Source organism: Tasmannia lanceolata, unplaced genomic scaffold (assembly GCF_043159265.1).
Source record: "Tasmannia lanceolata isolate RefF3 unplaced genomic scaffold, GAP_Taslan_0.1 ptg000023l, whole genome shotgun sequence".
NCBI lineage: Eukaryota > Viridiplantae > Streptophyta > Magnoliopsida > Canellales > Winteraceae > Tasmannia > Tasmannia lanceolata.
In genome coordinates this window covers 26301700-26373788 of record NW_027518700.1, presented here as the reverse complement: position 1 = coordinate 26373788, position 72089 = coordinate 26301700, and the positions used below count along the sequence as shown (strand labels likewise).

Below are 72089 nucleotides of genomic sequence, written 5' to 3'. Positions count from 1 at the left end.
CTCATTTAACTCTATATTAATGTGCCAACTACGTGACATGCATCATAAGATCTAATTTCAATGTAATTCCTAAATGTGTATCTTGATTTTCTTAATTTGTTTGAATTCAATATAAGTGAAAGTTCTCCTAAAATTCTAATTTTATGGAAAGTCCTAAGTAATTTAATTACTTTTAATTTAAGGATTAATATACAAAACCCCACCACTTATGTGTGGATCCGACTCGTGATTGGTATGCCATGAAGCATCCAAGCTGCCTACGTACCCAAGCCTCACTAGGATCAGAGTCGACGTAGTTCGGTGCACCTGAACTATGCTACTTATGCCTAACTCATCTAGGATACCGATCTAGACTGGATTGACTGTTTTAACAGCTTCAGAGATATTATTTAGTTCAAGTTGAGTATATTTTATTATCCTAGGACTCCATCTAAGATGATATATGGTCCTATCTAAGTGCAAGACATCTCTTAGACTAATGCAGGTGAACCTAGATCCTAGGTAACTAGGCTTGTCGTATAAAAAAATGGGTAATTAGTGTAACTAGATCTATGACTCAATTGCTAATAATAGCAATCAGTTGTGATGAGGCTGAACTCCCTCACTCTAGGACACCCTAAAACCTAGGACACAACGCGAGGTAAGTGTTCCTAATTGGTTCTAAAGGTCCTTAAGAAGAGATACCGTTATCCAACGGTTCCAAAAGCACTGATGAAATGATCTTAATTTATTAAGTAAATAATTTTTAATTTTTCAAAGATTTTCGATTCCTAACATCTAAGGAATACCAAAGGCTCTATGGTTGGCAAATTTCAACCTTGAGTTGCATCATTGGAAGGGCATCTTGCTCTCAATCCTTGTATAATTTAACACATAAATTATAGTATATTTTTGCCTGGCATGATTCTCAGGATTTTCGTGGACAGTGGACCTCAGAGCCAACAACATACTATAATTTATATGGTCAAATTATGTTGGAACGAGCACAATTGGTATACGATTATGAATGCGATCTCGGCAGTTAAACTATAACATAGCAAAGCTAGGAGCCAAGGAGATACATCGAGTTTTTATCCTGGAATCGAGAGCCAGAAAATACCTGACATAACAAAGTTAGAGGTCGAGAGAAGAAACAATGGCTATAACATAGCAAAGCTAGGAGCCAAGGAGATACATCGAGTTTTTATCCTGGAATCGAGAGCCAGAAAATACCTGACATAACAAAGTTAGAGGTCGAGGGGAGAAACAATGGCTATAACATAGCAAAGCTAGGAGCCAAGGAGATATATTTAAAAACTTTCAAAAGGAATGAAGAATTTATCATCTATGATCAAATTCACTAATGGGCCAGTCATCTCTTACCGAGAATAACTAAGAGCGCATGATCTTTGCTGAAAGCAAAACTCAAGTAGATTGATGAGATTTTTAGGTGCTGACTCTCTTTAACAGGTGAAAAGCATTCTGATGAGGTTTGAAGGATGCAGGAGTAGATTCTATACTCCGCTGGGAATTGAAGTTTCTGAAACTGACTCCTGAAGGTACAATTTGATTAAGGAATTCAGGGAATCTATAACCTCTACGGTTTCTGTTTTAAACAATTTTAAGGTTAAATATATGATGAAAAATTAGGGTTTTCTCGAAGTTTTCACTAACTTTTGTGTTGACATTAAGACCAGATTGCTAAGATTACACAGCAACCCAAAGCAATCGAACTCCAAATTTATTGCAACTTTTTTCATAACAAGATATGAACGAGTTTAGATGACGGGAACAGTTTCATGAATTTGGAATAAGTTTTGCTATCAATTTATGAATTGCCAAAATATAGGGCAGATTGCAAATTAACAAATTAACTCATAGCATACGAATCTCAAATCAAGTAAAACTGTTACAGTATAGATAGAATCATGGTATTAGACTACTGTAAAAATTGTAAAGGTGTTTATCAAGATTTGATGCCAATTACAATTCACACAAAATTCGGATAAAATCAATGAATCAATTAAAAAGTAGATTAAATGATATCCTAACATCATGTATATATTCCAGTAGATATAAAATGGGTTATATGATTTACTGTCAAAATTTCAAGACCTAATAATTAATCCTCCTCCATAAAATTGAGTTTTGAATAAAAAGGGGATTTCGTTTCCTAGGAATTAAAACCCATTTTTTTAAAAGAAAATTGTGAAATCATATTAAACATTTGTAAAATATTTTTAAAATTTTTCACTAACCTTCTAATGGCCTAAACTACTGGTTTGTAGGAAAAAGATTCGAAATTTTATTAATTTAATATAAAAAAGAATTACGACACGTAAAACGAAGAAGCGATTAGAAAACAAATAACAATTTTTTTTCGAAAACATAATTTTATGAGAAATTCCATTTATTATTGAAAATTAATTCTGGAGAGTTTCATCAATTTTTAAAAGCTTTTGATATTTATTAAAAATGGATGAAATATAATATAATTTAAAACCGGATTAAACAAATTCAAACAAATCCGAAAATTTTTGGGTGGTCTGAAAATCAAAAACTTGGCTTGGAAACAAGATTTCACAAATTCTAGATATGGTTTGATATACTTTTAGCTTCGTTCATCAAGAAATAACCCCTTTGGGGGTTATTTTTTGAAAAATAGAATGAAATTTAAAACGGCAAAACCGCGATTGGAAATTAAATTTTCAGTAGTATTTTATTTTATAGAAATCCCAAAAATATCAGCTTTTAAATAAACCCACGTTTTCAAACACCTGGTTTGATAATCCAATTTAAATTCATATTGAATCAAAAACGAAAGAAAATCATTATTAAATGAAGGAAGATTAATTTTTTTGTCAAATTTTGGATTTTGAAAACTTATAACATATTGGAATTTCAAGAAAAAATTCATTGATTTGATCTATCAAAAGTAAAACCCTAGCATGCTTTTCTACTTTTGATATTACAAAGATAAAGATCCTACCGTTGATCGCGCTCCTTGTTTCTAGGGTGCGTAGATCCGAGGAATACGCTTTATCGCACCCTTTTATATGATGAAGAAGACCCAACGAACACCCCAAAGATCCTTGATTTGTGATTTGTTGAAGAAGAAAAGGGAATTCAAGAATCCCTTTTGTGAAGAACCTTTGAGAGAGATGAACACACTTCAAGAGAGAAGAGGATTTTTTTTTTCTTGGGAGGAGAGAGAAAAATGACGAATTTGAATTTTTTTTAATTCTTCCTAGGATTGTTTGCTTTGATTTTTATACAAAAAAGCTAGGGTTAAGAGAGAAATAGTAGTTTCCAATGTGAGAGCTCCCTTTTTGGCTTGTTTCCAATTTTCCCCTCTTGCTTTCTTTCTTTCTTGTTTCCAAATTGGATTTGATTCCAATCTTAATTTCTTGTCAATCAAGACATGCTATTCTTCATTCCACATTGCTTCTTTGGAAGAAAACCTTTTTTAAGCAATCATTCATCTTTTCCTTCTTTCTTTCTTTTCTTTTTTTATTCTTTTTATTTTTCGTTTAACAAATATGATGTCACCATTGTGACATCATCAAGGTTGGGTGCTCAACTCATGTGGGTCAGCCATGTGGGGTGCCCACCATGGTGGTCGACCCATATAGGTGAACCCACATGAGCAAAATCTTTGCGGGCTTTAGCCCAATGGGCCATTTCACACGGGTTTCGGGTTTTTCCGTAAAAAATCAATAAGATATTTCTAAATTCAACATTCTATATATGGACCTAACCCATTTGACATTTATGGTGCATCCCTCACACATGATCGGACCATCTTTTTTGGAAAATAACTTTTCGGACCAAAATGCCCCTATTTGACTGTTAGACATCCAAATGCGACCAAAATACCCTCAGATTGGTTCACCCTTAAAGGAAAAAATTAAAAAATGGAAAGTCTGTGGTCAAACTTCAAAAATAGAAACTTTTAAAATTGGATCATTTCGATGAGCAATATTAAGCGAAATCCCTGAGAAATTCTAAATTTAGCAGGTTTTTCAAAATTTAGGAAATCATTCATAATCTCTCAGACATATGTCGAGGATCAAACGAATTACACAGGAAAAGACCAAATTACCCCGTGGTGCTAGAATTTGGCGAGACTAGGGAAAACCCTGAGAAATTCCAAAAATAGCAGATTTCCAAAAATTTATGAACGGACTCAAGATTTCTTAGACACAAATTAGGGACCCAATATGATATGTTGGAAATGTCTAAAATACCCCCGAAGTGCAAGACTAAGAGAAAATCTTAAGAGATCTAAATTTAGCAGGTTTTCCAAATATTACAAAATTACTCCTAATCCATCAGCCGTACTTTCAAGATGATTTTGGATATATGAGAAATGATTGAAATATCCATAAGATGATGAAAATGTGGAAGCCCCATGAGTTTCTAAAAATAGTAGCTTTTTCAAAATTTGTAAAATCACCTAAGATTTCTCAAATATAACTCGAGGGTCGGACGAGACATATCGGGAATGACCAAAATACCCTTATAGTGTAAAAATGGGCAAAAATAAGGGAAACCCCAAAAATTCTAAAAATAACAAGTTTTTTTCAGTTGGTTGGAAACTTGAATTTTCATCTTCTAGATACCATTGGAACACCCTAGAAACCTTTAGGATCGCAAATTAACTTCAGAATTCGTTCAACGAGGTGAAATCTACCCTAAAATGCATAGATGCCTAATCCTAAGTGGAATACGGACTTGAAACTTGACAAACTACAAAATCTGTTACTTTTTAAAGTATAGCAAAATGAGGGTGTCTACAACAGGGATCCAAACGAGATAAGAATTTAAGTAATGGAATAGCTTGTTTAAAACAAAAATAAGAAAAATAAGGTAAACGAGGATGAAATCCGGCCAGAAATTGACCGGAAGAGATGAAGCTTGAGTTAGGGTTTTTAAGGCTTCAAATATGAAATTAGGGTTTAATCTCAAGGAAGACAGCACAAAGGAAAAATAGAGATTGCAAAGCTCAAAAGATAGAAGAGAAGATGAGCTAGAGTTTGGCCGAAGCTAGATCGGATCTCAGGCGAGATCAATCTGAGAAGAAGAGAAAGGGTTAGTAATTTGGGAATTTTTATTTTCTCAGATCTCTCTCTCTCTCTCAAAATTTTCAACGAAAATCCTATCTCCCCTTTTTTATTTTGATCGAATGGGTTTTTAATAAAGAAAAAGGTATATTCGACCCCCCTAAACCTTCTTGGACAGCCACCTAATGAATTTCCAATAATTTTCTATACTAGAAAGGGGGTGGCTTGAGCAAAAATGGAGGGGGGAAATTTATGGAAAATATCTTCTTGAGAATTGATCTCAACCTTCGAAATCACCTTTATGAATCAAGGGCTGAGATGAAGGCCCTTTAACCACTTAGGAAGCTTCAAGATGCCTCCTAACTAATCCTAGTCCTAAGCCTTCATTAATCCTATATCCTAATTGTTACTTGCAAGACAAGAAAGAGATCTCCCTATTTGCAAAACCGCCCTGGTTCAGGATAATACACCCCCTAATTATGTTACCCAGTAATCTGCACATCTGCATATCCTCCTAGACAGCCCTTTATGGTAAATTTAAACCGGATTTCCAGGCTCCAGTACACCTCCTTTTCTGGCTAAATCGCTACCCTTATGGATTCACACTATGCTCACTATTCCGGCTCGTTGGCTAGGCAAACGCACTCGGATCTTGACGAAATCTTGCAGGGACCCTGGTGGGATCCCAACCTAACTTAGGATGAAGCTCGGGGTCCTAATTCACTGATATGGCGAGGCTTTGCACTAGCAACGTAAACTTGGGTCCGGTCAGAATGGGGTGTCTATAGTAAGTAAAATAAAGTAAACAAGTACTAGACCACAAACTCCTAAAACTATAAAGAGGTAAAAAATGTGCAATAATATGATCTGGACCTGAATGGCCATCCAAGCTGCCTACGTATCCTAGCCTCTTTTTGGAATCAAGTTCAACGTAATTATGTGGCCTATTCTAAACTACAATGCCTATTTGTGCTTAGACCACTAAACTAGACTCGACCTCCTAAATTGAACTTGACTTGACTGGTGATTAAATTTTATTGAATGCTATTATTTAGTTAAAGTGGATTCTATATTTTAGGACACCCTATATGCCCTAACTAAATGCAAGTTTAGCTCTAAACTAATGTAAAGGGTTCTTACATCCTATGTACAACTAGGCTGTATCTTATGAAAACAGTGGGCTAACTAAGACTATGTGACAAACTGTATAGTCAAACTGACCGCACAGAGGCTCCTAACTGTAGGACTCTCCTATACACTAGGACAAACTCCTAACTTTAGAATTCTTTAGACATCTAGGACGTACTCCTAATTCTAGAGGAAGATCTTTTTGAAAAGGTTTTGAAATTATTTGTTTAAAAGTTTCAAAATATTTTTTACAAAGGTTTGAAAAGATTTATTTACGAAGTCTGACTGGACTTGGAATATAGATCCCAAGCTGCCTACGTACCTTGTAGAAGAGGATCAAGCTAAAGTAGTTTGGAAACAGACTTTCCTAATATGCTCCTAAAAACTTTGACATTTCAGATACTTTTAAAGTTTTTGATGTTTTCTCATTTTTCAGATGTTTTTGGAATTTTTAAAATATTTTCAATGTTTTTAATGTTTTAAAATAAAAGTTCACCCTTTTGGACAAAGGGAACATACAAAACAACACACTAGGGCAAAATTCCTAGGGTTGAAGGGAAAACCCTAAAAAAAGTAAACTAGTGTCCCAAAAATAAAATGGTGCCTAAACAGGTAAACTAGTGTCGTAAGGTAAAATGAAAATCAATAAACTCTTAACCAAAGGATAGACACTCTAGATAAAGTACAGACTCCAAGTCTATTGGATAGACTCCTAAACAAACAACACTATAAAGTTGGTACTAATAAGACCAAACATGTGTAACAACTCTGTAAAGAGGGTGCAAATAAAATCAAAACATGTCTAACAACTCTATAAGTGGAAGTGCAAATAAGTCAAATAATGTCTCACAATTTTATAAAGTGGGTGCAAATAAGTCAAAACATGTCTAACACTCTATAAAGGGGGTGCAAATAAGTCAAAGTATGACTAGCACTCTATAAAGAGGGTGCAAGTAAGCCAAAGTATGACTAACAAAGAAGAGGACAACTACATCTGTTAGCCCAAGGGTTCAACAAGTACTCCCATTGAAATGTTTTGATGATTATGAAACTCAATTTGTTATAAAATAAAGGCTTTATACACTAATGATTTCCATTGGCAAAGTTATAATGTTCACAGCATAGCATCTTCAAAAGTGCATGACAAATGGCAATTCATTCAAGCTCGAAGTGATATCAAAGGCATCACCATCTCAAACGTAGTCAAAGACAAGGTTGAACTCAAGCCTAACAAGAATGGTAATCATCTCAAATGTTCAAGCTTGGCTCAAGCATCAGTGGAGTTGAGTGACGAGATGTCAAGGCCTCCACAAGGTGCCAACAAGATTGAAGACCAAGTCAATTTAGAATGTAAATGGTCCTTCATGTTTAATCTAGGTCTATGGCGCAAAGGAGATTTAAAATCAATCTAATTAGAACTTAATAGGTTTGTGAATGATCATAGTGGTGTCCCAACATTGTTGCACCCTCATGACATTCTAATTATCTTGATAAATCAAAGTTCCAAAAGCCCAAACGAAAATAGCCAAAATATAAGAAAAAATCTGCTGTCGTAGGCTTCTCGGAACTCCGAGAAAATTCTCGGAGCTCCGAGAATGGTTCCAGGTTAAAAAAAATAAGGCTCGGAGCTTCGAGCCCGGAGTCCGAGAAGACCGTTGGGGAGCGAAAATATTGTGTATTTTTCTCCCCTCTATATATATGAACCTAGAGACTCTTGGAACACCACCTAAGGAGTTTACAAAGATTTGAAGAGCACTAAAAGGCATTTATTCTCCTTCTCTTGAAGATCTTCACTCTCCATCTCTCTCTTGTGCCATTTACCTTAGATTATTCTTGAGAGACTTTAGGACCTTCATTTGTTCATCTTGTTCTTGTGAGAGTGAGTGAGCTTTACTTTAAATTAGCCTATCTAGAGGCAAGCAAGCTTTTTCATTTCATCTTCTTTGTATTTGGCACGAAGGGCGCCGTAGAAGACCCTTGGAGCTTGAAGCTCGATTTGTACAAGGCGGAAGGAACGCCGTATTTAAGTTCCTTAGAGAAGATAGTGGAATCCTCAAGGAGAGTAACTTGAGAAGAGTGGAGTAGGTCTTGAGCTAAGACCGAACCACTATAAAAATCTTCTATCAAAGCTTCCTTGTCTCTTCACCTCTTCTCGTGTGGTAAGCTTTTCACTATTGCTTTAAATACTATTTTTGATTTCCTATTCAATCTAAAACTAGTGCAATCTAAATTTTTCAAAATCCTTAAAATTTGAAACGAAACCCAATTCACCCCCTCTTGGGTTGCTAAGTGGAATTTCACTTGGTATCAGAGCATAGGCTCTTACATAGGATTTCTCTTTGAAAACCTACAAGGGAAAGATCTAAATGGAAACCTTTTCTCATAGCAATGAGGGGCAATCCACTACTAGACCTCCCTTCTTCAATGGCTTAAACTACCCATATTGGAAAGCTAGAATGAGAGTATTTTTAAAATCCTTAGATTTTGATGTTTGGAGAAGTATCCAAAATGGATATAATGAACCTAGTATTGATATGGAACTATGGGATGAAAATGAAAGAAAAGAATCCACTATCAATGCAAAAGCAATGAATGCCTTGATTTGTGCCTTATCTCCCGAGGAGTTCAATCGAGTTTCTACTCTTGAAACCGCTAAGGAGATTTGGGATATGTTAGAGATAGCTCATGAAGGGACAAATCAAGTGAAAGAGTTCAAGATGAATCTTCTCTTTAGAGAGTATGAACTATTCATGATGGACCCTAATGAAACCATTGCCGAAATGCATACTAGGTTCACAAACATAACAAATGGGTTGAGATCATTAGGTAAACAATTGTCTAGCAATGACTTACTTACCAAAATACTTAGGTCATTACCTAAAGACTGGGATCCCAAGGTCACCGCCATTGAAGAAGCAAAAGACGTATAAAAAATGGGCTTAGAAGATTTAATAGGTTCCTTAATAACTTTTGAAATGGTTTTAAAGGAAGAGAAACCTTAAACAAACAAAAGGAAGATACAAAAAAGGAAAGGAATAGCTTTCAAAGCAAGAGTTGAGAGTGAAGAGGAAGAGAGTGAAGAAGACACACAAGATGATCTTGCTCTCTTCACCAAGAGATTCAAGAAATTTCTCAAGTTCAAGAAAGGAGGCAACTCTAGCCAAGGAAGAAATAGGCCTTCAAGCAAAGAGGAGATGAGATGCTATAAATGTAACAAGGTTGGTCATATACGACCAAATTGCCCACTCATCAACAACAATGACAAGGATAGGATGAATAGAAGAAATGGCAAAAAGGCTTTGTGTGCGGCGGCTTGGGATGAAGGGAGTGCTTCATCCGGAAATGAATCCAACGGAAAGGATGAAGATGACCTTTGCTTCATGGGACTCGCCGATGTGACACAAGATATCTCCGTATCCGAGGTAAATGATGTTGATGATATGTCTCATGAATTCTGTAATGATGAACTAATATTTGCTTGTGAAAAACTTCATGAAAATTTGGATTTACAACTTGCCAAAAACAAAACAATGAAAAAATCCTTACAAGATATCACTAAGGAATTTGGGCTCTTGAAAAAGGAATTCGATTTGCAAACCAATACAAGTGAAAAATTGATTTTGGAAAACAAAGCTTTGAATGAAGAAATAGACAAATTAATCCTTGAAAACAAAAGCTTGAAAGAGGAAAATGAGACACTTGTTTTGAAATGCAAAGAACTTGATTTAATGTTTAGAAAATTCTCATGTGGCAAAAACAAACTAGATGAAATTCTTGAAAATAAGGTTGTCTCTTTAGAAAAAAATAGTCTTGGTTACCAACCCCTTTTTAAAGGAAAAGCTTCATTCAAAAATAAGTTTATAATAAATTCCTCCCACATCCATGCTAACACTAGTGCCTTTATTCCTACTTGTCACTATTGTGGTAGAATAGGACACTTAAGGTTTGCATGCAATATTAAGAAATCATAAGCATCTAAATTTATGTGGGTTAAAAAGGATGAGCTTTATGATGTTGCTAACCTTGAAAGACCCAAGAAAAAGTGGGTACCTAAAACTTCAATATGAGCTTTGATTCTTGTAGGTGTGCTTGAAAGGAAAACCCTCAAAGGACAAGTGGTTCTTGGATAGCGGTTGCTCAAGGCACATGACGGGAGATGTAACTAAGTTCGCCTTTGTCACCATGAGCCATCAAGGAAATGTCACCTTTGGAGATGATACAAGAAGCAAAATCATCGGTGAAGGTACCATTAAAATTAAGGATATTAAGGTTGATCATGTTTTGCTCGTTGACGGTCTTTCATTTAATTTAATAAGCATTAGTCAACTATGTGATCTTGGTCACAAAGTTCTTTTTGAAAAAGATAGTTGTAAGATTTTGAATGCTAAGAATAATGAAATTGAATTCGTTGCATATAGAGATGACAATATGTATTCATTAGCATTAGAAGACCTTGAAAATCAAAACATCCAATGTCTTTCCGCCATGGATGATAACCCTTGGTTATGGCATAGGAGACTTGGTCATGCTCATATGGATTTGATTTCAAGATTATCTTCTAAGATTCTTGTGAGAGAGTTACCTAAACTCAAATACATTAGAGATAAAGTTTGTAATGCTTGCATTCATGGAAAACATGCTAAAGACTCTTTTAAACCCATAACTGTATTATCTACCTCTTGTCCACTACAACTCCTTCACATGGACCTATTTGGTCCCATGAAGACTAGTAGTAGAGGAGGCAATAGATGTGATTGTTGATGACTACTCTAGGTTCACTTAGGTGTTGTTTTTAACTAGTAAAGATGAAACCTTCAAGAAATTTCTCAACTTGTGCAAGCGAATTCAAAATTAACAAGGGGTTTTCATAAATGAAATTAGAAGTGATCATGGAACCGAGTTTGAGAACATTGAGTTTGATACCTTTTTGTAATGAAAATGGAATCAAGCACAATTTCTCGGCTCCAAAAACTCCCCAACAAAATGGGGTAGTTGAAAGGAAAAATAGATCACTTATTGAAATGGCTAGAACCATGTTAAATGAGCACAATGTTCCAAGAAACTTTTGGGCTGAAGCCGTTCACACGGCTTGCTATATTTTAAATAGAGTGCTCATTAGACCTCACCTTAACAAAACACCTTATGAACTATGGAGTGGAACCCCTCCCAAAGTTAGCTATTTCAAAGTTTTTGGTTGTAAATATTTTATATTAAACATGAAAGACACCTTGCACAAGTTTGATTCAAAATCCGATGAAGGTATCTTTTTAGGCTATTCAACCCATAGTAAAGCTTATAGAGTCTATAACAAAAGAACTCAAATTGTGGAAGAATCCGTGCATGTCAAATTTGATGAGTCATTTGAACCTCCTAAAGTCATTAATGAAGATGATGACGGTGTCAATCTTCTAGAGCCTCATAGCCAAGTAGAGTCCATTGTTCAACCCTTAGAAAATCTTGATTTAGAAGGTCAACATATAGAAGAACTTGAAGTAGAAAGTCTTCCTAAACATAGTAGAATCATGTCTAGTCACCCTTCTACTCAAATCATAGGTGAAACCTCACAAGGAGTTAAGACAAGATCTCACTATAAGAATGTTTGTGCCAATATGGCCTTTATCTCCCAAATAGAACCCAAGTCCATAAAAGAAGCTGAAAATGATGAATTTTGGATGATTGCTATGAATGAGGAACTAAACCAATTTGAGAGAAACCAAGTATGGAGGTTAGTTCCTAGGCCTAGTGATCACCCGGTTATTGGGACTAAATGGGTGTTTAGAAACAAACACGATGAGCATGGAGATATTCAAAGGAATAAAGCTAGATTAGTAGCCCAAGGTTACAACCAAGAGGAAGGTATCGATTATGATGAGACCTTTGCTCCGGTTGCTAGATTGGAAGCCATAAGGATGCTACTTGCATTTGCATCCCATAAAAACTTTAAGTTGTAGCAAATGGATGTGAAGAGTGCATTCCTAAATGGGTATATTATGGAGGAAGTTTATGTTGAACAACCTCCCGGTTTTGAGGATTTTAAATACCCTAATCACGTATATAGGTTGGACAAGCCTTGTATGGTCTAAAGCAAGCTCCTAGAGCTTGGTATGAGAGGCTCGGCTCCTTCCTATTAGAGAGTGGCTTTCAAATGGGCACGGTTGAAAAAACCTTGTTCATTAAAAGAAAAGGAAAATATATGCTTATTGTTCAAGTCTATGTAGATGACACAATATTTGGTGCTACCAATGATAAGATGTGTGAAGAATTCGCACAATCCATGCAAAAAGAGTTTGAGATGAGTATGATGGGAGAGCTTACCTATTTCCTAGGACTTCAAATCAAACAATGTAAAAATGAAATTTTCATCAACCAAGAAAAGTATACTTAGGAACTCCTTAATAAATTTGGCATGTATAGCTCACAAATCAAGCCAACTCCTATGAGTACTTCCACCAAAATAGAAAATGATGAAATTGGCAAACCGGTTGATGAGAAAAATTTTAGAGGAATGATAGGTAGTCTATTATATTTGACCGCTAGTCGGCCGGATATAATGTTTTGCGTATGTATTTGCGCTAGGTTTCAATCGGCTCCTAAAGAGTCTCATTTGAGTGCCGTTAAGAGGATATTCAAATATCTCAAAGGAACTCCCTCTTTAGGTTTATGGTATGAACGATCGAATGAATTCAAACTAGTAGGATTTTCGGATGCCGACTTTGCCGGTTGTAGAATTGATAGAAAAAGCACAAGTGGCACTTGTCAATTTCTAGGAAGGTCTCTAGTGTCTTGGTTTAGCAAAAAACAAAACTCGGTAGCCTTGTCTACAACTGAAGCAGAATACATTGCGGCCGGTGCTTGTTGTGCACAAATCCTATGGATGAAGAACACTCCTGTGGACTACAATCTTGCATTTTGTAATGTTCCAATCCATTGTGATAATACAAGTGCCATCAACTTGACAAAAAATCCAATTCAACATTCTAGAACTAAGCACATAGAGGTAAGGCATCATTTCTTAAGAGATCATTCTAAAAAAGGGGATATTGAAATTAAGTACATCCAAACCAATGAACAATTGGCAGATATCTTCACAAAACCCCTTAATAATGATCGATTTTGTGACCTTAGGAGTGGACTCAACATTTGGAGCTTGAATCAAGTCAAAGAGTTTGCACATGAAGCATGAATAGAAGACACAATTCTCCATGTATTTATCTATATATATATATATATCTTTTTTTTTGTGACTACATTGTTTTAGATGATCCAACCCTAACTCTAAAACTCACTCAATTGGTACTCATAGCCCACTTCATGTCAAGGGGGAGTCGGTACCATCACCCTTAATCAAAATACCTAAAACTTTGGCCATGTGCCATCATCTAAACCATCGATAAGTCATATGTGTAACTTACATGTATTGAATCATGTAATCTTGTCATCCATCCATTCAAAAAAAAAAATCTCTCGGAACTCCGAGAAAAGGGACAGAGGGCTCCTGGAAAGTTTCTCGGAACTCCGAGAAAATGTCTCGGAACTCCGAGAAAATGTCTCGGAACTCCGAGAGTTCGTCCAAGTGTTCTCGGAGCTCCGAGAAATTTTCTCGGAACTCCGAGATTAGGTCTAGTAGAAAATAAAAAAAAATGCGTGTGTTCTCGGAGCTCCGAGAATCGGGCCAGGAGCGCTAAAACCCCTGGACCCGGTTCATTTTTACTTATTTTTCTCTCTTCTTTCCCTCTTCCTTCCATTTCTCCTAAAACCCTACCTCCATTTTCGTTGTTTTTCTTCCTTTCCTCCCTACACCTTCCTCCACAACTCTCTTCTCCCTTCAAAATCCCTCTCTTCTTCCTAAAAACTTTTTTTCTTCTTCTTCAAACCCTAGAATTTCACCCCTTTTTCGTTCTTTCCTTCTTCCTTTCTCCATTTCTCCTGATTTCCTCCATTCTAGGGCTATTCTCTCTTTTTACACCATTATCCTTCTCTATTTCTCTCTAATTCTCTCTATTTCTCCAAATTTCCTTCATTTTAGGGCTCTCTTCTCTTCTTTATTTTTCTCTCCACCCACATCTTTCTCTCACCATGCCTCCTAAAACCAAAAATCTCAACATTGGAGGCTCCTCCCAAGCTGCAGATCCCGAATACGTTCCTGAAGAAGTTTCCGAGGAAGAAGGGCCTTCTCGGAAGAAGGCGAAGGCTGTGGCGGCCGAGGTTATGCCCAACTCATTTTTCACTGGGGATAAGGCCAAGAAACTCTGGGCCGACGTCGGCAGTAGGGGCATCCTCACCGGCAGGTACATTGATCCCCCTATCCTTCAACATTTTGATTTACATGCCAAATTTGATGCCCTTCATTGGACACCCATCGTTCACCTCAATGAACCAGTATGCCCTCGATTGGTGCGTCTCTTCTATGCCAATCTCACCATTTCCCCTTCCTTCTTCAAAATCGAATCCAAAATCAAGAAAACAGTCATCAAACTCAACTATCACACCTTTGCCACTCTTCTTGGGATTAGCTCTGATGGCCTCTCACACTATTTCTGGCCGGAAGATGGGACACATTCACTTGATGATATCGATCATGACACTGTCGATGGTCGGATCACGCGGCGCTACCGCTCAAATATGCCCGTCCAATCAGCCAACCTCATTCCGGTTGCGCGCATGCTTCACAACTTCATGTACCACATCTTCATCCCTCGTGCTGGGATGCGTGAAGCCTTCAGACCCTTAGAGGCCTATCTTATCTACAGCATTCTAGAGGGCCGCCAGCTTTGTTTGCCATATATCATGTTTCGCTACATGTTTCAGACCCCTGGCCGCTACCGCTCTTCGTTGCCATATGGCATGATTCTCACCCGTGTCTTCCGCCACTTTGGCATCACCTTGGATGGAGAAATGACCATGACTCCGACTGCCCCGTTTGATTAGCAGACCTTTAACCGCATGGCTCTGAATCAAGCCGCAATTGACGTTGATTCTGACGATGGAGGCGGCTATGAAGCCGAGGCCCAGGCTGTACCAGCACCCCAGCCATCACAGGATACCTCTCAGTTCTGCACTCGCCAGGATTTGGCTCACATGCAGGAGGCTATTGAGCGATCCATGGCCTCACAGTTCGCGCAGCTGTCTACCCATGTCGACTCTGAGATTTCTGCTCGCTTCCAGACCCTGACTACCCATGTTGATGACCAGTGGGCCGCCTATTATCGCTACCTCTCCGGTGACCAGTGGGGCCAGGCGCCGGGCAGTTCTTCTCATCAGCCACCGCCTCCTCCGCAGCAGTAGATGACTCTCGTTCTCTGATGATGGATCCCATTTTGCTCTGTTTTAGGCTTCTCTATATGTTTCTATTTGCCTCGTCCTTGTATTATAAGTTGGTTGTATGGATCCTCTTTAGCTAGATGTTTCTCAAAGTCAGTTGGATCTTTTTGGGATGTCTTTAGTTTATCAAATTCTGTCACTATTATGATGTGTAGTGGATGCTATGTCATTTGACTGATTGTATGAACTTTTATGTATGCCATTTCACATCATCTATATATATCTATATCTCTTTGCTTTACTGTGCCGTGTGCTTCTATGTTCTATTCTTTGCGTGCATACCTTGTCTTATGCCTGCTTTCTCTCTTGCATTGCACTTCACTTGTCTCATTGGCTCTCACCTACCCTCTTTCCTTTTGTTCCACCTTTTTGGTGATGACAAAAGGGGGAGAATATTTGAGCTCCCAATGCATATATTAAGGGGGAGCAAAGATCTATGCTTATAATTTTGCAATCAAATTTCAATCATTAAAAGTAATGCCTTACATGTTCAATTTAATCAAACTCTTAGGGGGAGCCCAAATTGTTTTATTCATCCTTAAAGGGGGAGGTCCTACCCTAAAACAAATTATGTTTGTCATCATAAAAAAGGGGGAGATTGTTAGCCCAAGGGTTCAACAAGTACTCCCATTGAAATGTTTTGATGATTAACAAACTCAATTTGTTATAAAATAAAGGCTTTATACACTAATGATTCCATTGGCAAAGTTATAATGTTCACAGCATAGCATCTTCAAGAGTGCATGACAAATGGCAATTCATTCAAGCTCGAAGTGATATCAAAGGCATCACCATCTCAAAGGTAGTCAAAGACAAGGTTGAACTCAAGCCTAACAAGAATGGTAATCATCTCAAATGTTCAAGCTTGGCTCAAGCATCAGTGGAGTTGAGTGAAGAGATATCAAGGCCTCCACAAGGTGCCAACAAGATTGAAGACCAAGTCAATTTAGAATGTAAATGGTCCTTCATGTTTAATCTAGGTCTATGGCACAAAGGAGATTTAAAATCAATCTAATTAGAACTTAATAGGTTTGTGAATGATCATAGTGGTGTCCCAACATTGTTGGACCCTCATGACATTCTAATTATCTTGATAAATCAAAGTTCCAAAAGCCCAAATGAAAACAGCCAAAATATAAGAAAAAATCTGCTGTCGTAAGCTTCTCGGAGCTCCGAGCTCGAAACTCCGAGAATGGTTCCAGGTTCAAAAAAAATAAGGCTCAGAGCTCCGAGCTCGGAGTCCGAGAAAACCGTTGAGGAGCGAAAATATTGTGTAATTTTCTCCCCTCTATATATATGAACCTAGGGACTCTTGGAACACCACCTAAGGACTTTATAAAGATTTCAAGAGCACTAAAAGGCATTTATTCTTCTTCTCTTGAAGATCTTCACTCTCCATCTCTCTCTTGTGCCATTTACCTTATATTATTCTTGAGAGACTTTAGGACCTTCATTTGTTCATCTTGTTCTTGTGAGAGTGAGTGAGCTTTACTTTAAATTAGCCTATCTAGAGGCAAGCAAGCTTTTTCATTTCATCTTCTTTGTATTTGGCACGAAGGGCGCCGTAGAAGACCCTTGGAGCGTGAAGCTCGATTTGTACAAGGCGGAAGGAACGCCGTATTTAAGTTCCTTAGAGAAGATAGTGGAATCCTCAAGGAGAGTAACTTGAGAAGAGTGGAGTAGGTCTTGAGCTAAGACCGAACCACTATAAACATCTTCTGTCAAAGCTTCCTTGTCTCTTCACCTCTTCTCGTGTGGTAAGCTTTTCACTATTGCTTTAAATATTATTTTTGATTTCCTATTCAATCTAAAACTAGTGCAATCTAAATTTTTCAAAATCCTTAAAATTTGAAAAGAAACCCAATTCACCCCCTCTTGGGTTGCTAAGTGGAATTTCAACATCAAATGAGACAAAGTATGTCTCCTATGGGGAAACAACTAAAACTAATGAGACAAAGCATGTCTCGTATGCGAACTCCAAGTATCTTTATCATTGCCCTTGCAATGATAAATAGGATAAAGCAACTAAAAGACTAAGTTACTCTTTACTTAATTGGGGGTGCAACTTGTGACTTGGATAGTCACCTAAAGAGATAACTCTTCTAATAAGACAAGGTTTGTCTCCTACAAGGGGAGGCTCCAGCTAGCGCCATCATAGCCCTTGCTATGAATAAAGGGGATATATAACTAAAAATATCTCTAAGGACTAAGTAAGTCCCCTAAATGAAAAGGGAAAAGAGGGGAATGTTATTAGGATCGAGCAAGTCCCCTAAAGGATGAAATGGTAAATGAGCTAAATTAAACTGTAAACATGGTATATATAAAAAAAATCATCTATTCCTCAAAGTTAAAAGAAAAAGCATTAAGTATGACCAGTAAAAAAAAATAGTTCCTGTCAAAGTAACATTCACATACACCTTATATCCTGAATAAACTTTTACTACAGTCATTTTTCTGTTCTTTAAAAAATCTTCTTAAAAATAATCCTCAAAGATTTATGACGTAATAAACCACTAAATATAGAAGAAGTACAATAAACCAAACCCACAAGACAAATAAAATAAAACATTATTTTGTAAGAACACAGGCTACTTCATTCTTGTGATCCTAAGCATAACAAATCTACACCACAACATAATTGACTTGCATTGTCTAATGATTCAATCATATAAGATCTATCATTACGTAACCAACATGTTACTGGTCCAGAATATTTGACGATTCCAAGTAATATAAAGCAAATCACATCTGTGACACTAATCAAAACATCATAAATTCACACCATTAAACTGCTAGATACATAAGTCTTATGCAAAAACCTGAACTATTTCCTCAGGTTTATTAACAGAGAATTAATAATAAAAAATATGTACATTCCATCAAATCTGCATGAATAAAATACATTCATTTATTTACTCATGATCACCCAATCAAAAGTAGCAATTATAGCCAGTCCTAAAACCATACAGTTGATTGACCATAAAACAATTTCACTAAAACAGAAGCTATATTGAAGCCTTTTGAAATCACACTTGGTATGACATAAATCCTCCACTGTCCTAATGAAAAAATCCTTTCCAAGTTAAAAAAAACATTGACCTTAGTATGGTTAGATGATTACCTTCAGCCCACTCATATTTATACCTTCAAATAGACATGAGACTATGAATTTGGGGCCTATAATATGAAATTGAATCCTTGAAATATCTTTCCCAAAGAAATAACTACTCACGAATTTAGGTGTCATCTGCTTCAAAATCTAATAGACCTAGCTATACATGTAGAGATATAACTGAAGAAAACATTAATACGGTTTCAAATCTTGGCTGCACTAGTCATCTTAATTAAGATGCTTAAACAAGACACATACTTTGAAAATTGAAAGAACAACTAAATTGTAAAAGAATCTAAACCCTCAACCTGATCCTAGACTTTATAAAAAAGATGTATTTACTTCAACTCTTACTTAAATCATTCATCCCTATTGGAGAAAAGAAATATAGTCTCAAGTATACTGAAGTAAATTAGACCAGATGGAAAAAACAAAGCATAAAAACATCTTTAAAGAATTAGTTGAATGCCTATAGTTCATGTAATCATTTATAGACAAAATGAACCACACAGTGATGACGTACACATATCATATTGTTCAGCCAATGGTAAGACTCAACTTTCAACAACTGTCTCCTAACAGATAGGAATTAGAACTTCAAAAGATAAAAAAAAACTCCCAATGATATTTGCCACACAATATACATGAATCTAAAGCCTTAAAAAAAACTGGCATTGTGAAAATATAACTGAAAATTGATTTTGAAAGACATCAAGGATAAAAAATACCTACATTTACATATTAAGTGACAAAGATATGAAGCCAATGTATCGATAGTTAAATATTTCAACAACCTATTTTTCTAAAAAAAAAATCTATCAAGTATACTCTATTTACAAGCTCAGATTTACAATAGTCTTTTAACTCATTGGAAAAAACTTTAACTATTAAAAAAGAAATTAAAAAAAAAGGATAAAATCCACCAAATCCTTCACCGTTTTTTTTTCTTTCTTTTTAAAAAAAAAATTGCAAGTAGAGCCAAAAATAATTCATGGCTTTAAAACAATAATGTAATATCTTTATAAAAGAATTCTAAACATTCCAATAGAATAAGAACATTTAAGGGAAATATTTTATCTACTCTGTTTTTATACAAATGCTATCAACCATACTATAATTTTAAAATTTAAGCTTTGTTTGGATAACTCTTAGGTATCCAAGTTTAAATTATACATCATATCAAAGTCAGTGAGCATAATTGTAATGTCACTGCTAATTTAATATCAAAACTTGTCAAACTCCAATCCGAACCTATTACAAAAGGTCAGATAAGAAAAATGTAAAAGATTATATTTTCAACAATATATTACTTAACAGGTTTCCAAATGCAATATACCATAAACAATAGGAATTGAGAGAAAAATTCTACTACATTCCTTATAACAATACAAATAAAGAGAAGGAATTAAACAAAAGACTTACTGACATTCTTCAACTATATATTTTTCACTCATGATGAATACCATATGAATACAAAATCAATTTTCATTAGGCAAAGATTAATCATTACGCCTTAATTTTTAATAGTAAAGACTAAATCCCACTCATATGATTGCTACTCCTAACTCCTATGCAACAATTGAATAGAGAGAATGAATTAAAAACACATCACTAAAAAATGATCAGATATTACAAGAAAATAATAACAATTTCTCATTTTCGTATTGGCATTTAATCTAGGAAGCCATCCAAAATAACCAAGCTAATATTTTACTCCAACAATTGAACAAAGGCTTGTAAAAAAACACACATTGTTGAACCTTCACAACACATTTTTTACTTTATTAAAATGAAACACCCATATATGAGCAATACTATCAAGATGAAAGATTGTAAGCCCAAGGATTCAACTCTACCTATGTTTTGATGATCTACTAACTCCAATTTATTATATGATGCTAATGGTTTTGCTAGTGTTGTGATTTAGAAAGGTTTCATTCATATCAACACTTGAAGCAAGAAGAACAAGGGCTAGTCTTGGAGAAAGTCTAGTCTTAGTGGTCAACCTTTGAGCAGTATAATCTATCGAAGAATCAAGGGAACCACAAGTGCGAGATCAAGTTTGAAGACTTTCTCAAGACAAGAAAAAGCTCATGCAAGCAATCAAGAAGATGGAAGATTAAGAAGACTCAAAGGTTTATATAGTTTAGAATGCATTGGAGTCCTCTTAACATGTTATGTTTGCATGATTTAGTGTTTTCAAATCACTTTGAAAATCAGTTTTACTTATACGATATTTGAAAACACATGTTTAAAGCCCAAAGACCTTGGCCCAAAGTCCCTTGTATTAAACTTTTAAAATCAAGATTTTAAAATAGGGCCGGTCGACTAGACTAGGCCGGGCTACCGCGGGAGGTTGGCTGGAATTCCAGCAACCTCCAAACAAAAGCGGGCCGGTCGACCGAGGCAAGCAGGTCGACCGCAGATGGAGTTTCTGAAAGGTAAGAAACCATCGAGGAAGGTCTTGGCGGGCGACCGGAATGACCCGGTGGACCACGGAAGGTTTTTCGAGCCAAACAATTTTAAAAATAGAATGCCCTTGGCGGGTGACCGCATAAGCTCGGTCGACTGCGCCATGTTTTTAAGCTTAAACGTTAATCAGACAGGCAGCCCTCAGCGGGTGACTGTGGCCACCTCGGTCGACCGCTGATGTTCGAAATTCAAAAATAAAAAGGAGCGCCCAATAAGCGTGGGCGACCACCGTAGGCCGGTCTGGCAAAAGAGCCATTAGGGCCTGCGCAGGGTAGGTGTATCTAACCTAGAAATTACAGTATTGCCCCCAAACGGTCATAAACTTGTTAGGGCTTTATAAACCCCATTAAAGACCTTCATTACAACCTTTTGAAACATCATTTATCGAATCCTAGTGCTTTAATCTTCAAAAATCAAAAGGAATCATCTTCTACCTCTTGTGCATTTGAACTTACATCCATTACTTTTCAAGAGGATCGCCATGAGCTTTTAGTTTTAATCATTTGGAGACTTTGTGAGCTTGAGAATTGTATTTACCTATCAAGAGGTTTGAGAGTGTTTATTTCTTTCTTCCTTCCATTTTTGTAAAGAGGGTTCTACGCTTCAACCCTATAGAAGAAGAAGCTTGCTTGTAGAGGGGTTTCACAATTTGGCCCTTGAGAAAGGAGAAGCTCGTGTGTAAGGGGTTTTACGCTTCGGCCCTTGAGAAAGTAGAAGCTTGGTTGTAAAGGGTCTTACGCTTCGGCCCAAGAAAGGAGAAGCTTGATCATTGTAATTGGCTCATTAATCCGGCCATTTGAAGAAGGATCGGGATAGTGGAACTCACGTGCAGACGTAAAGAGTGGAGTAGGTCTTGTGATAGACCGAACCATTATAAATCTTGTGTTCATTGTCTCTCTCTCTCTTCTCTCCTTTGTGCAACAATTTTGGTAATATCTTTCACTTATTTGTTTATTAATTAACAAGGGCCAGTTGCACGTTAAATTTCTAGGGCTTTAACAAATTGCATTGTAGAGATTTTTAAATTAGACCCAATTCACCCCGCCTCTTGGTTTGCCCATTGGAATTTCATTTGGTATCAGAGCTAAAGGCTCTTATAGAGTTTTTTGTTCTAAAAGTCTACAAGAGAAAGATCCATGGCAACCAATCCCTTTCTGGTAGCTCCTTCCGGGTATGCCGAAGGTCAATCTTCAAATAGACCCACATACTTTAATGGACAAAACTATGGATATTGAAAAATTAGAATGTCTTTTTATCTTAAATCCATAGATTTTGAAATGTGGGAATTAATTGAAGAAGGATATGTTGAACCTACCACGGAGAGGAAAACTTGGAGTGCCAAGGATAGAAAGAAGGCTACGTTGAATGCTAAGGGAGTGACACAACTTTTTTGTGCTCTATCTCCTGAGGAATTTAGTAGTCTGAAATTGTCAGACGGCAAGGGAAATTTGGACCACACTTGAGACAACCCATGAAGAGACAATTCAAGTTAAGAAATTGAAAGCTAATATGTTAATTAGTGACTTTGAATCTTTTGAGAAGGATGAAAATGAGTCTATTACCGATATATTCACTCGCTTCACTAACATCATTAATGAGTTGAGTGCTTTAGAATAGACTTACACAAATTAAGACTTGGTACAAAGGCTTCTTCGGTGCTTCCCAGACAATTGGGATCCAATGATTACGTCGATCGTGCAATTTAAAGATATGGATACCCTTAGACTTGATGACCTCCTCGGAAACCTCATTACTCATGAGATGAAGATGAAGAAGATGGAAGCAAAAAGACAAAGCAAAAAGGAGGAAACAAGGAAGAAAGGAGTGGCTTCCAAGACAAAGGTCGATAGTGAGGAAGATGAGAGTGACCAAGAGTCAAGTCTTGAGGATTTGGCTAAAGAATTGGATCTCCTCACCAAAAAGATGAACAAGCTTGGGAGACTCAACCGGAAAAATAGATATGCTAGAAGAAGCAACTCCTCAAGAAGAGAAGAAGATGATGATTTTGTCCAATGCTATGAATGTGGGAAAGCCGGACACATTCGCCCGGAGTGTCCTTTACTCGAGAAGGACAAAGATAGAAGAAAAATGAAAGATGACAAGAAGAGCTTTAGTGCAAATTGGGATGGCTTGAGTGACTCATCTAATAGCGACTCAAGCGAGGATGAGAAGTACAACTTTGTATGTTACTTGGCAAGCAATCCGTCCCAACTCAATGTAAGTCAAATTTTATATTCTTTCCTTGAAAGTGATAGTGATAGTGGTAGTGAAAATGATAGTGATATAGAAAAACCCACCCTGGAAGAATTAATTGAAATTTGTGAAAAAGCTAAGGAAGCTTTGCTTCTCGAAGTTTCCAAAAGCCAAAAATTCAAGAAGTCTCTTAAAAAAATAACCAAGGATTTTGAAAACTAGAAAAATGAAATTGATTTGAAAATCTCTTCAAATGACAAATTAGTTATCAAAAATAATTTATTTAGTGGAAATGTGAAAATCTTATTTGTAAATTTAATTATTTGAAGGAAGAAAATGAAAAGCTTTGCAATGCTATTGACAAGTTATGTTTGGAGAATAAGAGCCTAAAATGTGATTATGATAAGCTTATCCTCAAACATTCTTGTGGCAAGAACAAACTTGATGAGATCTTAGAAAGTAAAAATTTTTTTGGAAAGAGTGGTCTCGGTTACTAAAATTCCCATAAGAAAGTTGCTTACAAAAACAAGTTTGTCAAGTCCAAAGCTTCATTTGCTAGCTATTCTCATGTCCATACTTATGCTAGCACAAGGATCTTCATTCCTACATGTCATTATTGTGGATTACTTGGACATTACAACTATGCATGTAAATTTAGAAGATCATCTCACCATGTTTGGGTGAGAAAAGACAAGTCTTGTGAAACTAACATAGATGGACCCAAAAAGGTTTGGGTACCTAAAACCAAGACTTGAATATTTATCTTGTACGGTGTGCTTAAATGTAATATCATTTGAAAGCAAACTTTAGTTGCATGTGTGTGCCAAATCATTTCGTAATTTCATTTAGTCTATAGAAAGCATGCAATATTGTAGCCCAAGAGTTCTCCTTCACCTATTCTCATTGTTAACCCTTGAGGACTATTGTAGGACATCCCTTTATATTCACTTATTGTGTGAGTCAATAATAAAGGAGAACTTTTAAAGTTATATCTATCCCATTTTGAACTTATCATGTGGTACCTCATGTATTCATTATTCACCCTTGATAGGTTTCTGACTTTGAGGCTTAACCTGCAATTCCATTGAATTTCATCCATATGATCCCATTTCACCTGATTAACCATTTATCATGTGTATCTTTATACTTATCATGTGCTTTTGAAGATATACACATCTATCTCCATGATAAGTTTGTCCAAGATAACCTATCATGATTATATCTTTAGCTATCTTGCTTGTCATGCCACACCTTCAATGTTTTATCCTAGGCCGATGACAAATCCTAGGGGGTGAGCTTTACAGTCTCGTTTCGGGAACCACAAGTGCGAGATCAAGTTTGAAGACTATCTCAAGACAAAAAAAAGCTCATGCAAGCAATCAAGAAGATTGAAGATCAAGAAGACTCAAAGGTTTATGTAGTTTAGAATGCATTGGAGTCCTCTTGACATGTTATGTTTGCATGATTTAGTGTTTTCAAATCACTTTGAAATCAGTTTTACAACTCTTATATGATATTTGAAAACACGTGTTTAAAGCCTAAAGACCTCAGCCCAAAGTCCCTTGAATTAAACTTTTAAAGTCAAAATTTTACAACAGGGCCGGTCGACCGAACTAGGCCGGGCGACCGTGGAAGGTTGGCTGGAATTCCAGCAACCTCCAAACAAAAGCGGGCCGGTCGACCGAGGCAAGCAGGTCGACCGCGGATGGAGTTTCAGAAAGGTAAGAAACAATACAGGAAGGTCATGGCGGGCGACCGAGATGACCCAGTAGACCGCAGAAGGTTTTTCGAGCCAAACAATTTTTAAAATAGAAAGCCCTTGGCAGGCGACAGCGTAAGCTCGGTCCACCGCGCCATGTTTTTAAGCTGAAACGTTAATCAGACAGGTAGCGCTCGGCGGGCGACCGCGACCACCTTGGTCGACTACTGATGTTCTAAATTCAAAAATAAAAAGGAGCGCCCGATAAGGGCGGATGACTGCCCCGGTCTGGCAAAAGAGCTGTTGGGGCCTGCACAGGGTAGGTGTACCTAACCCAGAAATTACAGTACCGCCCCCAAACGCTCATAAACTTGTTAGGGCTATATAAACCCCATTAAAGACCTTTATTACAACCTTTTGAAACATCATTTATCAAATCCTAGTGCTTTAATCTTCAAAAATCAAAAGGAATCATCTTCTACCTCTTGTGAATTTGAACTTGCATCCATTACTTGTCAAGAGGATCTCCATGAGCTTTTAGTTTTAATCATTTGGAGACTTTGTATTTGCCTATCAAGAGGCTTGAGAGTGTTTATTTCTTTCTTCCTTCCATTTTTGTAAAGAGGGTTCTACGCTTCAACCCTATAGAAGAAGAAGCTTGCTTGTAGAAGGGGTTTCACGCTTCGGCCCTTGAGAAAGGAGAAGCTCGTGTGTAAGGGGTTTTATGCTTTGGTCCTTGAGAAAGGAGAAGCTTGATTGTAAAGGGTCTTACGCTTCGGTCCAAGAAAGGAGAAGCTTAATCATTGTAATCGGCTCATTGATCCGGCCATTTGAAAGAGGATCGGGATAATGGAACTCGTGTTGGGACGTGAAGAGTGGAGTAGGTCTTGTGATAGACCGAACCACTATAAATCTCGTGTTCATTGTCTCTCTCTCTCTCTCTTCTCTCCTTTGTGCAACAATTGTGGTAATATCTTTCACTTGCTTATTTATTAATTAATAAGGGCCAGTTGCACTTTAAATTTCTAGGGCTTAAACAAATTGCATTGTAGAGATTTTTAAATTAGACCCAATTCACTCCCCCTCTTGGTTTGCCATTGGGATTTCAAAAATATTCCATTATAAGACCTAATTTAATTGTATTCAGTTATGGTCAAAGTAAATGATTAAGCTACAGATACCATAGAAATGCAACACCACACGTGCTCTAAATAATCCATCTATTATCAGCGGAAATAGTCATGTTCTATCACTTTTTCCTTTAAAAAATATTCATTAGTTAAACAACTGAATACAATGTACCTTTAGCAAGAGTCCAATTGTGCTTATAATAACACTAATGACAGAACCTAGTTCAGCCAATTGATAATTCGATATCTCTGCGGTTGCATTTGAGAAGAATAAATTGATTACTCTAGAAGACATTTTAAACATATGGAGAGATAGAAGGCTTCTATTACAAGTGCCTTGGGATAGCAAAAAAAATAATTCCAGTTATAAAAATACTTATCCCCTTCCCCCTTTTTAAAAAAAAATTACTAGTATATAGAGTTCAGATATGAAATTATCAAACATATAATTGATAACGATTATTTTAAATCGTTATCAATTTAAAATTGATAACGATTATTTTTTAAATAAAGGATGTATACAACCACTGAACATCAAACATATAATTGATAACGATTATTTTAAATCGAGAAGAAAAACCACATAGCCATTTCCTCAAAAGCATAAATTATACATACATGCGAACACAAATATACCTCAACACAAACTATGATCAACTTTCCATACGAGATCATCATTTCATCTCTTTCATGTTTTCATAACTAACTTTTGTAAATAAGCAAATTTTATATAACTTTATGCAGTTTCAACAACCACGGAAAATAGAGCTATCTTCCAAGCATTAAATCAAGTAGTAAGTCACTAAATTATATGGAAATGTGAGCCACATTAAAGAAAAATCTCGATAGATCACTGATAATCTCTTTCGTTAGTCATTAAAAAAAATCATAAACAAATCGTAAAATCGCATAGATCTGGCCATAACATCTTTTAAAAAAATCTCAAATTATTCATCCAGGTCTAAATCATTAGGCAACAAATTCATAGAAATCAATCAATGAATGAAGTCATTCAAATAAATTATGAAGAAAAAGCAAGAGAAGTGTTCACACACTATGAAATTAAAGAATTTAAGATTCTTACCCCTCAAATTTACCAGCCTTTTGTATTTGTTTATCCAAAAATAGCGTTGAGCACTCCACTAGCAAGACAAGCGAGTAAAATTGCCGAAGTATAATGCTCTGATTCTAGCAAAATTTTCAAACATGAGGATCATATAGCTGAAAAAGTTAGATCTGCTCTTTTCCCTTTGCTCTACATATAAAGTAATGCTTGGAAAGATGATGAAGAACTTTCAGAATAGAAGAGACACCAATCACTTGCTTGAGCTTCCTTTCAACGGATCGGCCGGAGTTTAACCTGAATTTGACTGGAGAACAAGGTTTTAGTCGGAAAAAATGAAGCTTGGTTAGAGTTTGAGGTGAGAAAAAGCAAGGAATATGAACATCTAGTGGAGAATCAAGAGATGTAGACACCCCCATTTTGCTAGGCTTTAAAAAGCAAAAGATTCGGTAGTATCATCAATTTTTATATCCGTATTCAGCATTAGATTAGGCATCCATGCATTTTATGGTAGATTTCATTTCATTATGAGAGTTTTGAAGTTGATTCGCAATCTTGGAGGTCTCTAGGGGGTTCATTTGGCCTCTGAAAGATGAAAGTTCAAGTTTCCAAGCAAATGAAAAAACCTGCTATTTTTAAAATTTTCAGGGTTTCCCTCATTTTTGCCTATTTTGCACTGAAGGGGTATTTTGGTCATTCCCGATGTGTCTCGTTTGACCCCCGAGTTATATTTGAGAAATCTTGAGTGATTTTACAAATTTTAAAAAAGCTGCTATTTTTAGAAACTCATGGGGCATCTACATTTTCATCATCTTATGGATATTTCAATCATTTCTCATATGTCCAAAACCATCTCGAGGGTACGGCTGATGGATTATGAGTAATTTCGTAAGCTTTGGAAAACTTGCTAAATTTAGATCTCTCAAGATTTTCTCTTAGTCTTGCACTTCGGGGGTATTTTAGACATTTTCAAACATATCATATTTGGTCCCTAAGTTGTGTCTAAGAAATCTTGAGTTCGTTCATAAATTTTCGAAAATCTGCTATTTTTAGAATTTCTCAGGGTTTTCCCTAGTCTCGCCAAAATTCTAGCACCTTGGGGTAATTTGGTCTTTTCCTGTGTAATTCTTTTGATCCCCGAAATATGTCTGAGAGATTATGAATGATTTCCTGAATTTTGGAAAACCTGCTAAATTTAGAATTTCTCAGGAATTTCGCTTAATTTGGAAATTTTAAGTGTTGAGGGCATTTTGGGTATTTTCAGGGGATACCAAATGATTCTGTTTATTATTGCTCACCGAAAGGACCCAATTTTAAAAGTTTCTATTTTTGAAGTTTGATCACAAAGACTTTCCATTTTTAATTTTTCCCTTTAGGGGTGAACCAATCTGAGGGTATTTTGGTCGCATTTGGATGTCTAACAGTCAAGTAGGGGCATTTTGGTCCGAAAAGTTATTTCCCAAAAAAGATGGTCCGATCATGTGTGAGGGATGCACCATAAATGTCAAATGGGTTGGGTCCATATATAGAATGTTGAATTTAGAAAGATTTTATTGATTTTTTACGGAAAAACCCGAAACCCGTGTGAAATGGCCCATTGGGCAAAAGCCCGGAAAGATGGAGCTCATGTGGGTTCACCCATATGGGTCAACCACCATGGTGGGCGGCCCACATGGTTGACCCACATGAGTTAAGCACCCACCTTGATGATGTCACAACGGTGACATCATATTTGTTAAAAGAAAAATAAAAAGAATAAAAAATGAAAAGAAGGAAAGAAGAAAAAGATGAATGATTGCTTAACAAGGTTTTCTTCCAAAGAAGCAATGTGGAATGAGAATAACATGTCTTGATTGACAAGAAATTAAGATTGGAATCAAATCCAATTTGGAAACAAGAAAGAAAGAAAGCAAGAGGGGAAAATTGGAAACAAGCCAAAAAGGGAGCTCTCATATTGGAAATTGCTATTTCTTTCTTAACCCTAACTTTTTTTTTATATAAAAATCAAAGCAAACAATCCAGAAAAGGGGGGGAAAATCCAAATTCGTCCATTTTCTCTCTCCTCCCAAGAAATTTTTTTTTCTTTTCTCCCTTGAAGTGTGATCTCTCTCTCAAGTGTTCTTCAAAAAAGGAATTCTTGAATTCCTTCTTCTTCTCCAAGGCATCATACAATCAAGAATTATTGGAGTGTTCTTTGGGTCTTCTTCATCATAAAAAAGGGTGCGACAAAGCGTATACCTCGGATCTATGCACCCTAAAGACAAGGAGCGCGATCAACGTGGTGGAAATATAAAAAAAAGCAAAGAAAGAAAGGGAAGAAAGGATGCAGGATCGAGCGTCGGCGAGATTTTTCGGAATTTTCGGCTTTTGGATTCGGCGAGGATCTCCATCACAGGTAGGTGCACTATTCTCAGATTTTTCCAGGATTATTTGGTATTCTTTATATATTTTTGCATGGTTTTTAGCATTTAATTGAATTTAATTCGATATTATATGTGTGTGCTCAAAATCATAATCTACATGAGTGTTTCAATTCCGATTCGTCCCAAAATTTAATACACTGATCTATTTAAATAAACTAAAATAACCATCGGATCGGATCGGACATTGAATCAAAAGATTTTGAAAATTTGAGTGAAGAGTGGAATTTCATTTAAAATAATGGCTGAGAAATTACAAAAGTTGGAAAAATAGCTATCTCAGGATGATTTGTTTTGTGGAATTTCAAATTTTTCTTGTGTTCATCACATCAGAACAAGGTTAAAGGACATTTTCCGGAGTCGTAATTTTCTCGAAAATTGTGTTTTAAAAATAGAAACCTCTTCAAAAACATCTTTTTGACGAAGAAAAATAAAATATATACTAAACAGATTCCAAAATTAATGAAATTTCGTGCAAATAATATGATACTGATACATTCTACCATGAAGTTTTGAGAATTTTTGGATTTTTTTATATATTATTTAATGTTTTCTTTGAAAATTATCAGATTTTGTGAGAATTTTTACTGACATCATATCACAATTAAAATTCTCAAAATTTTGCAGTAGTCTTATATTTCATATTTCTTGCTGCTGTAAAATTTCAACTTATTTGAATTTTGGTTTCTAAGGGTTGTAGTGTAAATCCATAATCTGGTCTTAAAATTGAAAAATCCGAAATTGATAGTAAATGGTTTTTACAATTCATGAAAATCTCACATCATGCTATGTTTACCCATATCTTATTTCTGTAGAAATTTCAAAGAATTTAGATTTCTATTGCTTGTAGTTTCTGTGTTATTTTAATAATTTGGTCATATTATTGTTAAATCAAAATTAAATAGGAGCTTAATGTAAAAATCTGCAAAATTTTTCCAGTAAGCTACATACATTCCCATCTTGCTGCTGTAGAAATTTCAATCCATTTCGAATTCGTTTGCAATAAATTCACTTGTAAAATCACTCATGTGGTTTAAAATTGATAAAATCCACTCAAAATTGAAATTAATTAAAAATCATTATCAAAATTTCTAAAGAACCTTAAATTTTTGTTACATATTAATTCTTTAATCCATTGAAACAGAAATCTTAGGATCTTTAGATTCCCTGGTAAAATGGCCAGTGCATCCATAATCGTATCCCAATTGCAACCGATCTTTGACAATTTGAATATTTAAGCTATAGCATGTTATTGGCTCCGAGGTTACTGTCCACGAAAATCCTGAGATATGCCAGGCAATAAGGTGCTATAACCTAAGTATTAAATTACACAAGAAAATAGCGCACGATTCCCTTCCTTGGATGCCATTCGAGGCCGAAATTGGAGAACCCTAGAACCTTTGGTATTCCTTAAATGTCCAGAAACCGAAAATCCTTGAAATATGAAATTAATTAACTTCAAGAACTTGAATAAATTTATCTCATGTCTTTCGAAACCATTGGATTGTGGTTTCCGATATAAGAACCATTAGAGCCCAACTTAGGAACACTTATGTCAGGTCGTGTCCTAGGTCTTAGGGAGTCTTAGGTTTTAGGGAGTCCTAGAGTTAGGAGTCCAGCCTCATCACGGACGTTTGCTATAGATAGCAACCATGTCATAGGTCTAGTTACACTAGTCACCCAAATTTTCTCTAGCACAAGCCTAGTTACCTATGATGTAGGTTAACCTGCATTAGTCTAAGGGACAACTTGCACTTAGATAGGATCATATAACATCTTAGATGAAATCCTAGGATAATAAAATCTTCAACTTGAATTAAATAACATCTCTTAAAACTGTTGAAATAGTCAATCCAATCTAGATCGGTGTCTTAGTTGAGTTAGGCATAAGTAGCTTAGCTTAGGTGCACCAAACTACGTTGACTCTGATCCCAGTGAGGCTTGGGTACGTAGGCAGCTTGGATGTCTGATGGCATACCAACCATGAGTCGGCTCCACAACAAATTGTGGGGTTTTGTATATTAATTTTCTTGTAAATTCTTAATTAAATCACTTAGAATTTTCCATGAAATTAGAATTTTAGGAAAACTTTCACTTAGATTGAATCCAGACAAATTAAGAAATCAAGATACACATTTAGGATTCATATTGAAATTAGATTTTAGGATGCATGTCACTTAGTTCGCACATTAACAGAGAGTTGAATGAGCCATTTAAAATAAATTTAAAAGAGTTAACTTTTGGAATTGAAGACCGATTATCGGGCAGGGATGGTGCATGTGGTGGATAATTCCCCATACCTTCCATTCTTGTAACCAGGTAATGAGTCTAGATTTCTGGTTAATTATGGGTCCTAGATCGCACATCTAGGTGGCGACTCTGTCAGTCTCTTTTGTGTGGAATTCGGATTGCCTTAGTGATCCCAAGTTCACATAAAAGATGAATTAAAATCAATAATTAAAATGCACACGTCAATCGCGTGGGCACGAGAGACCAAGAGAGAGCGTGGCGGCTCGTGCCCCACACCTCTCGCGGGATCGGGTCCCACAAGAGAATACATTAGCTAGAGATGAACATCAATCGGATCTTGGCAGGAATCCGGTACAACTATGCCTGAGAAGATGGATCTTACACAAAACTCTAATTTCTCCCCTTTCTCTCTCAAGCTCTCTCGCACAAATGAATGAGAGACCTAGATCCTTCTAAAATGAGGGTGAGGCCCTCTATTTATTGGTTTTAGGTTTAATTTGACCCCCCATTAGTTAACTGGACACCCCTCTCTTTGTGAATTTAACTTGTTTTTAAACCTTGAGGGTGGTCCATGGAAACAGTGTTTAATGGAAAATTAAAATATTAATTAGGCCCTTTTAGTTGCCCAGGGACAACCCCCTAATGTAAACTAATCTAACTGGAACACATCCAAGCCGGATAAATCACTCCCCTCTTTCTACACTGTGCCACGAATTACGCTCGTCTTATTAGGCAAACTTTCATGGATTTTGACGAAATTTTAAAGGGACCTATTTGGGATCCTAATATACCTTAGACCAAAGCCTTGGACTCTATATCAGTAGTTTTATAGGATTTTTATTCAAACATGGTTATTTGGGGTTCGGTCAAAATGGGGTGTCTACAGCGAGAGAGGTTCCCATTGTTGTTGTTTTCCTCCGAACAGACGCATGAACCGGTGACGGATGTAGAAGGATGTGTTTTCTAAGCTGAGGAGACAAACAATTTCAGTTCTAGCAGTTCTTGTGGTGTAATAGTAAGAACCTGGAGCCCTCCAAGCGATATCATAACTGTCACGAGTTACTAACTAGACACACTACTCAGGTACACTATCAAAATGAACCTGTGGTTTCCATGACCTGAAGTTCCAGATGCAAGGGGTTGTCCGGGGACGAGGGACCGCTATGAAAATCGTCAGACATTACCAAATATATAGAAGGGTTGGGCATCCTGAAAAGGGAAGGTGAGGGTATTTGGAGATAAGGTCTAACCCTCTGAATGTTTCAGCGAGTATGCTAGGTTATGGGGTTGGCATCCAGTGACAACTGATCTACCACATTAAGAAAGGCAAGGTGTGGGACCCGATCCCACGAGAGGGGTGGGGCGCGAGCCGCCACGCTCTCTCTCTTGGTCTCTCGTACCCACGCGATTGGCGTGTGCATTTTCATTATTGATTTTAATTCATCTTTTATGTGAACTTGGGATCACTAAGGCAATCCGAATTCCACACAAAAGAGACTGACAGAGTCGCCACCTAGATGTGGGATCTAGGACCCATAATTAACCAGAAATCTAGACTCGCTACCTGGTTACAAGAATGGAAGGTATGGGGAGTTATCCACCACATGCACCATTCCTGCTCGATAATTGGTCTTCGATTCCAAAAGCTAACTCTTTTAAATTTATTTTAAATGGCTCATTCAACTCTCTGTTAATGTGCTATCTATGTGGCATGCATCCTATGATCTAATTTCAATGTAGATCCTAAGTGTATATCTTGATTTCTTTATTTGTATCTAAGTGAAAGTTCTCCTAAAATTCTAATTTCATGGAAAATCCTAAGTGATTTAATTAAGCATTTACAAGAAAATTAATATACAAAATACCACAATTTGTTGTAGTGCCGACTCGCGGTTGGTATGCCATCAGACATCCAAGCTGCCTACGTACCCAAGCCTCACTGGGATCAGAGTCGACGTAGTTCGGTGCACCTAAGCTAAGCTACTTATGCCTAACTCAACTAAGACACCGACCTAGACGGGATTGACTGTTTCAACAGTTTTAAGAGAAGTTATTTAATTCAAGTTGGGGATTTTATTATCGTAGGATTTCATCTAAGATGCTATATGATTCTTATCTAAATGCAAGTTGTTCCTTAGACTAATGCAGGTTAGCCTACATCCTAGTTTACTAGGCTTGTCCTAGGGAAGATTAGGTGACTAGTGTAACTAGACCTATGGCACGGTTGCTATCCATAGCAAACGTCCGTGATGAGGCTGGACTTCTAACTCTAGGACTCCCTAAAACCTAGGACACGACCTGACACCAGTGTTCCTAAATTGGACTCTAATGGTTCTTATAACGGAAACCATAATCCAATGGTTCCGAAAGACACGAGACAAATCGATTTAAGTTCTTGAAGTTAATGAATTTCAGATTTCAAGGATTTTCAGTTTCTGGACATTCAAGGATTACCAATAGTTCTAGGGTTCACCAATTTCGGCCCAGAATAGCATCCAAGGAAGGGAATCGTGCGCTCTTTCCTTGTGCAATTTAATACTTAGGTTATAGCACCTTATTGCCTGGCATATCTCAGGATTTCCGTGGACAGTAACCTAGGACCCAACAACGTGCTATAGCTTAAATATTCATATTGTCAAAGATCGAGTGCAATAGGGATACGATTATGGATGCGCTGGCCATTTTTCCAGGGAAATCTAAAGATCCTAAAATTTCTGTTTCAATGGATTAAGGAGTGAACATGTGACAGAATTTTAAGGTTCTTTAGAAGCTTTATGATGATTTTTAATTAATTTCAGTTTTTCAATGAATTTTATCAATTTTAAACCATATGAGTGATTTTACAAGTGAAATTATTGCAAACGAATTCGAAATGAGTTGAAACTTCTACAGCAGCAAGATGGGAATGCATGTAGCTTACTGGATGAGTTTTGTAGATTTTTACATTAAGGTCATTTTTAATTTTGATTTAACAACAATAAGACCAGATTGCAAAAATAACACAGAAACTACTAGAAATAGAAATCTAAATTCAATAACATTTCTACAGTAGTAAGATATAAGTAAAAATAGCATGCTGTGAGATTTTCATGAATTTGGAAAACTATTTACTATCAGTTTCGGATTTTTCAATTTTCAGACCAAATTATGAATTAACACTACATCTCATATGAAACAAGACCTAAATCACTTGAAAATTGTACACAAACTAGAAATATAGAACATAAGACTACTGTAAAAATGTTGGGAATTTTATCTATGATTTGATGTCTGTAAAAATTCTCCCAAAATCTGATAATTTTCAAAGAAAGCATAAAATAATATACCAAACCAATTCCAAAAATTCTCCAAAATTCATAGTAGAATGTACCAATATCATATTATGTTTCCAAGACATTTCATTAATTTTCGAATCCGTTTAGTATATAATTTATTTTTCTTCGTCAAAAAGATATTTTTGAAGAGTTTTCTATTTTTAAAACACGATTTTCGAGAAAATTACGACTCCGGAAAATGTCCTTTAATCTTATTCTGATATGATGAACACAAGAAAATTTTAAAATTCCAAAAAATAGATCATCCTGAGATGGCTATTTTTTCGAATTTCGTAATTTCTCAGCCATTATTTTAAATAAAATTCCACTTTTCACTCAAATTTTTAAAAACCTTTGATCCAATGTCCGATCCGATCCGATATTTATTTTACTCTATTTAGATAGATCATTGTATTAAATTTTGGGACGAAACGGAATTGAAACACTCATGCAGATCATGATTTTAAGCACACACATTTAATATTGAGTTAAAATCATTTAAATGCTAAAAACCATGCAAAATACATAAAAAATACCAGATGATTCGGGAAAAATCCGAGAATAGGGTACCAACCTGTGATAGAGTTCCTCACCGAATCCAAAAGCCGCAGAGTCCGAAAAATCCCGCCGACGTGCGATCCACTCCGTTCTCTTTCCCTTTTTCTTTCCTTTTAAAAAAAAAACAAAAAATAAAAAACCACAAGAGAGAGTGAGAGAGAGGCCGAGAGATGGGCCGAGAGAGTGAGAGATAAGAGAGGGAGAGATAAGGTTCAAAATCGTTCCAACAAAATAGCTGCTGGACAATTGCCTGACGACGACCTATCACCGTAGGAGTGACCATGGGTCCTTCAGGTGAGACCTTCAACAACATACATAATTCTTAGTAGGTTGGGCATATCTCTTCTCTACCAAAACAGAAAACATGATACGGGGGCTCCCAAAACGTAGCAGCTGCTCTAAGGAAATTCATGTCTACAAAAATGGTGGGTAGGAGGGGGAAAAAGTTTTCATTGGGGTCTATCATCCATCCAATATGTTTGAAACTCTCAGGGGAGTAGAATCGCTGCATCCAATCGATTAGATCGTCTGGGTCCATGATTTACCTATACGGAAGACAGAGAACAAAAACACAGTAAAACAATGGTAAAATGACTAATAAAACATTTTTTTTTGTTATTATTATTATTTTTTAATTTTTACGAAATTTGGACAGATCCTGGACAAGCGAGGGGTTGAGAGCAAAGCCTTCCCCTGCTGTCTGAGAATTGGGATGACACCCCTAGAAGATTTAATTTGAATGGGGTTCATACAACCCTGATTTCAAGATGACAATTGGACATCGGTCTGACACTTTGGATGACAAAGGTCTGGCTGGGTATATCCTTTTGAAGAAGATATATTCATTTGAGCAGAGCCCTGACGCTTTGACCTTGAACAATAGTCGGGGGGAGGTTTGTCTCCAAAAGTGAAGACAATCGAACCTGAGTGTGACTCCTGACCTATGAACTAGACATTGATCAGAAAAAAATAGCATCTTCCAAGAGGAAGATGAAGACAAATTGGGCAGAGTTCTGCTGCTGTCTTGACCATAATACGGACCGTGGAAGGTCTATCTCTGTGTGAGAATGACAACTTCAAAAGGGAATTTTTACCGGGGTGGTCCGGATGAGTCTAATATTTTGAAAAGATTGATTTGAAATTTGGGCAGAGCTCGGGTACTGTGACCATAACAATGGTCGTGACAAGAATATCTTCATAAAAGAAGACGAATTTAATTTGGGGAAAGCTTCGCCGCCACTGACCATAACAGAAGCCTGGTAAGGTCTCTCTGTGTGAGAATGACAGCTTCAAAAAGGGATTTCACTAGGGTGGTCGAGATAAGATCAAGGAGAGATAGACCTTATTCGAACAATGCTCTGTCGTCTTAACTATAATGATAGTTAGGATGGATGGACGCATGAAAAAGCAGTAGAGCCTGACGTGGCTGAGACCAGGGCTGTCTGGATACGAAGATGATTGAGGGATTGCAATAATTCTTTGAAAGATCGGACCAGGATGAGGGTCTTTTGGTTAAGCGTGTTAACTGTAAGACGAACATTCATCCAGGGTACAATGGTTGTTTATCAAAAGAATGTGATGATATGGTTTTGCAACCACGACTCTGGACAAAACTAAAGCTTAAAAGTAACCTCTAATCTTGGGTAAAGGTAAATTGCGACCGTTTACGCATCGGGCTAGCGTAGTGACATCCCTAACAAGAAATGGCAACCTGGGGATACCTTTCTAGACTCGCTCAACATGCCCGAGGTGGGCCAAAGGTTTAGTGTATTCTTATTTTGGATGACGCTACATCTCTTAGTGTATTCTTATTCTGGATGACGCTCACATCTCTCAACAGTAACTGGTAGGCTTTGCCAAACTCTAAGCTCAGCATGCCCTATGCGGGCATGGTAACATCTACGTGCATATGCAGGGCTTATGCAGGGGATGAAGGCTTGAAGGTTCCTCTTGCCGAAGTGATGAACAACCATTGCCAGATGTCTCCCAGTGCGGCGGGAAGTTCAAGACATCATCGTTTTAACGCCACCACAAGGGTGATGTGCAAAGAGGTGGTGCTTTCACATCAAATGGAGACGAGATCAGCTGCACTTCGGGTGATGAAATCCCAAGTGGTACCCAATCCGTTCCAAGTACTAGTCACTCCCGAGGGTAAATAAGTATCCAAGCGGGTGATGAAATCCCAAATGGTGTGTGTATGAAAAAAAAAGGGTAGCCTAGGTGCCTCCCGAGGCATTTTCATGCAATTTGGCCGCAATTTTGAGCATTGGCTCTTAGCAATCCCTGCAGAAGTGTGAGACCCGATCCCGCGAGAGCGTCGCGCGCTACACTCTCTCTTGGTCTCTCGTACCCTTGCGATTGGCGTGTGCTTTTTATTATTGATTTTAATTACTCAACCAAGCAGGCAACAACCAAACCATAGGGTGCAAACAAACGTGCAACCCAGTACCCATAAGGGCAGGAGTAAGCCGCCGAGCCTAGCAATGTGTGATTTAATTCATCTTTTCCGTGAACCTGGGATCACTAAGGCAATCTAAATTCCACGCAAAAGAGAGTGACAGAGTCGCCACCTAGATGAGGGATCTAGGACTCATAATTGACCAGAAATCTAGAGCTATTTAAAAGTTTTTGGGTGTAAATGTTTTATTTTAAACATGAAAGATACTTTGCACAAGTTTGATTCAAAATCCGATGAAGGTATCTTCTTAGGCTATTCAACTCATAGTAAAGCTTATAGGGTTTATAACAAGAGAACTAAAGTTGTTGAAGAGTTCGTACATGTTAAATTTGATGAGTCATTTGAACCTCCTAAAGTCATTGATAAAGACGATGATGATGTCATTCTACCAGAGCCTCCTAGTCAAGTAGATTCACTAGTTTAACCATTAGAAAATCTTGATCTAGAAGGTGAACCAATAGAAGAAGTTGAAGTAGAAGGTCCTCCTAAACATAGTAGAATCATGTCTAGTCATCCTTCTACTCAAATCATATTTGAAACCTCTCAATGAGTAAAAATAAGATCTCACTATAGGAATGTGTGTGCTAACATGGCATTTATATCCCAAATAGAACCCAAGTCCATAAAGAAGCCGAAAATGATGAATTTTGGATGATTGCCATGCAATAAGAACTAAACCAATTTGAAAGAAACAAAGTGTGGAGGTTAGTTCCTGGGCCTATTGATCACCCGGTTATTGGAACTAGATGGGTGTTTAGAAACAAACTCGATGAGCATGGAGATATTCAAAGAAATAAAGCGAGATTAGTAGCCCATGGGTACAACCAAGAGGAAGGTATCGATTATGATGAGACCTTTGCTCCGGTTGAAGATTGGAAGCCATAAGGATGCTACTTGCATTTGCATGCCATAAGAACTTCAAATTGTATCAAATGGATGTAAAAAATGCATTCCTAAATGGGTATATTATGGAGGAAGTTTATGTTGAACAACCTCACGTTTTTTAAGATTTCAAATACCCTAATCATGTCTATAGGTTGGATAAAGCCTTGTGTGATCTAAAGCAAGCTCCTAGGGCTTAGTATGAGAGGCTTATCTCCTTCCTATTATAGAGTAGCTTTCAAATGGGAAATTTTGACAAAACCTTGTTCATTAAAAGAAAATGAAAAGACATGCTTATTGTTCAAATATATGTGGATGATACCATATTTGGAGCTACTAATGATAAGATGTGTCAAGAATTTGGTCAAATTTTGTTGCAAAAAGAGTTTGGGATGAGTATGATGGGAGGGCTTACCTATTGACTTGGATTTCAAATTAAACAATGTAAGAATGAAATTTTCATCAACCAAGAAAAATACATTAGAGAACTCCTAAATAAATTTGGAATGGATAGCTCTCAAATCAAGCCAACTCCCATGAGCACATCCACCAAATTAGAAAATGATGAAGTTGGTAAACCGGTTGATGAAAAGAAGTTTAGAGGCCTGATAGGTAGCCTATTATATTTGACCGCTAGTAGGCCTGATATAATGTTTAGGGTGTGCATTTGTGCTAGATTTCAATCGGCTCCTACCATTTGAGTGCAGTTAGGCGAATATTCAAGTATCTCAAAGGAACTCCTTCTCTTGGTCTATGGTATGAAAGATCAAATGAATTCAACCTAGTGGGGTATTTAGATGGCGACTTTGCCGGTTGTAGGATTGATAGAAAAAGCACAAGTGGCACATGCCAATTCCTTGGTAGATCTCTAGTGTCTTAGTTTAGCAAGAAAAAAAAACTCTGTAGCCTTGTCTACTACCGAAGCCGAATACATTGCGGCCGGAGCTTGTTGTGCACAAATCCTATGGATGAAGAACACTCTCATGGACTGCAATCTTAAATTTAGCAATGTTCTAATCCATTGTGATAATACAAGTGCAATCAACTTGACAAAGAATCCAATTCAACATTCTCGAACCAAGCACGTAGAGGTAAGACATCATTTCTTAAGAGATCAATCTCAAAAAGGGGATATTTCAATTAAGTATATTCACACGAATGAACAATTGGCAGATATTTTTACAAAACTCCTAAATGATGATAGATTTTGTGACATTAGGAGTGGACTCAATATTTTGAGCTTGGATCATGTTAAAGAGTTGATAATGAAGCATGAATTGGTGATAGTGTTCTCCTTGTATGTGTATATGTATCACCCTTGTTTTGGTAGTGACTACATGGTTTCAGATGATCAAACACTTAATTTAAAACTCACTCAATTGGTGCCCATAGCCCACTTTATACAAAGGGGGAGTTGGTACCGTCACCTTAATTAAAAAACACTTAAGCTTTTAGCCATGTGCCATCATCTCAACCATTGGTAAGTCATATATGGAATTCATGTTTTGACTTAGTGATGAATATGTGTTATATCTATTGGCAATATATAAATATGATTTTTCATGAGTAAATACATTGAATGTGCAATGACTGAGTGCTACAAATGTACTATTTTTAAAATTTCGTTGTTGAATGACACTTGTTAAAAAAAAAAAAAAAAAAAAAAAACTTTCGGAACTTCGAGAAAGGGTTAGAAGATCCCTAGACGAATTCTCGGAACTCCGAGCATAAGTCCAGGTGATTCTCGGAGCTCCGAGAATCGGGACAAAAGAAAATAAAAAAAATGATGGGGTCTCGGAACTCTGTGATTTTTCTCGGAGCTCCGAGAATCGGTCCAGGTGCAATTAAAGGACTGGACCTGGTTCATTTCCTTATTTTTGCTTCCCTTCTCTCTTATTTCGTCTTCCCTCTCATTCCTTCAAACCCTAACTCTATTCTCTCCCTTTTCCTTCACTTTCCACCTCAATCTAACCCTAATCCACCCTCTTTTACCTGCAAAACCCTATTTTCTCCATTAAAATCTAGTTTTCTCCATCCAAACCCTAGGATTTCGCCCCTTGTCAAAATCCCAAAATTTCTCCCCCTTTTTTCTTCTCACTCCTTCATTTTCTTTTGTCTTTGGTGTTCTTCCTTCTTTTCCATTATTTTTCTTCCATTTCCTCCCACTCTTAGTTGGTTCTGTCAATTCTCTCTTAGTTTTCCTCCAATTTGGGTTATTCTTCCTCACTACTTCTCTCTTCTTCACACCCTACCTTCTCACCATGCCTCCTAAATCCAAAAACTAAGCATTGGATGCTCCTCCCAAGTTGAAGAACACGAATATGATCCCGAAGAAGAAGTACCTTCACGGAAGAGGGCAAAGGCCAAGGCTCCGGCTGTGGCAGCAGAGGTTGTGCCCAACTTCTACTTTACTGGTGATAAGGCCAAGAAACTATGGGTCGATGTCGGCACTAGGGGCATCCTCACTGGTAAGTACATTGATTCTCCTGTCCTTCAATATTTTGATTTACAAGCCAAGTTTGATGCCCTATGATAGGGGGTGAAAAACAACAACTAATGAGTTGTCGACACGTGGCCCCGAAAGGGTCCACCACGAATTCGACACCTGTCCAGGGGTAATCCGGTAATTACCTGAGAGTAGGTAAACCTAAACCCACAGAAGGACCGACACCTGTCCTGGGGTAGGTAATCCAACTACCACAGGCCTCCCTCTATAAAAGGCCTTTCAAGGCTCAAAGTAAGGCGTAATGACTTCTAAGCTACCACTCTTAAATTTTTGGCTCTGCACTCCTGCTCATACTGACTTGAGTGTCGAAGGGCTCATCCGGAGCAACGACTCCAGGTTGGTCTTCTGATCTCGTGCGCTCTTGTGCAGGACTCAGTTCCTTCACTTCGGCTCCTCAGATCCTCCAGCTCAGCTCTTACGTCACTGTCGTATCTGTTACCGATTTTAGGCCTAACAGATTGGCGCCATCCGTGGGACCCGAACTAAAAGCTGTTTGAATCCCGTATACAAAATGGCAGGGTGGAAGAGTGCTTGTGGACCAACTGCACGAACTACCCGAGCTGTAGTACCTCGCGGGGTTCGAAGTGACCGAATCGCCTCGCAGGTAGTAGCTCCCTCTGCAACAGCAGAGCAGAGCCCAGCTCATTCGGAACACCTCAATCCCACTCCCACTCTGGATCAAGTGCAAGCCCTTTTTCAACAGATGACTGCTCTTCTCGATCAATACCAACATCTGATCCAAGCGCCTCCCCAGCATCCCCCAGAGGCCCCATGACCTGTACAGGAAAGGTCGAGTGCCCACAGGGGAGAGCCAGCGCGCCCTAGTGGAGACCGGACCCACCACTCCACAAGGCGAGTCCATCATTCCAAAACCAGGCATGCCCATACAGAGCCTCACCACCGCTGGAGGTCATGATCTCGCTCCGCGCAAAAGCACCAAGCCAAGGAAGACCGTGCGCCGCGGGAAAGATCCCGGCATCATCGAAGGAGTCCGGAAAGTCATTCCGGCTCTGCTGCAAGCCCCTCAGTAGAGAAAAACAAATCACTGGGCCGAACAGACCAGAGGGCTGATCTAATGCTACGAAGGATAGAAGAGATAGACCACCGCATAGAAGAGCCGGCAAAGGATCAAGGCCGGCCCGCTGCGAAGACGTACTCAAGCAAACCTCCGTTTACCGATAATGTTTTGAACGCACCAGCCCCCAGAGGGTTCAAAATGCCGACGGTTCCACAATATGACGGAACCACCGACCCTGTGGACCACCTGGAGACGTTCAGGACTATGATGCTCCTCCACGGCGCCTCCGATGGATTCCTCTACAGGGCATTCAAGACCACACTGACCAGTGCAGCTCGGGACTGGTACTCGAGGATCAAGCCGAATTCCATTAGCAACTTTGAGGACTTTGGGGCGACCTGGTCCACCATTTTATGAGCAGCCGGAGGCCAAGAAAAACAACAGCATCCTTGATGGCCTTGCGGCAGGAGGATAATGAACATCTGAAAACATTCGTCAGTCGTTTCAATAGAGAGGCTCTTCAAGTGCCGAGTTTGGATCCATTAGCCGCCATGAATGTGCTCCTCGCAGGCGCCAAATCCAACAATTTTCGCCGATCAGTTGCTCGCCAGAACCCGCACGCACTGGCGGATCTGATGGCAGGGGCTAAGGAATATATAGCCGTGGAGGAGACTCTAGCGGCCTTAGACTCAAACCGGAGGACAACCTCCGAAGAAAAGAACCCTACCAAGCAGCGTAGGGATGATAAGGACCCCAGAAAAGAGAGGTCACCCCAGAGGAGGGAGGAAAACTTTACCCCTGTCAACACCTCCCGGAGACACATACTGGCCGCAATCCGAGGAGAAGAATTTGTAAGGTGGCCGACCAGAATGATCTCCAAGGGAAATAAGAGAGACAAGTCGAAGTATTGTCGGTTCCACAGGGACCACGGGCACGACATAGACGAGTGCTGGCAGCTCAAGGAAGAAATTGAGCTTTGGTCGGGGGTACTTGAAAAAGTATGTCAAAGATGGCGGCCACAGAAGAGAGCGTAGGGAGAAGAGTCTCCAGGGCCAGAGCCCCCGAAGGTCACAGCCACCCCATGCACGGAATCAATCTCCCCCGCCATCCAGTCCACAGCCAGAGGCGCGCCGATCCCAGCCCAAGGGGGTCATCAACACAATTATGGGCGGGCTGGCGGCCGGGGGCACATCATCTGCTGCTTGAAAAGCCTACGCACGCCGAGTCAATGCCGTGCACACATGCAGCAAAAAGATGAAGATGGAGAATGAAATCTCCTTTTCAGATGCGGATCTCGACAACTTGATACTACCTCACAACGACGCCCTGGTCCTAACAATGCTCGTCGCGAACTGGGAATTGAAGAAAATCCTTGTCGACAATGGGAGTTCGGCCGATATCATGTACTATCACGCTTTCGAGAAAATGATGATAGGAGAAGACCGCTTAAGGTCGGCGAACTCCGATCTGTTCGGTTTCTTAGGGGAGGTCGTGAAAGTGGAAGGACAGATTGAACTCCCAGTCCTCGTCGGAGAGCTGCCCTGTCAAGCCTTCGCGATGGTCAACTTCCTGGTAGTGAGGGCCACTTCGGTCTATAACGCTATCTTGGGACGACCTGGTCAGAATCTAATTCGCGCCGTCGATTCAGCATATGACTAGAAAATGAATTTTATAACGCCAAACAGCGTGGGAGAAGTCAGGGGAGATCAACGACAGTCCAGGGAGTGCTATGCCATGGTACTCAAGGGCAAAAATGCGTCAGAATCGTTGCCGATTGAGCTACTCGATCTGAGAGAAGAAGCCCAGGGGACTTAGCTCACCGAAGACCTCATCTCCATCCCTCTGTGCAAAGGCGATAGTGAGAAGGTCATTCAGATCGGCTACTCTCTAGGCAGTAGCACCCAGCAGAGCCTCACCCAGTTTCTTCAAGACAATGCAGACGTCTTTGCATGGGCTCCCGTAGAAATGCCCGGCATAGACCCGGAGGTCAGCACTCACAGACTCGGTGTTGATCTGACCTGCAGGCCGGTGAAACAAAAAAGAAGACATTTTGCCCTGGAGAGGCGGCAGGTGATCAAGGAAGAAGTGGAGAGGCTCTTGAGAGCTGACTTCATTTGGGAAATTCAATATCCGAATTGGCTGGCGAACGTGGTCTTGGTAAAGAAAGCCAATGGGAAGTGGAGGACCTGCGTTGATTTCATCGACCTAAACAACGCTTGTCCTAAGGATAGCTACCTGCTCCCAAAAATCGACCAACTGATAGATGCCACCGCAGGTCACAAACTGCTGAGCTTCATGGACGCCTTCTCCGGGTACAACCAGATCAGGATGTATGAATCAGACATACCGAAGACTTCCTTCATAACAGATCAGGGAACGTACTGTTACCGTGTCATGCCTTTGGCCTAAAGAATGCCGGGGCCACATACCATAGGCTCTTGAACAAGCTCTTCAAGGAACAAATTGGCCGCAACATGGAAGTCTATGTAGACGATATGTTGGTCAAAAGCCAAAGCGCGCAAGATCACGTCTCTGATCTGAAAGAGACATTCCAAGTCCTCAGGGAGCATAACATGAAGCTCAACCCCTCCAAGTGCACTTTTGGTGTCAGTTCGGGAAAATTTCTGGGATTCATGGTAAGCCGGAGAGGGATCGAAGCCAATCCGGAAAAGATCAAAGCCATGGTGGAGCTCACCCCACCAAAGACAATCAGAGAAGTGCAACGGTTAACCGGGATGGTGGCCGCACTGGGGCGCTTTATCTCAAAATCTGCAGAGAGATGCCTGCCCTTCTTCAACGCCGTCAAAGGAATCAAGACAGCACCTTGGACAAAGGAGTGCCAAGTCGCGTTCGAAGAGTTGAAGCAGTATCTGTCTTCTCCACCACTGTTGACAAAGCCGGAGCCGGGGGAAGAGATGCTCTTGTACTTATCCGTAAGCCCCCTGGCACTGGCAGCTGTGCTGATCCGAGAAGAGCACAACCAACAGAAACAGATCTACTATGTCAGCAAGGCCCTACACAATGGTGAAATCAGGTACCAACGGGTTGAGACATTGGCATACGCCCTGATCATGGCGGCCAGAAAGCTGATGCCGTATTTTCAAGCCCACACAATAAAGGTCCTGACCGATCAACCGCTCAGACAACTTCTCCACAGGCCAGACTCTTCAGGGCGACTTGTGAAATGGGCCGTAGAGTTGAGCGAATTCGATATCCAGTACCTGCCTAGGCCGGCGATAAAAGCTCAAGTGCTGGCAGATTTCATGGCCGAGTGCACCATCCACCAGCAAAACATCAAATCCGAAGTTGCCCGAACCCCGTTTGTAGAGAATGCAACTACGATTAGGGAACGGACAGAAGCTGAGACTGAACCAGTGAGAACGAAAAACATCCCTGTACCGGCAGAACAGAATCCATCGTCCAACGAACCGCTCTGAGAAGTATCTGTGGACAGATCTTCAAACAAGGTTGGTTGTGGAGCCGGTTTGGTTGTCATTGGACCTGATAGCTTTGTTCTGGATTATGCGCTGAGGTTCGGATTCCGTGCGTCCAACAATGAGGCAGAATACGAGACTCTCATCGCCGGAATGAACCTAGCAGTCCAGACCAGCGCCGAAAGGCTGAAGGCATATTGCGACTCCCAGCTGGTCGCAAACCAAATCCAAGGAGTCTATGAGGCGCGTGAGGAGCGCATGATCAAGTACCTCTCCAAGGTGCACCAGTTGGCCGGCAAGTTCAAAAACTTCGAGGTCATCAGAATCCCTAGAACGGAGAATGCAAAGGCGGATGTGCTGTCTAAGCTGGCGGCATCCGGTTACACCACTCTTGGGAGTATATGTATGGAATTTCTGAAGAAATCCAGTATCGAAAATGAGGCTGTCGAGGTGATGCAGGTCGAGCAGGAGCCGTGCTGGATGGACGAGATCATTGACTACCTGCATAGTGGGAAACTCCCCGAAGCGAAGAAGGAAGCCCACAAAGTGATACAGAGAGCAGCCCGATTCTCCCTAGATGGTGAAAGTCTGTACAAAAGGTCATACACCATTCCGTACCTAAAATGCCTCCGGTCAAGCAACGCCGCATACACTCTGCAAGAGACTCACGAAGGAATATGCGGAGAGCACCTGGGGGGCAAGGCCTTGGCCGTCAAAGTACTGCTAAGAGGCCTGTACTGGCCAACCTTGAGGCAAGACGCTCTGGACCTGGTCAAAAGGTGCGAAAGATGCCAAAAGTTCTCTCCCACCATCCATCAACCCGCTGTGTCCATGGCCCCAATCATCAGCCCGCTCCCTTTCGCAGTTTGGGATATGGACATCTTAGGCCCCTTCCCGCCTACCTCCGGGAGGCGTGAGTTCGTCGTGGTAGCCATTGACTACTTTACCAAGTGAGTGGAGGCTGAACCTCTGGCCAAGATCACAGAGCAAAAAGTGCAGACCTTCTTCTGGAAGTCAGTCGTTTGCAGATTCGGTATTCCCCGCATCTTGATAACGGACAACGGGAGGCAGTTCGACTGCCAGAACTTTCAAAAATTCTGCTCTGACTTGAAGATCGCACAAAGATTCACTTCAGTAGCACATCCTCAGACGAATGGGCAAACCGAAGTAATGAACAGAATCCTACTCCAGGGGATCAAAAAGAGGCTGGACGAGAAAGCAGGTCGATGGGTAGACGAACTTTATCACGTCCTCTAGGCATATCGCACCACCCCGCGAACCGCTACGGGGGAATCGCCATTCAACTTGTCTTTTGGAACCGAGGCCGTAATACCCGTCGATGTTGTTGTCCCGTCTCCCAGAATCACCAACTTCAATGAGCAGACCAATGGAGATGGGCTCCGTGCAAACCTCGATTTGCTAGAGGAAGCCCGAGAAGAATCCGGAATCAGAGTCGCGGCCTACAAACAGAAAGTGTCCCGCTATCACGACTTGAAGATACGCCCAAGAGAATTCCGAGCAGGAGACCTAGTCCTGAGAAAGGCTGCTATCTCCCAACCAAAGAAGGTAGGCAAACTCTCCCCGACCTTGGAGGGGCCGTACCGAGTGAAAGAGATAATTCGCCCGGCGAGTTACAGACTAGAGACGCTCAGGGAGCACCAACTACCCCACGCCTGGAACTCAAGGAACCTCTGAAAATACTATTAGTAGTTGGCCGCCTGGCGCGAAAGTGACGTTAAAAGAAAAAAAGAAAGAATGTGAATGATAAAGAGGACTCTTTGCAAATCTCCTAGCGCTCCTATTCGGAAACCCAGTTCACTAAAACTTGGGTACTCGCTGCTTGGTTCGCCTCGGCTCGTCTCCACAAAGACCGGGAGTGCACTCCTAGTCAGGAACGGCCCCGGACAGAAAAACCAATCCCGGAAATCCAGTTCACTAAAACTTGGGTACTCGCTGCTTAGTTCGCCTCGGCTCGTCTCCACAAAAACCGGGAGCGCACTCCTAGTCAGGAACGGCCCCGGACAGAAAAACCCACCCCGAAAACCCAGTTCACTAAAACTTGGGTACTCGCTGCTTGGTTCGCCTCGGCTCGCCTCCACAAAGACCGGGAGCGCTCTCCTGGTCAGGAACGGCCCGGACAGAAAAACCAAACCCAGAAACCCAGTTCACTAAAACTTGGGTACTCGCTGCTTGGTTCGCCTTGGCTCGTCTCCACAAAGACCGGGAGCGCACTCCTGGTCAGGAACGGCCCGGACAAAAAAACTAACCCCGGAAACCCAGTTCACTAAAACTTGGGTACTCGCTGCTTGGTTCGCCTAGGCTCGTCTCCACAAAGACCGGGAGCGTACTCCTGGTCAGGAACGGCCCCGGATAGAAAAACCAACCCCGGAAACCCAGTTCACTAAACTTGGGTAGTCGCTGCTTGGTTCGCCTCGCATCGTCTCCACAAAGGCCGGGAGCGCACTCCTGGTCAGGAACGGGTTCGGACAGAAAAACCAACCTCGGAAAGGCTCGGGGAATAGCTGCCTAGTTCACACCGGTTCGTCTCTACAGAGAAGCGAGTCAATAAAGGCTTGAATGACTGCCCGGAGTGCCGTTCTACTCGGAAACGAACTGTTTTACAAGTATTATTGGCCCACAGTGTTGAGTTAATCAGTATTAGCCAAAGGCAGACATGAATGGAGACAGTGGATAGCGAAATGTAACTTCTATTCATGAAAAAGTGAGCCTCGAAGGGCCATTACAAAAAGTAGGGCCTCCAAGGGCCATTACAAAAAGAATCAAGGAGCTGTGCCAAAGAAGGGGAAATGGGGAGCTCAGGACACCCCGTGACCACCATCCCGTGGAAGATCTGCCCCCGGGATCTCTGCTGGTGCGATGGTGCCCTGCTCGTCGTCGCTGGCCACCGGCGGATCCGGAAGGACAAGGCCCGTCAGAACGACAGCTGGGTTGGATCCCTTGACCTGCTCGAGGCAGTCCATGAATCCCAGTTTGTAGGATTCAGTGGACAGACTAATGAGCTCGTCCTCTTTCTTCTGCACAGCTTCTTCAACGGCCACCATCTGTCTCTCCCGAGCTCTTTCCCTCTGTGCATTGAGGGCTTCGGTGGCCTTCTGCTTCTGGGCGGCCATCTCAGCCTTGAGCCGCCTTATCTCCACGTCCCTCTCCCCGATGGACCTATGGAGCTCGGTTGCCTCCTGCACCAGTTTGCCGTTCTCCTCCTCGGACTTAGTGATAGCGGCAGAGAACTTCCGACTCTTCTCACGGAAGTCACTATAGTACAATCCGATCTGATACAGTGAGGAGGAAATGGCCTCATCAGCCGAATCGAGAGGCTCGTTCAAAACCCGGAGCTGATCCTGGTTTAGTAGGCCTTTTGTGACAATCTCCATGGCCACCCGGCTATCACCCAGGCCGGTGTCTCTCTTTTCAACGGCCCAGTTAGGCCAGAAGACGTTGTCCCCGGACCTCGCGGGGGTAGGGCGGGCTCCGATGGATGCGTCCCCCGACTTAGAGCTCCTCGCTCCCCAGCCATAGGAGCCGACCAACTTCACAGTAGGCTTGCGCTTGGGGAGCAGTGCATCCTTAGCTGGCGGGGGACTTGAAATCTCCGGGGCCTTCCTCTTCTGGCCCTGCTGACCTTGGCCCCTCCCGAAGGCCCCTTGCCTCACCTTCTCCAGCTTTGACTGCGTCTGCATTTCTGAAATCCAACAGCACAAACAAAAAACCGGTCAGGAACAAAGAAGAGAAAAGAGGACTTAAAATCAAGACTCGTCACATACGTGCCGAGGTCGCAGTACTGATGCCGAGCCCGACCAGAACCTCTTCTCTAGAGAAGTCCACACAGTGAATCACACCCTCCCGATGTACCTCATCACAGACTAGGGAAAATGTTCTCAAATCCTCGCCCTCCAAGAGTGGTTTGCGGCTCAGCGCAAGTGTGTCTGGGGTGTCCCACTTCAAAGGAACCGGCCAGGGCTCAGTGGGCTCGCCGTCCTCAATATAGAAAAATCTGTTCTTCCATAGGTGTATGGAGGATGGAATGCCAGTAATCATTTTCACCTCGGGGCGTTGGCTGATATAAATCCCACCCCCATCCTTGTGCCTCTTCAGGTGCGCACACATCCAAAACAGCGGTAGGGACAAGCTCCTTTGGAGCCGGCCCTGGATGAGGTATATGAACCCGACCAACGTCCTCCATGAGTTCGGTACGACTTGAGCCGGAGCCAGGCCGTAATATCGAAGGACTGCGATGAAGAACGGATGCAAAGGGAACCTCAGCCCTGCTCTTAACGACTCATCGTATACACAGATGTCGGTGCTGTCGTTGCAAGCCCTATCACCCTCTATCGCAGTCCTCAGCCTGAACCTTTGGGGAATACAGTACCTATCTCTAATGTCCCTTAATCTGGACTTATCAAGGATATTCTCCTCGTAAAGAACCTGGATGTTATATTTGGGATCGGTGTCCATCCGAGCCCTAGCAGTGACGTCGACGGCCCGGCCCGGACGGAATGTGGTGGACGCCTCGACGGCGTCACTACCTACGCTCGCCTCTGTTCGGAAGAAACTATCAGTTGGGGGCGGGGTGGTATTCAGATCCAAAATCACCTCGTCCCCACTATCTACGACCTCTACATTAACATCAGGACTCGCCATGTAAGGGCCGGGAGTCCTTGTCGGATTAGTTTGGGTCCTCTCCGACGAACTAGACTCTGAACTACTCGAAGATGCGGACTCCACTGAAGAGGGCCTAGAACCGGACTCCCCTGAAGAGGACCTAGAACCGGACCCCGATCCGGACTCAGAGCTAGAGGCACTACGGGACATGAGGAACGCAGGAAAAGAAACGAATAAAAGACGTGCTTAAGAAGATTACCGGTCTGAACAGAGCTCCTCATTCGCGGACGGCCACAACCACAAGCTACCCAAGCCGAGCAGGCAGAGCAAAAAGCAAGAGTAAAAAGTTAAAAGTGAAAAAATGAAAGGTGAAAACCCCTTCTTATAGCCTCCAAGCTTGAGGCGGTTCGCATTCGTGAACCAGGTAACGCCACGTGTCTTTCATTTATGGAGGGCACACACTTCGAGGCAAGGACGTGAATAAATGCGCGTGTATATATTAATGTGCGAACTATATGACATGCATCCTAAGATCTAATTTCAATGCATTTCCTAATGTGTATCTTGATTTTCTTAATTCGTTTGGATTCAATCTATGTGAATGTTCTCCTAAAATTCTAATTTGAGGGAAATCCTGTATATTTAGTTAAGAATTTATAAAAAAACTAATATACAAAATCCCATCATTTGTGATGGGCCGACTCGTGCTCGACATACCATTCGAAGCATCAAAAGTTGCCTACGTATCCAAGCCTCACTGAAATCAGAGTCGGTCGTAGTTCGGTGCCTAAACTAAGCTACATGTCTAAGACATCTAGTACACCAATCTAGCATGGAATGACTGTTTCAATAGTTTAAGAGAGATTATTTAGCTCAAGTTGAGTAGATTTTATTATCCTAGGACTCCATCTAAGATGTTATATGGTCCTATCTAAGTGCAAGACATCCCTTAGACTAATGCAGGTGAACCTACATCCTAGGTAACTAGGCTTGTCCTATGGGAAAAAGGGATAATTAGTGTAACTAAATCTATGACTCAATTGCTAATAATAGCAATCGGTCGTGATAAAGCTGAACTCCCTAACTCTAGGACTCCTTAAGACCTAAAATGTGATGTAAGTGTTCCTAAAGGGGCTCTAAAGGTTCCTACGAAGGAGATACTGTTATCCAATGGTTCCAAAAGCATGGATCAAATGATCTTAATTTATTAAGTTAATGATTTTTAATTTTTCAAAGATTTTCAATTTCTAACATCTAAGGAATACCAATGGTTGTGAGTTCTTAGATTCTTTAAGGTTTTCACATTCTTTTGAGTTCCAAATTTAAATAAATCAACTAAGCATGCAAAATAACCAATATGCAAAGTAACAAAGCAAAACAACTAACAAGCATATGATAATTATCAGATGAAGAAATCTAAACATACAATTAATCATGAAACTAGACAAAAAGAAACATATATCATGCAAAAAGGTTTAAAGAAAAGAAAAGAGTGGAAAAGGGAATAGAATAAATGAAGAAGGGTGTGACTGAACTTGGGAGTGCCAAGTTGCCTACGTACCCCGTGGTAGGGATGAAGCCACACGTAGTTCCGTTGGGTTTGAGAATGAAATGAGAACTTGGATTGGAAACTCGGGCTTGGATCTTGGAATTGGACATCTGGATTTTGGAACTTCGAATTGGATTTGGGATTGAGGATGTAGCTTGGTTGAATTAAAATAAGATGTAACTCGGTTAGGGTGACGGGAGTGTACAACACGGTTGCGACTCGGTTTAGCTTGTAGGGATGTGACTCGGTGAGACTTGGCTTAGGGTGGGTTCAATCAATACGGCTAGGTGGTTTGGCTAGACATGGCATGGTAAGACGTTGGGCTCGTCATGTCATAGATGGGTACGGGCAAAACTGGGCTTTGGGGGGCCATATAACTTTATGCTATATGGTGCTATGGGGGGTAGATGTAATCAATTTGATCAACAGATGAGAGATTAGGATGAGGGGCTAGTATGAGCTTAAAGGGTATGAGAGTTGGGTGTGTACATTGGTTAAATATGGGCTGAGAATATTGGTTGCACGCTGATCTAGTGAGGACTTGTGCATGGCTGATGAGAATGGATGGATGGTGATTAGGTAGATATGTGGGTGTTGAGATCTAATATGGGTTTGGGTCTGCTGTTGTGATAAGGCATCTGTATAGGGGATGTGATTTGCGGGTATGGATATGGGCTATGGTGATGGGCATCAAGGGAATATAACTATGAGGTCTAATAGGGATATGAATGAATTAGGATGAGGAGAGGTATTGTGGCCGAATGGCGCACACGTTTGGGATTGGGAGCATTGGGCGCGGCTAGGCCGAATAGGGTGGGTTCGTTGGCTAGGCCGAGTAGGGTGGTTGAGGGTGGCCACGGATGTGAAGTGAGCTGTGGTCGGTGGATATCAGATGGGTATATGAGGTGGGATATAAGGGGTTTGATGATGTGTTCATGTATGCAGCTATTGGGTTTGTGGGCTGATATGGTTGAGGTAGATAATTGGACGGTTGATGAGGGCGTGAAATGGGGTTTGATAAATGGGGTCTGATGGCATGAGTACCTATGGATTAATGGGGTGTGGAATATTGGCATGGGTCGAATGAATATGGGTGGCCGAATGTGTATAGGTGGCTGGATTCATGCAAGTGGTCTGATGGGCATGGGTTATGTAGGAAGATGACCCATGGGGTGTGGGCATGGTGACTAGATGGCTGATGTAAGCATGGCACATGGGGTGAGGTGGGGTGGACATACCATGGATATGGTGGCCATGGGATGATAGGGTATATGATCGAACTAGTCGCTTTCTGGGTGTTGAAATAATGAAGAGGGTGCATGTATTGTTGGGTTATGAGTGGGAGGCATGAATGGCTTAGGCATGAGATGACTTTTACATGTAGATGTAGAACTTAGGCATGGATGTTGTATATGGTAGTCTTGGGCATGAAGGCTAGGTGTTTGGGCAATAGATTGGGCTAAGGTTGGTATGTTTGGTTTTGGTTGAGCCGAATTGGGTCTAGGTTGGGCAAGGCCAAGTCTAGTTGGGTTGGATTGGATCGAGTCAAGTTGGGTTGGGTTGGACCCATGTTAGCTTGGGCTGGATAGGGTTAAATCCGGGATGGCTCGGGCTGACCCGGATTGGGACCGGGTTAGCTCGGGTTAGTTCGGGTTGAGGTCGAACCGGATTAGGTCCGGGTTGGACCTGCTGGTTGGGTATGGGATTGGTGCTAATTTAGCATTGAACCGGGTTGGACTGGGGTTGGACCGGGTTGGTCCGAGGTTGGGGTCTGGGTTTAACTTAGGTTTAACTTAACTTGAGTTGGGTCGGGCTGCTAGAGTTGGCTCGGGTTAAGGCCAAGTTGGCCGTGGGTTTAGGTTTAGGCTGGGTGGGCGGGGGCTTTGGTTAAGGCCAAGTTGGCCGTGGGTTTTGGTCGAGGCCGATTAAGGTGCGGCTTGGGTTGGGAAGGTGGCGTAACGCGCTAGGCTACGGCTTGGGTTGGGGCACGGCTTTTGGTGTGGGGTGCGGCTTGGGGCTGGGATGCAACTTTGGGTTGGAGTGAATCGGGTTAGGGCTGAGTTGGACCGGGCGGGTCTGGGTTGACCCAGGTTCGAACAGGTTGGGTCAGGTCTCCGTTTGCGTGGTGCAGCCAAGGTTGAGCCGGTAGAGCACATGTGTTTCATCATCCATGTATATGCACAGTACACACATAAGGATGGTGTGCATTGCATGGATGTGCATTAATGTACTTAACACATATCGGGAATGGAGTCTTAGGTGTCGCTTAATTTAGTTAGAATGAGAACCGGTTCTGGTAGAGGTTGGAACCCACATGATGGGTTTGTTGATATACAATCCATGGCATTAAAAAATGCACACAGTATATAAGAACAAAACCTATATGGGTTTGGGTGCTAGTACCAATGGGTTGGGGCCTAAGGAGGCTTGTAGCATAGGCTTAAGAGTTTAGGGAAGGATTAAAGTTGACTTTTAAGAATTGGATTAGTGGTAATGGGTTTGGGTAGGTTAAAGGGCATAGGGGCCATGGTCTGGCACACGTACATGGGATGGGGGTGTGGAGGCTGATTATTGGGTTCGGTCAAGTGGGTCATGCTATTGGATTAGGATGTTCAGGTACGTGAATCCACGGGTTTTAAAAGAAAAGGGTTTTGCATGGGGCTTAGGTATCGGGCATCCAAACAAAAAGAAAGTATCATTTTGAATCATGCCAATCCCTCTGGAAGCTCTCGTATTTCAAATCCAATTAGAAAACCATTCATTATTTGATCATTCAATTAGAACTTTAGCATCACAATTTTCTAATTTTAGTTCCTTCCAATGGAAATTTTCCAACTTCAATTCAACACCTGCTATCCTAAGAACTTCGAATTTGGAGACTTTCCAAATTTGGAAATCCAAATTTGTAAACTCTAGCAAATTCGATATTCTTACATAGATAAAAGAATTTGCTTGTCCCTCTCCTTTTATATTATTTTTTAAAACAATTGAAAGAAACCATTGGCCTACCTCTTCGAAATCTTGATGACGATCGTTCCTTTGTTGAATGCCTATGGAGATGATGATTCCTTTTGATGATGATTCCCAAAATGATTCCTAATTAATGCGAGAATTAGGCCGATAAGATGTTTTGGCCGAATTGAGAGAGAGAGAGAGAGAGAGAGAGAGAGAGAGAGAGAGAGAGATCTAGGGTGGACGGACTTTTAGAGAGGGTGAGAGATGAGATTTTTGTCGTATGGGCCCTCTTGGAGTATTGAATTGTCTAGAGAGTAGAAGAGAGCATGGGTATTTATAGGTGAGGGAGGAGTTGAGTTGCCATCTTTGGGTTCTAGAGGTGTAGGGTGGAGATTGAGTGATGGCAAAAGGAAGGGGAATGAATAGCCAAGATCGATTTTTTCTAGAATATTCTCCCTCTTCTTTGGCATCTTCCATTTTAGCCATGGTCATGTTCAAAATGGCAGGCACTTATGCGGTCAGGATCAAGCACTAAAGATTTAGGAACAATTCAAGGTCCAGGATGACGCAACTTGTCCTTGGAATCTTTGTAGATTTGGAAGAAAATTTCAAGACAAGGGAAACGTCCAAATTGGTTGCCTTTGTTGAGAATGGCAACAGCTTGGATGGCTTAGATTGCCTGTAATCTTCAGGAGATCGAAAGAATGGACGAGCTGAGATCTCCAAATATCATGGAATCTTCATAAAAGATTTCCCAAATATTTAGAATGTGAAAATCGAAAAAATGCGGTTTTCAGTAGACTTTGAAGTTCGATTTTGATAGTTCTTTCGCCGTTAGAATCATTGATTTTTCCTCTCTCATTTAAGCACAATGCCATAGAAATATTGTTTGTAGAATTTTCGACCAATGAGAGCCATCGATCTTCCTCTGCAGATCATTTTTCCAAAGATTGAGCAAATCGACAATCCAAATGAACCAACCGATTCGATCGATTTTGGATCAACGGCTAAAACTATTAAACCATGACATCAACACCAATTAAGACTTTAAAAAGTTCTGTTATCGATGATTTAATGAGGCAATTTCGACGGTTCTCATTCATCATACCTTGATCCATGATTTTTCAGTAGGTTTTTGCTCAATTAAGTAACCTAATGTTTAATCCTGATTTGAGATTATTCTTGATTGATATTATTTTGACTAAATGATCACAAATTCTTGATAAAGAAAGACACCCAGGTCAAGATCTACCCGTGATCTGACGATTTACGGAAATCGGGTCTTGGAATGAAATCAGGGCCCGTGCTGTGAAGTGACTCTAGCTTATTTTGTCCCGATTAATGATCCGTAAAGTCAGATCGAGATATTAATGAGCTAAAACATATAAATACATGATAAAGGGACTCTCACATGGATTTAACACACTAAAGTCACCAATCAGGGTATTTTTCCAATTTTTTGAATCAAATCATCTTACCAGGTACATCTCTTTATCATTTTGGTTTCCAAGGAATGTGAGGATGCATATTTTACTAGTGAAATTCCAATGATCAATATATTAGGCTATTGTTGGTTAAAGTGTAGTAAAATGAGGATGTCTACAATGACATAGTCATTGAATACCAAAGTAAAAGTGACAGAGCCATTTTGCGTAGCTTTAATTAACAAAAGATTCACTACACACAATGCAACCTAAATGCTTCCTAATGCAAGACCCTAGACGAAGTCCTAGAATTTTGAGAAACTGGATTATTAGGATGCAATTCTTTGTCATAGATGCACTAAGTTGTTTCTCTAGGTCAGAAGAAAGAATCTTTTTCGTTTAGAGGCTCCTACGCTTTTACTCTAAACAAAAAGGGAGAAGAATATTTCGATTCAGAGGCACCTTCACTTTTTCTCTGAAAAGAAACGGAAGATGAATTTCTATCCAGAGGCACTTTCGTTTTTTCTCTGAAAGGAAATGGAAGATGAATTTCGATCCATACGCACTTTCGCTTTTTCTCTGAAAAGAAAAAATATTTCAATGCAAAGGCACTTTCGCTTTTTCTCTGACAAGAAACAAAAAATAATTTTTAATCCAGAGATACTTTCGCTTTTTATCTGAAAAGAAAGGAAAATGAATTTTCGATCCAGAAGCACTTTCGTTTTTTCTCTGAAAAGAAAAGAAAAAGAATTTTCGATCTAGAGGCACTTTCGCTTTTTCTCTGCAAAGAAAGGAAAATGAATTTTCAATCAAGAGGCTTTTGCTTTTTCTCTGAAAAGAAAGAAAAATGAATTTTCGATCTAGAGCCACTTTCGCTTTTTCTCTGAAAAGAAAGGATTTTCGATTCAGAGGCACTTTCGCTTTTTCTCTGAAAAGAAAGGAAAATCAATTTTCGATCCAGAGGCACTTTCGCTTTTTCTCTGAAAAGAAAATGGAAGATAGATTTTCGATCAAGAGGCACTTTCGCTTTTTTCTATGAAAAGAAAAGGAGGATGAATTTCGATCCAGAGGCACTTTCGCTTTTTCTCTGAAAAGGAAAGGAGGATGGATTTTGAAATTTAATCTGAACTTGATTTGATGACCTGAAATGAACGTGAATTTGAAATTTTGAAATGGACTTGAGTTTATGATTTGAAATGAACTTGAATTTGGAAATTTGAAATGGACTTTAGTTGATGATTTGAAATGAAATTGAACTTGGAGATTTGAGCATGAACTTGAATTTGATAAATTTGGAAATTGATGAACTTTAGATGTGTGAAATTGGATTCGAGGACAAATAGATATTGTGGAAGACCAAAATTCAAACGAATGACGAGACGACGCATATCAGGAGCTAAATGCAACGGCTATCGACATTTATCTCTAGAGAAGAAATGATGAAACATGTCTTATGAGAATTTGCTTTTAGGAAGTTTTAAAAAGAGATTATTGCATAGAGACTGTTGATCTTTACTGCTGGGGATTCCTGGTATTGGCAATTGAAATCTTGATCTAAATACCTGAACTTGTAATCTAAAACAATGGCTCTCTTGGATACTAAAATTGGAATGTGAGAATTTTTTTTCCGACAGGTATTTGGACAAAACTTTCTTGATGAAGATGTTATTCAACTGACTGAAAGAAAATTCAAATTTTAGTGATCCATCTTGTTGAGAAATCGGCCCAATCATCATCACCTATGAGACTCTCCCAAGCCTATGGTGCCTTTCTGGGACAGGGTCTTTTTATGGAAACCGCATTTTATGATATTTATGCTTCTGAATGCTTTTGAAAGTGGCTGGCTTTTCTTTCACTTGATTCCTGAAGTCCTTCTTTAAGGATTCGTATGGCTCAGTGCAGTTGCAGATAAGCTGACCCCTTACCTCTTTCACCAAGACAGTTACGACCTTTGAACTCAAAGACAATGCCAGACTCTATTCAAAAGGGAAATCTGGTAAAAGACATTATTCGAATAATCGAGGATTTCTGAAAGAATAGAAATTGATGGACTGACTAGAGCAATTCAAAGTGATGCTTCTGACTTATTGAACATTTTGTTTAGTAGGTCTGGCCTGTCAAAGAGTAATTTTGCAATTGATAAACACTGGACTTCTCCTTTTAAAACAGTAATAGTCCAAGGATTTGATTACTACTCCTTGGATTGCTTTGTCTCATGCCCCTAGTTTCGAGGAAGCAAAGTGTGCGTGCTTGAACTTCTTGAATCCTCGATCTTGATGCTGGATATAGCTTTTTGGATATTTTCTCCTATCATGACCAAGTCGCCCTTTTCAGGTTTTCAACTTGGAGGACCGTTTGACCTTAACTTTTGCCTTAATCGCCCGTTTGAGTTTTTAAATCAGCAGGCTATCCCCTTAGCTTTTGCCTAAGCCGCATTTTCGGGTTTTCAACTTAGGAGGGGAATAACCTTAAACTTTGCCTAGACCGCCCTTTCAGGTTTTCAGTCTAGCAGATCTTCAAACTCTGTTCTTTTCTTTTCTTTTTTCTTTTCTTTCTTTCCTTTTTTGCAATGAGACCTAAATCCTTGATTCTGAACACCAGAAGGACTTTATAGGTAGGATGGGCTTTTTCAAAGAAAAGACTTATGGCTTTGCAAAAATTTCAACCGAACCCATAAACAGGTTGCCTACGTATCCCAGTGTAGAAATCAGGTTGCGCGTAGTTCATGGCAGATGGCCCTAGCTTGAAGGTAAACTGATTTTTTTCCTTGATTGACTCTATTTTCTTTTCTTTTTCCTTTTTTTATTGACTTCTTTCATTTGATTGATTGACGCTATCTTTTCTTCTTTTTGGAACTATCGAATTTTTTTCTTTTGAAACGACCGAACTCGGTTTGACCGAGCTGCCTACGTACCCTAGTGTAGGGATCAGGTCTTGCGTAGTTCGGGACTGATGCTCCTAGTATAATGGGTTTTGAAAGAAAATATTATTCAGGCCCAAAGGGGTTTGCAAAAAGGGTATTCTTTTTCACACTGGGTCATGAACTTAGGATTTGTTCGGCCAAAGGAGGCCTCCCAATGTTCAGGTTTGGAATTGATCTAGGTTGATAAATCTTCTTTATTATTATTTTTTCGCAGAAATTGACGGCATTTTCAGGTAAGAGATAATGGGTCTTCTTTTTTTAATATTCTGATATCCACTTTTGACTTTGATGGGGCGAAACTTGTTCTTTAACATCCTCCATTTATGAATCGGTAACTTTTGATATTTGACGATCGCTTTTCAATACTTGCTTTTGAACTCTTATCTTGAATTTGTTGGTTTCGTATTATGAATTTGGGAACCAAGGTCATTGACTGGAGATATGAAAGTTGTTTCCAATCCATGCCCCTTCTATAGTATGTCTCTGACTTCCTTCATTCTTTTTAGCTTTCTATCAATGTCTTGCCCTTAGTATCGGTTATAGCGCTTCTAGATAATCCTCTTATCCTCGAAATGAGTTTATTTCGCCCACTTTTGGAGGGTAATGCATTTCCAATTGGCATTTACTGGGTTAAAATTTCCATGCCAATGTTTATCATTTCAATTTCCCCTTTGAGAGGTTGGGCCTGTCGCTCCTCCTCTTGTTTGAACATATGCTGCCAATGAAGGGGAGTTTCGTCGGTATCTTTTTCCTCATTTGAGAAGGGAGTCTAATTTTTATTTATTAAGATCAGAAGCAATCACTAAAACATTATTGGGAAGCAAATTTCATTTAATAGAAAGACACTACAAATGATGACCTATCCTGAACATGCTCAAGATTCATAATTTTTGGACTTGAAAATAAATGCAGAAAAGACTCACCCGGACTAGGCGTGGATTCTATAACCTTGTAAGACTATACTCAATTTCTAAACTAACATATTGACCGACTGAACACAAAATAATAAATGACTGAAACTTTAACTTTAAACGCTACAAAGGTCTGTCTTTGGAGGCTCGGCAAAGGCGGCTCATGACTTGTACTTTCAATCCCCTTCCGCAACTGGACATGTGCTTCTTTCAACCCTGGGTTGTCTTAAGTATTGAGATTTGCAGGCGGCGATATTGCATGAGTCGGCATAGGATTATTGATGACGTTCAGCCTCTGTTGAAATGCCAATTTTTCTCATCAATTAGCTTCTGGATCACATACTTCAAGGCTACGCATCGATCAGTGACGTGGCCCGGGCCTTGATGGTAATCATAGTGCTCATGTGCTCTCCAACTTCGGGGTAAAGGATTGGGAGGTGGTCTAATGGGAGGCAAAATGATGCGCCCTGAGGCTAAACAATCTTGTAGGATTTTAGAAGGTGGAACACGTAGAGGATCAAAATCCTTATTTGGTTGCTGCTGGGGTGCGACCATGGGTTGATCATAATCCATGACTATAGGGTTCTAAGGTCTCGGCAGTTGAGGATTGGCACGAGAGACACTGCCAACCTCTTTGACCTGTGCGGGTGCAGGCTTCTTGAAATCTCGAATATTAGGATTGCTTCGGTTATACACCTCTTCTGATATTGCTTCTTCAATTTGTGTGCCAGCATTAATGAGGTGCTCGAAGTCAGGATAATACTGGAGAGATATGTGATAATAGAGCTGAGGGGAGATGTTTTTTAGTATCATCTGAACTTGCTCTTTCTTAGTAGGACGGTCAATCATCTGTGCTGCCAACCTCCTCCATCTTTTCACAAATGTCAAGAAAGACTCCCTTGAATCTTATTTGGTCTTTTCCAAGTCTTTCTTAGTGATCTCTTCCCTGTCATCATACTTGAATGGCTTCACAAACTGTTCAGCAATGTCTTTCCATGTCCTATAGCGGGTTTTGTCCAATCCTAAAAACCACTTCTTGGCTACCTTAGTTAAAGAAACTAAGAAAAGCTGAGCCATTTGTTCAGGAGATAAGTTTTGAGGTTGGCACATGATAGTGAACATCTGGAGATGGGAAGTAGGGCACCCCGTGCCATCATACTTGTCAAAGTCTGGCATCTAAAAATTCTTCGGAAGCCGGATTTTCGGGAAGAGTGTGAGATCATTTAAGTTAAAGTCTGGCATCTGAAAATCCTTGCTCTTGAATCTGCATATTATCAACCTTCTTAGTTAGCTGTTCCAACTTCTCCATAACCGACTTATCAACTGGCAATGAGACCGGGTTGTAGTTCTCTTCACCATATTGTTCTTCATCAGTAACATCAAATGGGCCTTGAGGAATGGGTTCTTTGCCCTTTGAAGGTGAAGTAAATGATGGACCAAAGTTCTCGGTGGATTAGGCTTTAAGAAACTGATTATCTTCAATGATTCCTTTCATTTGTTCATGGAGTGCGTCCATCATAACTTCAAGGTTATTGGTCTGAGGGTTCTCAATGTGTTCTGCCATGAGTGTAGATGGATATGATGGAGAAGCTTCCGAAGGAGATGTGGGAGGTGACTTCCTGACCAGACGAGAGTCTATTCGAACCCAAGTTGCTTGAGCGGGATCAATGGTGAATGCTCCTCACATGGAAACAATAAGCACAAGGTATAAGATTGAGATTTAGCATATATTTCTTCTCAATGATTAGAGATGACTGTGGGCTTTGCAAGCAATGGGATAATAGAATGAATCCTGAAATGAGCAAGGTATGGCAATTGCGACATGATAGTAAATGGGAATGCCCCTAGTCTAAGGACTACGGAAATGAACACTTGGGTATAAAGAAAGAAGATTTGAATAATGCCCCTAGCGCAAAGGAACACAATCCTAGACTACGAATGCAATGAGCTCAAACTCGGGTGTCATGGAAAGGACTTTTTTGACTAGAATGAGTCCAATGAGTATTTCAAATGCAGCCTTAAGTATGAGAGACGAATGGACAAACAATTGAGAGATAATGACAACCATGACAGTGATCCGAACAAAGACTGACGAGGATAAGGCTAGATAATGATGATTTGGAGGCTAACGAACCTATGAAATGGACTTTCTAAACCTCAAGATGATGAAGATTAAGCAAGGGACATTTAGAAGATGAAGCCAATGAAAGCTACAGTATCAGATTTAATGGGACCATGAATATTGAAATAAAATCACCGTTCTTGATAGATGGATCATAGATGAAGAAGGATACAATCAAGATGAGATCGTACATAAGGGATAATCTAATAAGATAACCTATGAGATCTTGGAAAAAGATGAGATTCATATCCTAATCTCAAAGGAAAAGTTTTTTAATATTTTTATATTTTATGCAGTGTTACCTGAAGGCATCAATCCTAAGCCTAATCTAGCGGAATGGAGAGAAGATCTCGACTCATGACTTGTTTGTGTACCTAAAACAGATCGCAGCCATTGGAAGATGGACTATGGCCTAATCTAGACACAAATGGGTAGGATATCCTATTCTAGGCTCACACACGTGATGCACGTGTGTTCGTATACTATATGCATGTGTGGGGTAATCTAGGGGTAAGACCAACAGTTCCCTTAGCGCGAATTCGTGCTCAATATACTGCACCAGTGTCCGGCATATCAGTACGTGAACAAGAGATCCGTTTACGTTTACGCACCATAAAGGTACTAGGCTAAGAGTGGAATGCTTCTCTGGCAGAGAGGCACCAGGTGATGAAATCCCAGTCAACCATGCTAGATAACACTCCGGGTTCATAAAAAGGACGTGTGTGCATGTGAGATGGAAGGGTTTAGATGCAAGTGTGTGAAATAAGTTTGCGCAATCTATGATGCCTTCAGGTTTTGTTAGATTAAATTTGCATATGATGTGATGAGAAAATAAAACATACAAACTAATCTATCAAGCATATAAGATATAAGATAGAGTTTTCATGGGCCAATTAAAATTAATTCAAATGAGTTATCCTTTGAAATTTTAATGAAGTTAGGTAGTCCCCAGCAAAGTCGTCAGTCTGTGGGACCTGATCCCACGAGAGGGGCGCGGCGCGTGACCTGCCTCTCTTGGTCTCTCGTACCCACACGAATAACGTGTGCCGTTTTTAATTATTGATTTAATTCATCTTTTTCGTGAACTTGAGATTACTAAAGCAATCCGAATTTCACACAAAAGAGAATGACAGAGTCGCCACCTATATGAGAGATTTAGGACCCATAATTGACCAGAAATCTAGATTCGTTACCTGATTACGAGAATTGAAGGTATGGGGAGTTACAACCACATGCACCATTCTTGCCCGATAAGTCGGACTTCAATTCCAAAAGTTAACTCTCTTGAATTTCTTTTAAATGGCTCATTTAACTCTATATTAATGTGCGAACTATATGACATGTATCCTAAGATCTATTCAATGCATTTCCTAATGTGTATCTTGATTTTCTTAATTCGTTTGGATTCAATCTATGTGAATGTTCTCCTAAAATTCTAATTTGATGAAAATCCTATAGATTTAGTTACAAATTTATAAAAAAATTAATATACAAAATCCCACCATTTGTGGTGGGCGACTCGTGCTCGGCATGCCATTCGAAGAATCCAAAACTGCCTACGTATCCAAGCCTCACTGGAATCAGAGTCGATCGTAGTTTGGTGCCAAAACTAAGTTACATGCCTAAGACATCTATGGCACCAATCTAGACTGGAAGGACTGTTTCAACAGTTTAAGAGAGATTATTTAGCTCAAGTTGAGTAGATTTTATTATTCTAGGACTCCATCTTAGACTAATGCTGGTTAACCTACATTCTAGGTAACTAGGCTTGTCCTATGGGAAAAAGGGATAATTAGTGTAACTAGATCTATGACTCAGTTGCTAATAATAGCAATCAGTCCTGATGAGGCTGAACTCCCTAACCCTAGGACTCCTTAAGACCTAAAATGTGCCGTAAGTGTTCCTAAAGGGGCTCTAAAGGTTCCTACGAAGGAGATCCAACGGTTCCAAAAGCATGGGTCAAATGATCTTAATTTATTAAGTTAATAATTTTTAATTTTGCAAAGATTTTCGATTCCTAACATCTAAGGAATACCAATGGCTCTATTATTGGCAAGTTTCAGCCTTGAGTTGCATTCACAGAAGGGAATCATGCTTTCCACCCTTGCATAATTTAACACGTAAGTTATAGTATGTTATTGCCTGGCATAGTTCTCAGGATTTCCTGAACAGTGGACATCAGAGCCAACAACATACTATAATTTAAATGCTCAAATTATTAAGGATTGATCGCAATTAAGATACGATTATGAACGCAATCTTGGCGATTAAACTATTATAGCATTGCAAATTTACAAAGAAAATCCATGATTCCTAACGTTTCTATTTCAATAGTTTAAAGATTGAATACATGATAGAGCATTAGATGTCTTTGGAAATTTTTATAACAAATTGAATTTATTTCGATTTTATTAAGGATTTCAAAATTTTCAGTTCAGATTATAGATTTACACATCAACTTATAGCAAATCTATTCGGATTAAGCTGAATTTTTACAGTAGCTTTCTCTTGACCAGAGAAGATTACTATAAAATTGTCATGGATTATAAATAGGGGAGTGATAAATCGACTCCCAAACATGATAAATCAACTCCCCATGTGTCTTTCTCTCTCCTCTGGGTTAGAGAGAGATAGAGGAGAGAGATAGACACATGGGGAGTCGATTTATCATTTTGGGAGGTCGATTTATCACTGCCCTTATAAATATGCTTTGCTATCAGTTTTACAATGTTGAAGAGTTCTGTACCGATTATTGATTTATACGGTAATTAGCATGGCACATCTAATCTAAATAAGTTCAAATTTTTATAGTGACTTGATCTTGAACAGAGAATGTTTCTGTACAGTTTCCATGAATTGTAAATGTCATTTACTATCAATTTTGTATTTTAAAAGTATCAGTCTAGATTATGAATTGTCAAAGAAACACATTGTAAATCTAATCGAAACAAGATGAAATTTACAGTAGATTCATCTGAACCAGAAAGGATTACTATAAAAGTTCTATGAATTTTAAAGATAATTTTACTATCAATGTTGGATTTTAAAAGTATCTGTCCAGATTATGAATTTACAAAGAAACACATAGTAAATCTAATTCAAATCAATCCAAACTTTGTGAACACATGTACTTACAGCCGTAAATCTCAGTAAAATATTTCCAAAATTTTTCATTGAAATTTGCTATTTGTTTCCAATTTAATATGGCATGCTTGATTTGGCATAAAAAATCATAAACAAGTATCTAACAGCATTCAAAAATCTTGAAACATTCACAGAAGATTAGATCAAGTCTTAGTTAGTTCTCATCCAAATTTCATCTCCGGAAATTCTATATATCTTTAGAACATTAGTTTTTTTCCAAAAATACCCTTAGGATTAAATTTTTTTTTAAAACCCTTAAATTAAATCCAAAATTCTTCAAAACATTTGTACTGTTTCAAAACCTTTAAAGTCTGTTATATTTAAATTTTTATTGATTTGTAATCTGTTTTGACATCTTTTTAAATTCGATCTTGAGAATTTTACCCCTTTAAGGGTAAAGTTAAAAAGGTCAAATCGTGGTCAAAACGGAGTCAAAATTTTTGGAAATTCCAGATTTCTATGCTTTTTAATACACAAAAGACTCAAAAATTGAAAAATTCAAGAAATTTCAAAAGTTTATTAAAGTTGCTTTGTAAAGTGAATTTAACCCTCTTAATTTCAAAAATTGGATTTTAATATTAAAAAATAGATTTTATGAAATAATCTAAACCTGATCTCATCTCCTCAAAATTTCACATGCAAACAATTTCATATTCATAGCTTTTCAAAGAAAATCACAAATTCAATCCTAGCATGCTTCTAGTTTAAAAACTACATGAAAGAGAGTTTTGGAAGACTAACATTGCTAGCTCTCCTTGTCTCTAGGGTGAGTAATCATTGGATATACGCTTTAACTTACCCTTTAATTGGAAAAAAGCCCCAAAGAATCATAAATTAGCATCCAATATATTGAATGTATTGAATATGTGAAAGCACTTTGTAAAGAACCAAGTGGAAGAGATGAAGACCAAAGCAACAAAAGAGATGAATGAATTCTAAGGAGGAAGAGAGAAATGGATGAATTTTCTAGAGAAAGGCCAAAGGTTGTGCTTGCTTTGTTTTTATAGAAAAAGTTAGGGTTAGATTGGATTTGGAAGTTTCCAATGTGAGGACTCTAAACTTTAGTTAGTTTCCAATTTGTGCTTTGACTTTCTCATTCTTAGATTTTTATATTGAACTTATTTCTAAACCTTGTTTCTAGCAAGCTAAGCAATGCTAAATTACATAATAGAGGACCTTCAAGATCAATCTAGAAGCCTTCTCACATAGGAAACTAGCCTTTATGAATTATTTTCGTCCAAAATGGGTTGTCCGAAGTTCGAGCTCATTTTTGACCTATTTAGAGGCTGATTCAGGAAAAGTCATAAAATAGGAAGTTGTAGATCTTTTCGAGACGTTCAAAACAAGTATAATAGCCCTTTCTAATTATAGCTCTTCCTTTCTTTATTATCTTTTTAAAACAAATATGATGTCACCAACCACCTCATCCCATGTTAAACGTTTTTGCATGTGACCTTCTCATGTGGGGCGCCAACTTATGTGGCTGACCCACATGGGTGGGTCCACATGGACCCCCACCTTGTGGGCTTTAGCCCAATGGGCCTTCCCACATGAGTTTTGGGTTTTTTTCATAAAAATTTAATAAAATTATTTTAAATTCAATATTTTATTGATGGATCTAACACATGTGACCTTTATGGTGCACCCCTAATATATGGTTGAACCATCCCCTTTAAAGAAACACATTTTTTGGACCAAAACACTCCTATTTGACCATTACCCACCAAAATGAGACCAAAATACCCTAAAATTGGTTAAGTTTTTAAAGGGGAAAGTTTAAAATGGAAAGTTTTCGTGGTCAAACTTCAAAAATAGAAAGTTTTTGAGTTTGCTTCTTTTGGTGGGTAATATCAAACAGGATCATTTGGCCTTCCTTGAAAATGCCCAAAATGCCCTCAACACTGAAAATTTCCAAATTAAACGAAACCCATGAGAGGTCTAAATTTAGTAGGTTTTTCAAAATTCATGGAATCACTCAAGATTTTTCAGACACAACCCGGAGGTCAAATGAAACACATTGGAAATTACCAAATTACCCCTGTGGTACAAAAATTGATAAAATTAGGAAAACCTTGAGAAATTCTAAAAATAAGTTTTCTTACTTGATTGGAAACTTGAATTCTCATCTTCCGAAGACTAATGGAACTCCTTAGAGACCTTCGTGATTACGAATCAACTTTAAAACACCTAAAATGAGGTAAAATTCACCCTAAAATGCAAGAATGCCTAACCTAATACAAATGACTGTCATAGACCAAACAAACCTTTCGCTTTTTAAAGCGTAGCAAAATGGGGGTGTCTACAGGAACGAAGAACATCTTTGGAGGTGGATTTGTAATACAAGGGTGTGTCCTCTTGTGGAGGTGGTGAATGTGTATACGCTTTGTGAGATGGTGTCAAGGAGTCTCACCATAGTGGAGAAAATCCAAAGGAAAGGTGAAGTACTTAGGTAGTGGAGTATGTGGAGTTGTGACCAAACCATTATAAATCATCGTGTGGTCTCCTTAATCTTCCTCCTCTCTCTTGTGGTGTTGGTAATATATTTTCCTTTTATTTTTAGTATAACTTGAACAAGGGTTAGAACTAATTAGGCCAAACTCACTTGCCCTAGCTTTTCAAATAGAAAAATTTGAAAACACCAATTCACCCCCCTCTTGGCTGTTGGCCTTCTAGATTTCACTTGGTATCAAAGCTAAAGGTTCTTAATAGAGATTTTATATCCTAAAATCTACAAGAGAAAAATCCATGGCAACCGATCCTCCTCCATCCGCATCCAATCCCCTTCCTCCTCTGGTAGCTCCCTCGGGTATGTTGAGGGTCATGCCTTAAATAGACCTCCGTATATTAATAGACTAAGCTACGGGTATTGGAAAATTAGAATGGCCTTTTATTTAAAATCCGTAGATTTTGAAATTTGGGAGTTAGTCCACCTATTTTGTGCTCTTTCTCCTGAAGAATTCAATAGAGTCTCGACTTGTAAGACGGCGAGGGAAATTTGGACCTCACTTGAGACAACCCATGAAGGGACAACTCAAGTAAAGAAATCTAAAGTAAATACGTTTATTAGTGACTTTGAAGCCTTTGAGATGCATGAAGGAGAATCTATCTCCAACATGTTCACAAGGTTTACTAATATTGTAAATGAGTTGAATGCTTTAGGAAAAACCTATACAAATTATGAACTGGTCCAAAGGCTCCTGAGATGCTTTCCTGACTCATGAGATCTAATGATCATGGCAGTAGAGCAATCAAAAGACTTGGATACCCTTGAACTAAACGACCTCATGGGTAACCTCATCACTCACGAGATGAAGATGAATAAGAGGGAAAGCAAAAGAAAATGAAAGAAGGAAGAATCTAGGAAGAAGGATGTGGCTTTCAAAGCCAGGGTGGAAAGCGAAGAAGATGACAGTGAGAGAGAGCTAAGTATGGAAAACCTAACTTTGGAAATGGCTCTCCTCTCCAAACGGATCTCGAGGTTTGGGAAGTTTAATCGGATAAGTAGGAGCTCAAGAAGAAGCACCTCCCCAAAGAGAGATAAAGATAGAAGAAAAAGAAAAAATGATGATGATCCTATTCGATGTTTCGAATGTGGTAAAGAATGACACATTCGTACTCACTGTCCATTATTCAAGAAAAAGGAAGATAGAAGAAAAGGAACAGATGACAAGAAGAAGAGAGTTTTAGTGCTAATTGGGATGGGCTAAGCGATACATCAGATAGCAAATCAAGTGGAGACGAGAAATCTAACTTTGTGTGCTACATGGCAAGTGATTCCTCTAAACTCAATGGGTGCTTGAGCTCAAGAGGCACAACAGATAGATGGTACCTGGACAGTGAATGCTCAAGGCACATGACCGGAGACCCCACCAAATTCTCAAGCATTGTCATGGGAAATCAAGGACATGTCACCTTTGGAGACAATGGCAAAGGAAAAATCATTAGGGAAGGTACTATTAAATTCAAAGATCTTAGTATAAAAAATATTTTTCTTGTTGAAGACTTACATCAAAATTTGTTAAGTATTAGCCAACTATGCGATATTAATTGTGAACTTTTGTTTAAAAATAACAAGTGCATAGTTAAGAAAGAAAATGAAAGTAAAATTAAATTTGCAGCGGCTAGAGACAGAAGCCTATATTCATTGGTCCTAGAAGAGCTAAATGACCATGACGTGAAATGTCTTTCCTCTACGGAAGAGAATTCAAATATTTGGCATAAAAGGCTAGGACATGCGAATATGGATCTAATGTCGAGGCTTTTCTAAAAATAAATTGTGAGAGGTTTACCCAAGTTGAAATATGAGAATGATATTGTATGTAGAGGTTGTCAACTTGGTAAACAACACAAGGATTCATTTAAACCTAAGCATATCATATCTACTTCTAGACTGGATTTGTTTGGTCCCATGAAAACATGTAGTCATAATGGTAGAAGATATGTGTTTGTGATTGTCGATGATTTCTCTCGATTTACGTGGGTTTGTTTTCTTGCATCCAAAGATGAATCGTTCAAAAAATTTTATACTTTATGTAATAGATTACAAGTTGAAAAAGGTTGCAAGATAAATCGAATTTGAAAACAGTCAATTTAGTTCATATTACAAAGAACATGGAATTGATGGTAATTTTTCAACACCTAGAACCCCACAACATAATGGTGTAGTGGAGAGGAAAAATAGGGTTATTCAGGAAATGGCTAGGTCTATGCTTCATGACAAAAATGTGCCTAGAATTGTTTGGGCAGAAGCCGTTAACATGGCCTGCTATGTCATTAATAGAGTCATGATTAGGCCTTACACTCACAAAACACCTTATGAGCTTTGGAATGATAGAAAGCCTAATATTAAATATTTTAAGGTGTTTAGATGTAAGTGCTATATCTTGAATATAAAAGATAACCTTCATAAATTTGATGCCAAATCCGATGAAGCTATTTTCCATGGATACTCTACTAGAAGTAAATCATATAGAGTATTCAATAGAAGAACACTATGTGTTGAATAAGTCATTCATGTGAAATTTGATGAACTTAGTGAAGAAATGAAAAGATCACATGATGATGAAGATTATGAGGTTACTCCCCGAAACACAAACCTAAACGAAATTGAAAATGAAGTGCCTGTTGATAGTATTAGCGAAACCCTTGAGACACTAGAGCTGGAAAGTCCTCCTAAAGAGGTTGATGATCAAGAGAAAAGGAAACGGATTCTATCCGGTCACCCAAGTACCCAAATCATTGGTGATACCTCTCAATGAGTCAACAGAAGGTCTCAGTATAGAAATGTGTGTGAGTTTGCTGCCTTCTTGTTACATATAGAACCTAAAGTATAGATGAGGCGGAGAAAGACGATTTTTGGATTATTACCATGCAAGAGGAGCTAAATCAATTCGAAAGAAATAAAGTTTAGAAATTAGTTCCTAGACCTAGACACCATCTTGTGATCGGCACTAGATAGGTCTATAGAAATAAGCTGGATGAACAAGGGGAAATTCAAAGGAACAAAGCTCGATTGGTAGCACAGGTTACAATCAAGAAGAAGGAATCGACTATGATGAAACTTTTGCACCCGTAGCCCGGTTAGAGGCCATTAGGATGCTTCTTGCATTTGCTTGTCATAACAGATTCAAGCTATAACAAATGAATGTTAAGAGTGCATTCCTAAATGGATACATAATGGAGAAAGTTTATGTTGAACAACCTCCCGGATTTGAAGATTTTAAATTCCCTAACCATGTTTATAAATTGGACAAAGCCTTGTATGGTTTAAAGCAAACTCCTAGAGCCTGGTATGATAGGCTTAGTTCATTTCTACTAGACAAGGATTTTGATATGGGTAAGGTGGATAAAACCCTTTTCATCAAACGTCAAGAAAGTGACATCCTCATTGTACAAGTATATGTTGATGATACCATCTTTGGATCAACAAACGAAGTATGTGTAAAGAGTTTGCTCAATGTATGCAAGACGAATTTGAAATGCGCATGATGGGAGAATTCAAATGTTTCCTAGGTCTACAAATTCATCAATTAAGAAATGGCATATTCATTATTCAAGAAAAATATACAAGAGAATTGCTTCAAAAGTTTGGGATGGATAGCTTTCCAACAAAGCCTACTCCTTTGTGTACATCCACCAAACTAAGCAAAGATCATCTTGGCCCATCTATTGATCAAAAGAAATATAGGGGTACGATAGGGAGTCTACTATATTTGACTGCTAGCCGACCGGACATTATGTTTAGTGTTTGTCTATGTGCTATATTTCAGTCAGACCCTAAGGAATCCCATTTTCAAGGTGTCAAGAGAATATTCAAATATCTCAAGGGGACTCCTAGCCTATGTTTATGGTATGAAAATTTTAATGATTTAAACCTAGTAGGGTATTCGGATGCTGACTTTGCTGGATGTAGAGTGGATCGAAAAAGTACAAGCGGCACTT

General features: G+C 39.3%; 1 protein-coding gene across 1 annotated transcript; it reads left to right on the top strand.

Moving 5' to 3' along the window:
* The first annotated feature begins 46153 nt into the window (after positions 1-46153).
* LOC143855970 (uncharacterized) lies at positions 46154-46954 on the top strand. The gene has a single exon (XM_077366013.1). The coding sequence runs from the start codon at positions 46154-46156 to the stop codon at positions 46952-46954; it is 801 nt and encodes a 266-aa protein (XP_077222128.1).
* The last annotated feature ends 25135 nt before the right edge of the window (positions 46955-72089 follow it).

Coding starts and splice junctions, on each gene's coding strand:
- LOC143855970 (XM_077366013.1), top strand. CDS start 46,154: ATGAACCTAGCAGTCCAGACCAGCGCCGAAAGGCTGAAGGCATATTGC.